General features: G+C 32.3%; 5 protein-coding genes, 1 long non-coding RNA gene and 2 pseudogenes across 8 annotated transcripts; 2 read left to right on the forward strand and 6 right to left on the reverse strand.

Moving 5' to 3' along the window:
- Positions 1–5,230: 5,230 nt before the first annotated feature.
- On the reverse strand, positions 5,231–6,198 carry LOC120218441. Its single transcript, XM_039215369.1, has 2 exons — positions 6,104–6,198; positions 5,231–5,818 (listed from the first exon to the last, which is right to left on the reverse strand). Exon 2 carries the CDS (start codon positions 5,766–5,768, stop codon positions 5,406–5,408), a length of 363 nt encoding a protein of 120 aa, XP_039071300.1. The 5' UTR covers positions 5,769–5,818; positions 6,104–6,198; the 3' UTR covers positions 5,231–5,405.
- Positions 6,199–8,501: 2,303 nt separating this feature from the next.
- Positions 8,502–12,639, reverse strand: LOC120218653 (putative lipase ROG1). Its single transcript, XM_039215578.1, has 10 exons — positions 12,250–12,639; positions 12,093–12,160; positions 11,614–11,684; positions 11,129–11,398; positions 10,686–10,846; positions 10,537–10,592; positions 10,321–10,373; positions 10,126–10,252; positions 9,249–9,346; positions 8,502–8,910 (listed from the first exon to the last, which is right to left on the reverse strand). The coding sequence occupies exons 1-10, from the start codon at positions 12,540–12,542 to the stop codon at positions 8,839–8,841; spliced, it is 1,269 nt and encodes a 422-aa protein (XP_039071509.1). The 5' UTR covers positions 12,543–12,639; the 3' UTR covers positions 8,502–8,838.
- Positions 12,640–20,265: 7,626 nt separating this feature from the next.
- LOC120218371 (branched-chain-amino-acid aminotransferase 2, chloroplastic-like) lies at positions 20,266–22,356 on the forward strand. The gene is made up of 9 exons (XM_039215323.1): positions 20,266–20,434; positions 20,504–20,583; positions 20,754–20,922; positions 21,005–21,181; positions 21,279–21,410; positions 21,475–21,690; positions 21,775–21,870; positions 21,968–22,080; positions 22,190–22,356. The coding sequence occupies exons 1-9, from the start codon at positions 20,381–20,383 to the stop codon at positions 22,311–22,313; spliced, it is 1,161 nt and encodes a 386-aa protein (XP_039071254.1). The 5' UTR covers positions 20,266–20,380; the 3' UTR covers positions 22,314–22,356.
- Positions 22,357–23,973: 1,617 nt separating this feature from the next.
- LOC120218361 lies at positions 23,974–26,719 on the forward strand (annotated as a pseudogene).
- A 1,868-nt stretch (positions 26,720–28,587) lies between these two features.
- LOC120218610 (transcription factor bHLH74-like) lies at positions 28,588–31,954 on the reverse strand. Of its 3 annotated transcripts, none has more exons than XM_039215546.1 (9): positions 30,719–31,953; positions 30,566–30,667; positions 30,223–30,456; positions 30,076–30,141; positions 29,905–29,973; positions 29,330–29,401; positions 29,083–29,226; positions 28,917–28,995; positions 28,588–28,832 (listed from the first exon to the last, which is right to left on the reverse strand). In XM_039215546.1, exons 1-9 carry the CDS (start codon positions 31,067–31,069, stop codon positions 28,810–28,812), a joined length of 1,140 nt encoding a protein of 379 aa, XP_039071477.1. In that variant the 5' UTR covers positions 31,070–31,953; the 3' UTR covers positions 28,588–28,809. The 3 variants fall into 3 exon arrangements, with proteins under 3 accessions (XP_039071477.1, XP_039071475.1, XP_039071476.1); XM_039215545.1 differs by having other exon boundaries at positions 28,589–28,832; positions 30,566–30,706; positions 30,746–31,953; XM_039215544.1 differs by having other exon boundaries at positions 30,566–31,954.
- Positions 31,955–37,449: 5,495 nt separating this feature from the next.
- LOC120218644 (kinesin-like protein KIN-7N) lies at positions 37,450–41,859 on the reverse strand. Its single transcript, XM_039215573.1, has 17 exons — positions 41,702–41,859; positions 41,535–41,624; positions 41,322–41,440; positions 41,115–41,228; positions 40,950–41,031; positions 40,804–40,871; positions 40,630–40,707; positions 40,382–40,524; positions 40,188–40,290; positions 39,977–40,057; positions 39,713–39,781; positions 39,581–39,640; positions 39,340–39,486; positions 38,490–38,759; positions 38,282–38,368; positions 37,987–38,145; positions 37,450–37,890 (listed from the first exon to the last, which is right to left on the reverse strand). Exons 1-17 carry the CDS (start codon positions 41,844–41,846, stop codon positions 37,531–37,533), a joined length of 2,175 nt encoding a protein of 724 aa, XP_039071504.1. The 5' UTR covers positions 41,847–41,859; the 3' UTR covers positions 37,450–37,530.
- Positions 41,860–42,000: 141 nt separating this feature from the next.
- LOC120218417 lies at positions 42,001–46,106 on the reverse strand (annotated as a pseudogene).
- A 13,278-nt stretch (positions 46,107–59,384) lies between these two features.
- Positions 59,385–59,699, reverse strand: LOC120218650. The gene is made up of 2 exons (XR_005525250.1): positions 59,564–59,699; positions 59,385–59,484 (listed from the first exon to the last, which is right to left on the reverse strand). It is a non-coding gene; the product is annotated as an uncharacterized LOC120218650 (long non-coding RNA).
- Between the last annotated feature and the right edge of the window lie 12,390 nt (positions 59,700–72,089).

Here is a 72,089-nt window from a genome sequence, read left to right on the forward strand (position 1 = left end):
GGTAGCGCTTATATAATGTAATAGGTAGCGTTTATATAATAAAATAAGTTAGTTATTGGAAATATTATCAATCACAATAACATATTAGGTACCACTTATATAATGTAATATGTAACACTTATATAATAAAATAGGTTAATTACTGGAAACATTATCAAACACAATAACATATTAGGTTGCGCTTATATAACGTAATATGTAGCGCTTATATAGTAAAATAGATTAATTACTTAATTTGTTATTACAACATATTAGGTAAACACTTAAAATGTTACTAAGGATAACATAACTGGTTAATTATTATTTTGTTATTTTAAAATAACTTGTACGTTTATTATAATGTAATAACATTATTTTGTTATTACTTAACTTGTACGTTATAAAAAGAAGCTACGTTAATTGATTATAATATTTTTTATATTCATTTATTAACGAAAAAATAATTGCATCTTGTAATTAAGTTTACATTGTAATATAATAAGAATATTATTTGAAAATATATTATTTATGAATTGTAAAAAATATTTATTATCTAATTATTACATACATATTAACGTAATTTGTAAATGACTTGCAAAGATTATTTATTTATTATAAGGATTCTTTTGTTTTTAATGACATAAAAATTCATTAATACTTTTTATAACGTACAAGTTAAGTAATAACCGCTTATATAATATTATTTTGTTAATTACTTAATTTGTTATTACAACATATTAGGTAAATACTTAAAATGTTACCAATGATAACAATAAAATAATATTATTTATTAACAAAATAATAATATTATTTTAAAAATAAACATTGCAAATTTATCTATTATATTATAATTATCGATTTCGATGATTTTGGGATCGATACAATTTTAAATGTATCGACACTTTATGCGTGCAACTCGTTGGGCATTCATTCTGGAAAAAAGTATCAACACTTTTTAAATTTGTGTCGATACATTATGTTGACATATTCTCTCATAAAATCAGTATATTTATACCGGTTATATTGTAAATTTACATATTATATTATAATTATCGATTTTGATGTAACATATGTGTCGATACTTTTTGAAAATGTATCGACACATATGTTTCACTATTATCTCATTATAATATAATTAATGATATATTATTCTTATCATAATAATTAATAAATATAATTTATAATAATTTTATTTTAATAAAATATAATAATCATAATTTTTTATTTATAAAATTATAGATATAATATTTTAATAGTAATATTGACATAAATAATATTAAATAAATTATTCTAATATTTTAAAAATAATATTATTATTTTGTTAATAAATAATATTATTATTTTGTTAATAAATAATATTATTTTATTGTATTTGATGTTTATAATAAATTTTTTTTAAAAAAATTGTATAATTTGTGTTTACTAATTTTATCATTAAAAAAGTTTATTTTTACCGATTTTATTATTGTTGGGTTAATAAAATCGGTAAAAATTACTTAAAATATTATTATTTATACCTAAAATATCAATATTTTTTAATATTTCCGGTAAAATGCCCAACAATAACAAAACCAATAAAAAAATAACAAAACCAATAACGCTTTACATGTTTTGTTAAAATAATAATATTTTCGATAATTTTTACAGATTTTATTATGCACAAAAATAACAAAATCAATATATTTTTACCTGATAAAATATTAAATAATAACAAAATTAATAAAAATAATGGTATTTTCAATAATTTTTACCGATTTTATTATACACAATAATAATAAAATCGGTACTACTTAACAAAATCGATACTTTTTTTTAGCCGTGAACCCCACTTTTATCTTCTTGCTTTTTAACCTTCTCTTTCTGACATCAAGACGCAGACAAGACGACCTCAAAAGAGAGGAAAGCTCTGTTTCATTTCCACCTTCCACTTAAACCCACCATCGAAACCTTAAACCTGTTACTGTGATGGCCTTCTACGACCAAGCTTCCCTTTGTAAATCGAAGCTCACTTCCATGGATTCACACATGAGAGAGACAAAGTACAATATATATCTGTTTCTCCCTCTGTAATAAACTCAACCCACTCCTTTAGGCAGACAGGATGGAGCCAGGCAAATATAAATGCTATATATATGTGTGTATGTATATGTTTCTTTCTTTTTTAAAAAGAGTCTTACACCATTTTCTTTTAGATTTTTTTGGGGGTTGGGGGGTTGTGTCTTTCTCTATCTTTGATGAGATTTTAAAGGTGGAGGAGGAGCACTCATTGAAATGCAGAGGAACAAGACAATGGGATTGAGAAGCAGTTTTCATGATGTTGTTACTATTGTTGTCTCAATGTATTTAATGGCCAAGATGGTGATGATGATGTACGATGTGTATGTTTTTCCCAATTCCCCATACATTCACTTTTTGTCCTATAAATTTGTTTGTATTTTACTTTCATTCCTGCATTTGTATCTCATTGTTCCATAGAAAATCAATTGCAGAATCACATAATTTGTATCTGATCCATGCATGTAATAGCCTTTGATATGATCATTGTTGGTGGATTCTTCTTCTCTGTATGCTGATTAATGTTTAGGTATACTAATGTGTTAATCTTTTACCTATGCATTATTCGGATTCCGAATTTCGGTGTCTTTCGGCCTTTCTATACTCCGATACGAATATGATCAGTCTGTTTCAGGAGGTTTTGTGTGAAGGAAGGATGTTGATATGTTATATGTAAGTAGAACTTCATGTGTTATGAATGTTATTACATCTTAATCAAATATTTAGATAAGATTTTGCATTGGGAGACGTTCCTTGTGTTTCTAACCTCGGAAACGACCTGCTTATAGTGGCAGCCTTCTGCACTCGGTATGAACTTATCATGTATCTTCAAGTTGTGTAAGCATTCATATTTGTCAATCCTTGTTATGTTATATCAAGCATTACATATTCAGTTCTGTGTGCTGTAGGCCGTTGGTTGAATTCGTTCTATAACTTTCGAACCGTGCTACATACATCCTCCTGCATGTTTTCCGTCTCTAGAGCGGTTTTTCTTGCTGGCATTATATGAAGGAATAAGGATGTAAGGCTCGGAGAATGCTGTCTGCATATAGAGGACAGATCTTCAACCGAAACATGGATTTGGTCATGTAGATATGCTTGTGTCCTCATTGCTACTTTATGTTAAATCTACATATGTTTCTTGTTTAACTGATCAAAGTAAATTTCCATTGAAAAACCCCCTTCCTAATGTAATCACTCGACTTGATATACGATTGCCTTTGTAGTTTATTTCATCGATTTCTTCTGTTTTCTCATTGCCTTATAGTTCCTTGAGTTTTGTTGAGATTAGAGTTAAGACGAACCGGTATTCTTTCGATTTCAATTTCTGCTGATATTGCTCCTTTTGCAGCTTCTGGTTTCTTTACCTTAGACTAGGATGAAGTCGGTATGTCGAAGTATCGTTTACGTTTGTTCGCAATCTGATTCTATGTAGATCTTTGTTACTCGAACTCGGGTAGGTACGGGATATGTTTCTTCTTCTTCTTCTTCTTCTAGTTTGTAGCTTTTTTTGGGCTGTTAGATAAACATATGTTAATGTAGGACATGGCATGCCTTTTGCAAATATGGGGACCAAACACAAGTTGCCAGAAAAAAAACAAACCTGTTTCCTGACATTGATAGATGAAGGGTCAAATTATTGAAGAGATCCTATACTTCAATGGTTGGACTGACCTTCCTTTTCATCTTCGGTTATTCTGTTGTGTGGTATCCGAGATGCGGTTAAAAACCGACGTGATTGGTTTCGTCTGATATCGGTCAAATGAAAAAATACGATAAAATACATACCTAAAATCACCTCGTCAAAAACTCAAATCATCATCACTTTGAAAATCACCATTATCCACTCATTCCATTAACGTATATATTTTTCCACTATCAAATATCCCATACTCTTCCTTCAACCGAATGAATATTTTTTTTAATAATTTGACGTGATTATAAGAAAGTATCTTGTTTATAATTTTTTTTAAAAATTTTGACAATAGAAACCCATGCAGACATAACTGATGTTATCGACGCTCTATACCTCTCATGTGTTTTTGTATAAACTTCTCTTACTGCTTTAAAAATCAAAATAAGCAAGATTATGGGTATGCAAAACAGTAGATTAAACAAACAAAACCGAATAAATCAAAAGGCATAAACTGAAAATTTTCAGTTAATTCGGTTTTCGAATTTAAGAGTTTCAAACAATAATAATTTCAGATTTTTTTTAAGAAATCCAATATTATTATACAAACATAACAAAACCCAGCCCAATTCATGATATAGCCTAACCCACGCACCCAACCCCAAATATAAACCCATCATAATTAATTAATTTATTGATCAAATTAAAAGTTAGACGCTTGTATCTGATTTGATTATCTGTTTTTCTCTAATTATCTGATCTAAATTATTTAAAAATAAAAAAATAAATCAGATATCTTAATTGTTACACAAAATAATTGTTTTTTTTTGTTTTTTTCTATATATTCTCAGCTTTTTGATTGGTATATCATTGTTTAGACTCTATTTTTAATTTTAAAAATGTCATTTCAGATTAAAATTGAACATTATCGAAGATGAGGACGCACGAAAGTTATTCTTCAACTCAAAATCAATATATTTATATTTCGAACAATTTCACACACATATCAATATTTTTAAATTCGAATAAATGATTTATAAGATCATTCAGCTTCGATGATATTTAAGAAACATCATGACTTAAATTTTTCATTGAGAAAATAAACAACAATATCATAATAATAATCTAATACCAAATTAATTTTATTTTATTATCATATTTTCATGTCTGCTCGTACTTTGTTTTAAGTTTTATGGTAAATTATACGCTTAGTACCTAAATTTTTTCTTTCAAAATCATACATAATATTTAATTTATGTTTTATTTTAGCATCTCCGCCGTTAAAAACGTAGATGTCGTATGTGGCATTTTTTTCATGGGTAAATAACATCATTTATCACTCAACTATTTTCTCACTTCTATTTTGGTCATTGGAGTTTATTTTTTTTAATGTAATCTACAAACTTTCAAATTACTCCTATTTGTATGGTTTTGAAAAAAATAAAGTTTAGGTACCAAATTGAAATAAAAATAATAATTTAGATACTAAACGTATAATTTATCTTAAGTTTTACATATTTGTATTTAATCCGAACTAAGTTATATATATATATATTTCGATCCCATTATACATACTTTTACAAGTCAAAACTCGTATTGATACAGCACTACACTGATTTTGTTCCTTCCTAATTATTTACGATCTTAACCAATTTCTCACGATCGAAAGAAAAGGAAGCAGAAGTGTACACATCGACTTCTCGTCATAAATGCTTTGTATCTCAATTTTCTCGAGATTTTAATCGCTACTTTCGAGTGTATCTTCCTCATCAATGAGATCCTCAACTTCTTCGCTTTCTTCTCCTTCAGATTTCTCTTGGTCACTCCCTCTTTTATCATCTTCGGCTTCAACTTCTCCGGTTTCGATGATCTCCATCGTCGACGACACTTGAATTCGAGGATCGAGGTCCTTCCTCCCAAGTTTCAAAGCCCCATTCCCACTCATTACAGTTTGAACAAGTCCAATGGCATTATGATCGTAAGTGCTTCTAAACTGATGCAGCAGCCAGATGCAAAGGGCAAGCATCCCACATATCTGCAACACATGCTTTACCTTGACGCCTTTGCACCTCTGGTTTCTGGTACCCGATGGCTTTATCATGATCAACCCTCGAATATGTTTCCGATCCTATGCGAGAAGCAAAGCTTGATCTGTCCGAATAAGAGAAAAATAAATCGGATGAAAATACTTATATGAACATATCTAAATTATACGAGAATTTCAAAATTTTAAGGATTATCATCACATCAACACTACGATCCATCTCTGGTTAACTGTTTTTAACCTTACATACAAAACAAATTGACACCCACATTTTATCTCTTTCAACTTAAAAAAACCAGACAAATCCATTGAAAAACACAGTATTTTCTCGAGAATATAACAAAGAGCAACATATCCATAAAAAATGTAAATTTGAAAGAGAAAAACAGTACCGTTTTTGTAACCTGGAATGTTGGAGTGTGTTGTTTCAGAAGCAGAAGCAGGAGCAGGAGCAGCAACAATGGGTGAAAGGAATTATACACTTGACGGCAAAAACAAAACAATACACTTGGCGACAACTTGATGGCACTTGTTTTTTTTCATTACATTGAACGCGTGGGGTTCACTACTTTGAACAGTTTGCGGATTCAACTATTCTACATCAAGACTTTCGTCCACAATTAATCAAAAATTGTTTTTAATTTATGTCAGAAAAATTACTCCTATTAAATTGTGCTGAGAATGAAAGTTAACATTGAAAATATATTAGCACAATTTACGTAATAGTAGGAATGATAATATTTGAAATGTTAGTTTTTCTCGGTCAATAATTAATTAAGAGTAAATTATGATAATTTTCATTTAAGTTTTATATATTTTTTCATTGAATTTTTAAAAAAATATAATATTTGATACTTTCATTTTGTTTCAATTTAACAAAATTAAAATGTGGTCATTGAAAATTAATTTAAATATATAAAATTAAAAAAATCCACAAATAGTCATTAACGTCCGAATAAGTTTTCCTTCTCCCAAAGTAACTCTTGTTCTGAGTCATCACTTGAATATTCCAACTTCTTGACAGCAGCAGAAGAACCATCAACAAATTGAGCTTTGTAAACACATCCAAATCCACCAATTCCCAGAATATTACTTTGATGTTGTTGGTAGTTTCCGCAAATACCTTGTAATCCATAAATGAAGCAAAACCCTCCTTGGAAGCCATCCTCGTAGACTTGAATTTAACCAAAAATGGTGTCAAAGCAATCCCTTTCTCAGCATCTAACCACAAAAGAATCAACTCTTAAGTGCACTCTCAAAATCCCAGAAACTGTGAACAAAAGAATGAACAGGGCATTGGCTCAAGGGAATATATCTGAGTTGTTGGCATTATTTTTTGACGGGTTCAAGTGAATTATTTTTGTCACAAATCCATAAACCAAACAACAAAGAGATAATTACACCCCATGAAGAGCAAGCAACACCAATAGCTATTAACATTTTCTTTGACAAAATCATTCTTTTATGCTCCTTAGTCCTCACTCCCTGTCATCTCAGTAACAGTTTTATAAAGCTAAAGGAACAACCTTTTTGAAGCATAACTTAGAGAAAAAAAAATAAGCAATGGGTGCAGTTTTAGTACTTCAAAGAAAGGACTAAAAATGGGTGACGAAACAAGACCTTACTCCGCAAAAACAACAATGGTTTCATGGAAAGAAACAAATCAAAGAAGCCTGTGTTTTTTTTTCTCTCAGAACAATACTAAAACTTTTACGATTGCTGGTAACACTTAACAATACTAAAGCTTTAGTGACTGATTTGTTACTTTTAAAACTTTGATGAAAAAATAAAAACTTCTTCAAATATTAATAATTATTTATGTATTTTAATTTTTAATTTTATATATTCACTGATGTCAGTAATCTTTTAACAGTCTAACAATAATTAATCTTTAATGATCACATTTATCCGATAATTAATCATAAAGAACACTCGGTTATTCTTATATCTCTTTTAAATCTCCACCGCAGACTTGATTTCCGTATATCGAGGTCTTCAATAACTGTTGTCCAAAAATTACATATTTAAGTACTTCTGCCTGAATTTCTTAGTAATCAACACAAACTTAATATTACGAAAATAATATAAGATTATTTAATAAATTGAAGATAATGAGATTATTCTTATATTATCAAATTTATAATTTTGTTTGCCTAAACATAAAAGGGTGATTTTAAGGCATTCAATCAGAACTCACCTAATAATTTCTAATTTACTTCGTTTCAAACTTTCTTACCATGGATATAAGGAAGGAGCCAAAATAGAATTATGAGGGGACAAGTTGCTTATTAAAATAAATAAGATCTAAAAAATAATTTAACCATATAAATTAAAAAATTAATTTTATTAATTTTAAAACTTAAAAGTCTTAAAAAGTAATTAAACCAGATAAATTTGGAGTCAAGATTTAATTTCATTAATTTAAAAATTAATATTTTCTTAAAAAAATTATACAAAAAAAATTAAGAGGAACAAAAATTTAATTGTAATAATTTTAAAACTTTAAATGATTTAAAAAGTAATTGTTTCAAATTTACGGATATTGTTTTCATTAGTGTCGGCGTCACATGTCCAAGTTACTGTACAGAGTATTGTCTCCATGGGAAACAATATTGTCGGTAGAGAATTCTCAAATCCAAAAATAAATAAATAAATAAAACTTGAGAAAAATAATTAAAAATAATTCTGATAGTGTTACTTTCTCCATTAAAGCCCAACACAACCGACAAGACATTCTATAACTGGTCATACCAAAAATCCAACGCCCACATACGTGGTGTCCGGTCGTTGCCATCTGCCACGCCAGGACTCTGACCTGTCACCTTATTTTCTGACTGAAAATAAGCCATGTTGAGCCTCTCAAGTCTCAACTTGCCTAATGTTTACAATATTTGAAGACATAAGACAGCTACGACTATTAAATACCTATACATATATGCCAATAGTAAATTTACATGTACATGTTCTAATACCTTTCTTCATGATTTTGACATAATGGGTATTCGATCTGCTTCTGCGTTCGTTAATGGCTACCACTACTAAGTGAACTAAAATTTCCATGTTTCAACATCACGCCGACAGTTTTTTCCATTTTGTAGTACAGTAATAAAGAAAGAATCTGGACCTCTCATAAGAGAAAATTGTCGATCATGTGTTGCACTACGTCAGCTCCATCCGAATTAGTCCAGTAGTTTTTAACCTGAAAAGGCATAAGGTGATAAAATAGTACCGCTTAGTTAGGTAGCAGCATCTATCACTGAGGTAACCTCTTACTGCATACAAACTATTTCAATTAAGTTTTTATTGAATTCGGTTCGATTTTTGTTTGGATAAACTATCAGTGAGGTGAGATGCTTTTTTAGATGAATTGAACTAATCTGAGTCAAATTTCGGGTCAATCAATTTATCTTTACGTTTCGGTTCGGTTCGATTCGATTTTCAGTTTGGTTTAAAACTCAATAAAATCTGCTAGGCAATGAGTTTGTAAAGAATAACTTTGCCCGAATGGTAGTATGAGTTTGTAAAAGCATAACTTGCCTGAATAGTACTATGTGCAAGAAACCTTTGTCGGCTTCCTTTGAAGTAAACATCAACTCGTTCCCAGCCGAGTTTTGTTAAACCTTTGAGCATTTCCTCTGAAATATTGATAATCACAAGTGAAATTGAGCCCACAGGATAATAACTAGTTTCCTCAGTATGTAGCTTTAAAAATGTAATGGATGAGTTTGCCCCCAGCAAAAAATAATGTCAATCTCGAGACAATTCATTTTCTTCCATGAATAAAATGATTGTACGCCCAATGATTAACGATATATACCAAATCAAGGTAAAAGAAACACAAATTGATATATGTTTGACAATTTAGCAATAATCTCATAGGTGATCCATTGCACAAGAGGAAAATAAATAGAAATCGTTGTCAACCATCCTGAAAAGTTATGTTATTCCGACTCTTCTTTTTTCTTAAAATACGTGTCTACAGTGTCAATGACAGATTTTTGGGTATGGGTACATGTGTAGAACATATAACCATACCCAACGCTCACTCCCGACTCCAAACAACATAGACCAAAAGAATAACTTTCACCATTTAATCATTTACAACTCCTTTTTCAGAACTTCGGATTTTAGGTTTGCAGAACTACTTAAAGATTAGGATGTAACCCAGATATACCTATCTGTTATTATAAGGGAACAGTTTGGAGATTATAAGCTATTGAAAATTGTATGATGATATCATGATTAAATTTTCTAATCCTAATTCAAAATGAATAAATCTCTTATTGACTATTAAGAAAATATTACGGACCAATTCTAGCAAAGTGAAAGATTCCAACAACCGAAAATAGCAAAGGAAATGAAATTACAGCAAATGATTTGATTGCTAATTTTAAAAGATGATTTAAAAGAATACCTTCCATGTTTATTTTCTTATCTCCACCGACTTCGACCTCAGAAGGGACTTCATCAAGTGTAGCTGGTTTTGCTGCCTCCACATTAATGATGTGTGGGTATTTATCAACTCTTGGAAGATGTTTAACCTGATATGGACAGAAATTTACGTTGGCATTTGCAATGAAAAACCTCCACGAATATGATTGATGGTTACCTTTGGGAGCTCATTTCGTCTACGCAAGGAAGAGGTACTCCACCCAACAATATCTAAGAAAAGGGGTCAAGTTCTTAAACATATGAAGAAGTTTCGATGTGAATAGATCATGTCCTAGAACCTAAAACATCTAGTCACATCATTAAATATTCCTTGAAGAATTAGTGATGCGGAGAAAACATAACTGCAGAATCAACTGATATGATAAAAGGATACGGTCGAAACCTACATTTGCATATGCAACACGACGCCTGAAGGACTGCAGAGCAGAGCTGCAGTTTAAAAAAAGATACAACTATAAGCCTTGAATTTACCATCTGCTCTCACATGCTTTAAATTAACAAAGGAACCTTACAGAAACTCACATAAATTTAAGATCTTCGCAATCACTGACCATCCGGAGAAGAAGCGGTGGTTTTCCATTCTTTCCATCCTTCAGAAACAAATGTTTTCCAGTTCTGCCAAGCAACCATGATATTCGAGCAGCAAGTTTTTCAAGTGCATATGATCCACCAAACAATGGAACCTGAATAATGCAAAGCCACATAAGGAAAAATATTATCAGCCTGTAATGTAAAAAGCAAGTGCTAACGTATACGCAATTGTTTTACTCAACAGTAAAAGATTTCATTGTTCAACGTTTATACCTACACAAAAACTGAATCAGTAGTCTCCATAAGAACTTTGAAGACTTCACTTAACTTGAAAAAATTGTATTTTATCATAACATAGTGTTGAAAAGAAATGTATCTGATAATTTTGAAAGCAACTACTAATCACATAAAAAAAGCTCAGGTTGATGAACTACCTGCTTATGCCACAGAGAACCGAGGTGTGGACTTGCAAATGTAATGAAATTCATGGGCTCTAGTCCAGCAATTTTGTCTTTTGATTGCCCTTCGGGGAATGAATCTCCCAAATGGTCAGTTCCACAATCTCCATTTGTTTGAGAAGTTTCTTGAGTTTGTTCTTGTTCATAAAGCCGCGCAATGGCATACCTTGCTACAAGGCCACCTAATGAATGACCAACAAAAGAAATTTTCTGAACACTTGGGTGACGGCTTATCACATTTTTGACCTGAAAAAGATACAACAGCGTTCTACTATCGGTATGCCAACCTGAAATCTTAACTAATATTAATGGTAAAAAAGGATGTACAGGCAATATCAAACTACAGAACAGTAACTATATCCCAACTGTAGGCAGCAGATTGCAGAATTGAAAAATAAAGAGTTGCAATCATGGATAATGAAAGGATTTTTTAACATAAACAGAATTCATAGCACAGATACCTCCTCTGCTAATCTGTCACCCATTACATCGACACCATCAAATGTCAACGTTGAAGAGTTGCGCTCACTGCCTGCATTGCAAATTAAGTCATTAATCATTCAGTAATTATTTCATCCTGAAACCCATTAACAATATGATTATCACAAATATTCATTTAGTGAATGGCAATGGTCTTGCGTTCACTTCTCTATCATCCAGCAAAATATTAAATATGAAAATAGCACTACTTAATGAATTAACAATCAAAATTTGAATATTGTGGATCAGCCATCAGTTAGACTTATCTTCTTATAACTACTGATAGATCTAAAGTCTAAGTTCAGGTTGTATTAATTCAAATTTGCATTGGATTGAGTTGTATTGGAGAAGAATCGTTAAACAGATAAAAAACTAAGAAGAAACAGGCGAGATAATTAAACGGTTTTAACATAATCACATGTTAAACGTAAGAAAAGAAACGGAGTATCGAAGAACTCACAATGAACAATAACATCCTCAGGATACTTTTTCAAAAACTGCTTTGCTGCAAATCTCCAATTCTGAGCACTGAAAAAATATCAAAATAATAATAAATCAATCAAGCAGTTTCAAACACATAAATAATAATAATAAAAACGATTATGACCGAGATTAACCTTCCAATGATTCCATTAACCATGATAACTAGATGAGTAGAATCATTCCGCTCTCCCGGGAACTGGACTTCCATATCGACACCTCCGTTTTTAACAGATTCCGTTCTCAAGCATCCAAGTCTCGGAAAACTCAACGATCTTCTCTTCTTCTTCTTATTCTTCTTCTCCCGATGCTGCTTCTTCTGATGATTCATTACGTTATTAGTATTATCCTCGTTTGTAACCTTGATCTCTTCTGCGTCATCAACTTCCTTCTCCGGCACTCCTTTAGAATCTCCCTCCATATCCGCCATTGAAACTGAAAACAGAGCTAACGCAACAAGAAACAATCAAAAGTACTGTATTAAGCGAAATTTTCGTGAAGATTGTTGGATTTTGATTATGAGAAAAATGGAGGGAGTCAAAGATACTATGGCGAGGATTTAAAGAACTGAATAGGGGTTTTGGTAGTTACGGGTTTGTTAGCTAAATGGGCGACCCGCTGGTCCACTTTCTTGTGTTTCCGTTATTAATCTTGACTTTTACGTTTAATTACCGGACTATTTGTTTCCCCTGGAAACTAAAGTTGAGGGCAAAATGGGGATTGTGCTTATTCTATACTTGGTAAATGTTTGGTGCTTCAATCATGTTTATGTTCTAGAAAGAGACAGAAATTGACACGTCGATCCTTGGAAATTCTTTGTCTTTAAATATTTAAGTCCTCTCGGACGGCTACTTTTTTTTCAAAATCATTACAAATTTATTATTCTCGAACCATTTATTTTAATTTTTCATTTATCAGTTTGTGTTTATATTATATTTAAAATATCATATATCTATATAGAATTTATCATATTATTAATTCATGTTATAAACTATTTGAGCCAACTTTTAAATTCATTTCATGATATTTTTTTATTAATTTTATATTCATATCATATTACGTTTAATTATTTTTATAAACTATTCTACGATGTGTTGGTAATGAATTTTTTTTTTAATTTCATTAACTATTTTAAATTTTGTTACGAATTTCATTTATTTTTTTAAATCCAAATTAAGGATACATAATTTTAGAATATATTTATATATTTGATTTCTATAAATTTAGTTTTTTTTTAAATCTTCTAATAAATTTAAATTTTTTGAATAACTTATTGAATAAATGAAGTGAATGCCTTGTTAGAGTCCGGTGGTGCAGTTTGGTGTCTCAAGGAAGAGGGTGCTCGTGTGCTTGGAGTTCTTTGTTTAATCGGTGTTTCATGTTAGTCGCTTCTTGTCGTGTGATCCTTCTACCTCGGGTATTTTCATCCGATGGCTTTAGTGTATGCGATTGGTTCCCTGCTTTCTGTTCATTTTGTTCGGTCAACTTGTCTTGGTTCCATATTGTGTCGGATTGGGGATTGTGGTAGGGTGGGGGTTTGGTCTGTTTGTTGTTATGTGTGTAGTTCTTTCGTGAACCTCATTCAGGGTAGTGTGTAACTACATCGATGTAGTCTGTTTCGGGTTGTTCCCGGCTGGTGTTTCTTGTTTTCTAAGGTTCTTGTTGGACCTTCTTCCATCTCAATGTTTACTTTTTTTCATCTATTTAGGATTAGAGATGTTTTGTGAATTCTAATACAAAGTAACCATTTAAAAAAAAAATGAAGTGAATTTCGTAGGCAATGATATTTTATTATTCTTCAAGCCAAGCAATTAACATATGATCTTTGTTCTTCTTTAAACAAAAAGAAAAAAAACAGGGAAAGGAACTTTCTCATATGAAAGCGTGCTTTACAAAACAAAAGTAGAAAGATGGGTTTGGATACTTATGCGAGTATTTTTATTTGTATCTTGCATGTTTGTATTGATGTTAATATTAAGTTTCGTGAAGTCATTAATTAGCTGTGATAAAAAGAAAATATTGTTTTTTTTAATTTTAATTTTCAATAATTATATTTATAATATACTTGTTATCAAATGATTAAGAAAGTTTTTAATTGGTACGAATCAAATTACCTCAATAATTAAATGGGTGATTATTATTCATAGAAGTCTCAGGTTCGAGCATCAGAGATTGTAAAGGTGTTTGAGCTTTCATTGTCAAATGGTTGAGAATCTTTAGAGCATATACTACCTATCACCCTAGATTAATTAAAAAAAATCTAATCAAACATTATCTTGTAATTATCCATGACTATTTAAAAAATTCTTTTTAATGTTAACTCATCAAGTGGCCTTACTGGTAAAAAAATGTTGTTCTCCCTAGAAATCCTGAGTTCGAACAATCATGTCTACAAGGTTTTTTTTTAATAACAAGTTAAAACAAATGGTAGATAGATACCACCTTGTTATCATCACTTATAATCACCTTAAATTATTAAAAAAAAATTCTTGTTAGTGTTAATAAAATAATACTGTTTTTAGGATTAAGATTTAAATTATTTATTTAAAAATATGATGTGTCTTATTAGAACCATGCAAGTGCCCATTTTAAAAAAAAAATAAAATCAGTTAATTTTATTAAGAAATAAAAATATTTAAAATTATAACAAGGTTTTACAATTAGAATAGTAAATTAAATACATAATTAGAATACTATCTTATAATCATTAACACAAGAAACTAGTTACTTAAGATCATATAAGGACCATATAAGGAAAAAGTAAAAATAATATTAAAAAAACTCAAACAATAGGTAGATACGAATAGATATGATTGCTACGGTAAGCGAACCACAACAGAGGATTAAACTACTAAAAGATACTGACAAATACAAATTGGAGTCAAGCATCATGAGAAAATTATCTACAAATGCAAGTTGCGTATCCAAATCCAATTCGAGTGTGCAAAACATGAAAAATCAACGAGATAACAAATAAGCTAGATCTTGATCAGTCGCGACGACGTCAAATCTAACCCTAAAAAAATAAACGATAAGAACGATCAAACGATCGAAAAAATTTAAAAAAAATGTCAAAAGACAGAGAAAAATATACCTTGAAAACAAAGAAAATTATATCATAAAATAAAATTATTAGAAACAAAAGAAAGTTAAAGATACAAAATAATAAAATAAAAAAGTATCAACTACCACAATTATCATCATAATTGACGTCGCGGCTTACCTATTAAAATTGAAAAAGGAAGGCTTAGAAAAATTAAGCCATTTCTATTTTATTGTTCTTTTGTCAAATGACATATGAGTAGATCCAATTGTGGATCCTACGCTACGCTATTAATTACTTTCCAATATCATATTATTTCTGAATATCGTATTATATACCATGTAAAATTAGATTCACATAGTCTTATCTATTTTAATGTTGAATCAATCCTATTATCTAAAATCTTAAATTATAATATCTAAACTTTAAATGATTAACAAAATATATAACAAAATAAATTACATGTTTAATACTTAAACTATTACATCAAATAAAATTCATTAAATTAATAAACAATAAAAAATATGTTTTATCACTTTTCTCCTTCAATTGACTAAAGATGTAGATAATATAAGATATGGTAATTCAAAATGGTATGGTCCAAGTCTATGCCTCTTTCTAGAAGTTCCCGAACTTCTTCCTTTCTTTGTTTTTGGTCAATGCAAAGATTAAGACTCTTCAAATCTTATCAACATTCAACAAATTAACTCTCTAGGACCTTTCTGGTAGGCCAAAGGTGACAATGAAATCAATTTAAACTTTTTTATATAGTTTGGGACAAATTTTGTCTTATCTAAAATTAAATTTAATTATGTATTTTAATATTTATTAGTATTTTGAAATTCCCTAAATCGTTTATTTGTCGTTTATCAATTTTGAACTCTAAACTCTAAATTCAAAACCCTAAACCTTAAATCTTAATCAAAAACTCTAAGTTGACACTACTAACGATCAAGATATGGCTCATATTGTCGACAAGCCCAACCTTCTCCACAGCTACAACGAAATTGCCCCCTCAGGTGATTGTTGTCACTCCCAGGCTCCCAGCTCGACAAGCTTCTTAGCAATCGCCTCGGTGCCTGCAACGAACTTATCAAACTCAGACACACCAATTGATCAATTTCAAATAATTGTCTGGGTAGTGTCCAGAGACTCTCTAAAGGCTTTGAAAGAGTCTCCTTGTTGGGATCTCAATAGTTGGAACCATCTTGCTGTCAGCATCAACAATAAATAGATGTCTGAAAAGTCACCACTATCGCGGATGAATGATTTGTTGAATTTATCGATTTGATATATCTTTCATGCATGCTCTGCACGTCTCTTGTTTACTGTTAAATATACTTAGTTGCAAAACTTTATTGAAGAAATCTTCACAGTTTGCGCTGGCTGGATTAGTCATTCTTTCATCATACTATGCGTAAGAATTGATTGCAATGTGTTAATGGGATTGTGTGTTGAGTGTTGAGCTTCGTTGAGGTTTTATTACTAGTATTTATTAGATTTGAGTTTTTTCTTCTCGTTTGATATGAATTTGCTAGTTCAAACTTCAGTGACAATTAAGGCTTCTTATACTATTAATGAAAGTTGGTGTTGATTTGGTTCTGAGTTGATCGGTTCATTGGTATATACTTCATCATCGGGTTGTTTCTTCCACAATGCATACCATGGAACTTGCATTTCACAACCAAGTTTGCATGGAAAATTATTTGGGGGGAGAAAATAGAGTTATCCCAAGAATATCAAACTCTAAAAAATTTTAAGAACTCTGAAGACTAGAAGACTAAAGATTGACAACAAATATACAATTTAAGGAGGAGATCCGGAGGAGATATATTCTTATTGATTGTCACTGGCTTCACTATAATCATTATTATTGGTCTCTAAATCTTTTCATTTGTACCTAAAGAGAACATCTAGATTTCTCATGGATATGTGACACATGATGTGTAAAATATCTTTTTAATTATTAATATTATCATTTGAGATTAATATGTATTAAATATAGCAATAAGATATATTATATTTTAAAAAAATAGATTTAAATTTTAAAGATAAATTTATTTTTGAGATAATCACAAATTTTTAACTTGAGCATGGACCAAGTAATTTCAGTGGTCAAATGTATAGTTGTTATCTCTAAAGGTTTCAAGTTCGAGCATTAGAGACGGGGAGAATGTTTGAGTTCTCATTGTCAAATGATTAAAAATCTTTAAAACAAATACTATTTGTAATCACCTTAAATTAATTAAAAAAAACATGAGCAATAAAACCAACAAAATATTGGTAAAGGGACAAAGAGAAGCTATAATAGAATTCGTGGACTTCTATATTGTTTATATTATTATTATTATTATTATTATTTTGAATATTTTAGGTGGTTATAAGATAATATTTATTCAGAGTCTTTTTTATTTATTGACGATACACATAGACCTTACAAACACAATTATTTGAATCTGAATCATCTAAACAAAACAATATTCTCTTTTATCACTAAAACTGCTTAATAAATTCGATTTCTATTATACCATGACCAAGATAAAAGGAACCACCTACTTTCCTACAGCAACATGATCGACCTACCACCAGTGATGCGGGCGTCGTGCTTCAAAAGGGACACTATTTGGAATGTTAATAAAAGAGCCAGCCAGGCATATTCAAGTAAAAGTTATTGTAGGGTCGACACTCGGCATATTCAAGTAAATGTGGGTTTAGTTCAATTTTATTCCAATTATTAATTCACAAATATTCAGGTTCATAATAAATAAAAAAACATATAAGTAGGGTTAAATGAAATTTGATTCAACTCAGAAAAAAAAATCGAATTCCATATTATTTGAGTTAACTCAAATTTTTATTTCTACTTTAAAGTTTGAGCCGAGTTTGGGTTTTCAAATTTCAAATAATATAAAAATCCTCTTTAAAGATTGTTTCATCTTACTATTGGCCAGATTTGTAAAATTTTTAAGAGTTCATTAAAACAAATAGGGTCTAAGTATTAATTAAATCATAAAAATTAAAAAATAAGGGCTTCATTTTTTAATTTTAAAATTAAAAGTCTTAAAAAGTAATTAAGTCAAATAAATTTGGGCTCAAGGTTTAATTTCAAAATTATAATAGTTTCAAAATTACAAGCAACTTAAAAGGTAATTATACCATCAAAGTTTGGTGGCCGTTACCCCGCACCTATATGGTTCCGTATCTGGCTGCAAGCAGACACCAAACCATATTTATTTATTTATTACGAATCTGAACTAATAATTAGAGTAAAATTGAACTAAACCCACATTATTTTAATGAGACTTGAAGTTAAGATTTCAAAATTTTCGAACTTATCAAATGATCTCAGTAGTAAGAGGGAAGATTATCCTCTCTAGAAATCTTGGGTTGGAATAATCGTGTCTGCAGGATGTGTATGCATAATAAATAAATAATTTTTTTAAAAATAGATTTTACAGTGTAATCACTTCATACTATTAAAAATAAATAAATTATAAATGTATATTGTAAGAATAAATAAAGAAATCACACATGTATATAAAACCTTCACGTGTATATAAACAAAAATAAAGTTAACGTGTAACTAAAAAAAGAAGTGCATGCATATAAAACTATTGCTATTTAATAATGTGTGAATTAATAATAATAATAATAATAAAAATAACAATGAAGAATGTAATTAACCGTTTTAGGTGAATTTAGAATAATAGTGGAGCAGGATAAACTCTTGAATTGGCTATAAATAAGAGAAGCTGATAGTGGAGGAAGGTAAACTCTTTACTTGGCTAGAAGATGATAATGGAGGAAGTTAAAGTCTTGAATTGGATAAAAATTAAATATTTCTTTAGATTGATTAAATTCAATGAATAGATACATAGTTTCCGTGCACACAAGTAATTAGGTTATGGAACCATTAATTGGTCTCGACATTAAAATAGAATGTTATTATTCCTATAAATTTTGAGTTTAACAATTGCACCCGCAGGGGATGTGTGCATTGTTAATAGGTTGAGGAAATTTTAAACAATTATTTTCTTGTAATTAGCTCGAACTATTAAAGAAAAATAATAGTTAGAAGGTTTGTCTAAGTAATATGGAATGAGATGGTTGTTTTTAGATATCTCTTTAAACTTTTCTAACAATAATAATTTTAAAAATAATTTTTTTTAATTAACTCGTAATTTATAAAACTAATTTTTATTCCCAAAACAAAAATTTTGAATTTTTTAAATTACTCTTAAAAAAATTAAAAGTTCTTATTAAATCTTAATATTTTTTGAGAATTTTTGTTACATCCACATTTTTTAAAATTTTAAATTAAGTTATTCAAAAGTTTTAATTTAGAAAAATTGTAAATAGATTCTCTAAATTGTGTTGTAAAAATTCTCTACTAAAATATGATAAAGTGTATATTTTTCAAACGATAGGATAAGTGTATTTTATCATATCTAAAAGGATTCTTGCTTTTTTTTTTCTCTTATGATTTTTAAGTAAATAGATTTTTGCCTTTTAAGTTAATGAATACCATAGACTCATGAATCATCTATTTTTTAAATGGTCCTGACTATAGGATGTTGTTTTATTAAGTCTCTGACTATTAAAAGTTATAAAATGATCATTCTATAGGCATTGTTTTGTTTAGTCAATCGACTATTAAAAGTTACAAAATGATCACATGACTGTTCATATGTTCAAAACTCATCATTTTCCGTTAAAATAGTTACGGTCGTCTGAGTTGCATGTTAACATGTTGACTAAGATATGATAGTCGTTTGAGAATCTAGAATTGGATTTTATCATATCACAATCAGCATGTTAACATTCAACTCAGGTTGTCATAAAATTTTTAATGGAAAAGGATGAGATTGAAACAAATGAAGAGTTGAGTGACCATTTTATAATTTTTAATAGTTGGATAACTCAACAAATTAATGCTCTATAGCCGGAAGATAACTTTATAACTTTTAATAGTCGATACATTAACACGTGATAAATGTTTACCTAATTACAAAAATGCCTACAACAAGAAACCCAACAAAATAATTATTTTTGTTCTCACAAATTGCAAGCTATCAATTTTATCTAATTTAACCAAAACTCGAATTTTAGAGTGCGGCGAACCCTTCCTTTCGTGTTGCAGTTGTATATTCTCACAACACAACAACGTCCTTCTCTTCTTCCTCGAACGTAACATTTCGTAAGAGCAATAAGGTAGTGGGAAAAATATGAGAACTTCATTATTCCTCCGTTTTCTTCAATCTTTTGTTGGCCCTTCCAAGGTACACTGATCTTGTTCGATTTCACCATTTTTTATGATTCTACAACCATCATCTGATGTTTATTTTCAGGTTCGAGCTTATCGTTCTTTTGTGTCGACGCCTTTGTCGTCGTCGACTTTGGAGCAAGCAAGCGACCCTTCTTCGTACAAGTAGATATTTTTTCTGCTAATCTTAGTTTATTTTGTTTAGCATTGATGTTGGTATAGTTTTGAAGTTAGATTTTGTTCATAGCAAGCTTATTTGAGTATAAAGTTATGTTATTTTGAGGTGTAAGGTTTGGGGTTTAGTAATTTTATCTATATTTATGCGTTTTATATAGTGGAGATGATGCTGACGTGGATTGGGACAACCTAGGATTCAGTCCCCGACCAACTGATTTTATGTATATCATGAAATGTTGTCAAGATGGAAATTTTGTACAAGGAAAGCTTTCACGCCATGCAAACATTGAACTCAGCCCTTTTGCAGGTGTCTTGAATTATGGACAGGTAAATGTATGTCTTTTGTATTCGTTTTATTGTTTATGTTCGAAGTTCGTTTTCCTAAAATATCATATATCGAAACTCCCAGGGTATATTTGAGGGTTTAAAAGCAAACAGGAAAGAAGATGGGAGCTTGCTTCTCTTCCGGCCTGATCAACATGCCATTCGCATGAAGATTGGTGCTGAAAGAATGTGTCTGCCATCTCCTTCCATTGATCAGTTTATCCACGCAGCGAAACAAACCGTGATCGCGAATGACCGATGGGTATTCGTCCCGAACTTGATTCGACTCCGTACATATAAAATTCATCTCTGAATACCTTTTTTTTTCTTTTCTATCCTTAATTGGCATGATTGAACAGGTTCCTCCACCAAGAAAAGGTTCCCTTTACATTAGACCATTGCTCTTCGGAAGCGGACCGGTTCTGGGTGTCGGTCCGGCGGCCGAATTCGTGTTCCTCACATATGCTTCCCCTGTTGGAAACTATTTCAAGGTGCTCCTTCATTTAAACATCTTTTAACTTCACATGAGATTAACACAATTTGTTGACATAACAGCAAGGTAAAGCGCCATTGAACTTATATGTTGAAGAAGATTCGGTTCGTGCATTTCCGGGTGGAGTTGGTGGAGTGAAAACCGTTTCGAATTATGGACCGGTGATGCAAGCACTTCTCAGGGCTAAAAGCCAGGGATTTTCTGACGTTTTGTACCTTGACTCTGTAAATAAAAAGTATCTGGAGGAAGTCTCTGCTTCCAACATATTTATTTTGAAGGTACAAATTCTTTTTTTTTTAATATTTATGTTCGATACGTATTCGAATATGCTCGAAGAAGTTGGTCCGACGTATACTCTGCAGGGCAATGTTATTTCAACTCCTCCTACAAGTGGAACAATTCTTCCCGGGATTACTCGGAAAAGCATTATTGAAATTGCGCGTGATCTCGGTTATCAGGTGACTGTTTCTGTTCTTTCGTTTATGTTATCGAACATATATTCGTATCCGATATTCATCTAAGGTCTAATAACATATTTGATTAAAACGGAATCAGGTAGAGGAAAGAGCTATATGGGTGAACGAATTGAGGGAAGCTGATGAAGTTTTTTGCACTGGAACTGCAGTGGGAGTTGCCTCTGTGGGGAGTGTTACGTACAAAGGCAGAAGGTGATTAATTAGTAAAAGTTTTATTTATTTATTTATTTAATATTATATATGCATTTTCCATTAAATTTATGATAAACTAAAAAAAAATTATATTTGTTTGACCCTACAGAACTGAGTTCAAAGTGGCTGAAAACTCTGCATGCCAAGCATTGGGTTCGACTCTTGTAGGGATCCAAACAGGCTTGATTGATGATAACAAGGGCTGGATTTTTAACATATCACTTCATCATTAATCATTCGAGTTATTATTTTATATACTATTGGTAAGAAAAACAATGCGACGTTTGATAATATTTTAATATTATTCATGAAATTATTTGTTCCATTAATAGTGTATTAGATAATAGAGATAAGCATATGATTTTATATTAGAGAACGAAAATATTTTATCAATATAAAACATAAAAAAAAATCTAGATTATATGAGATTTTGATATTTTGTGAAAGTGACCACCCTATGAACCATCTTTGATCCATCTCTGTTCATATTTGTCCAAATTTTGCCAAACGTAAGATATGAGCCTCAAAGTTTATATAATCAATTTGAATTTGTAAATAGATAAATCAGTATCATTTTTAAACAATTCATATTAATTTTTAAAATATTAATCTTATTTTTAATTTAATAATTTTATATATGTTATTTAATTATACTTTTTACTTCTTTTAAAGAAAGAAAGCCGCTAAATTATATAATCAGCATTGTCAGTTGGTTTCGTCGTTGTGTTTGTGGCAATAATAGCCGGAGTTACCATTATTAATTCGATGGAAGGGAAAATCGGAAATTCTTTGACGCAATTTCATGTCAAATTCTTCTATTATTTTATGTACTGCGAGTGAATTATAGATTTAAACTAAATATTTTAATTTGATCATTTTTTAATCTTTATATTTTTTAAAATTTTAAAAGCATGATTCTGACTCATACGGTAAAAATTAAAAATTGTCAGTAAAATTATATTATTAGTATCGTTCGTTGCTGGCCTTGCTTTCACTTTCTTATGTTCTTATTTTCTTGTTCCTCCTTCATCCCCTTCCTTTTTTATGATTTTATCCTCCTCTATTAAGTATTGTCTATATCTTCTCCCTCTTTTTGCTTTCTTACTTAATTTTCACAAGTCAAATTTTTTATTTTCACAAATCTTAAGTCAAATTTCTTTTATAACATCCCTTTGATGTGTGTAAACGAGTGTTGTACCTCTTTCATATTTCTTTCAAAAGTTACAATAATTTTTGTACCTATTAAACTTTGAAGCCTCTGGTGTTCCATAAAACCTATGGAATTCTATATCCTCTTAGAACTATAATATTTTTGATATGATCAGTAACAAATCCACATAATCTACTAACAAGACAAGTCTATTCATCTTGTAAGCATAACCATCTTGTAGGCCCGACATCAGTACTAAAGATCTTTATAGCAACCATCATACAAGATTGAAAATAGACAGACTTTCTCTCTCTCTCGACATATCTCTCTCTATTGTTTTTCAACATTCTGAGACCACTATTCTATATTTCTCTTCTAAATGAAACAATCAACTGCAACTTTCCACCCAAATAAGAAGAAATGAATTGCCAACATATAGTAAAATCCCACTTTTTACATCAACATAATCATAAAATTAAAATCTCTAAACCATAAAATGTACAATCTTAACTTATACGTGTATATTAATTAGTTTTTCATTAAAAATTACTCTTTTTGTTCCACACAATTATTAACTCATTGGTTTTTTTTAGTTAAAAATTTTAAAATTTAACAATAATTATTTTAATATCTTATGGAATATTTTCAAAATATATTTTTTATACTTAATAATAATAATAATAATATTGTTAGAGTTTCAGCCTTTTTTCTTATATTTGATCAAAAGCTTTTAATTTTCGACAATGGCGCCATGGTGGCCGAAGGACAGCCATAAAGGAACCACGGTGGACATCAAAATGGGAAACCCAAACTTGTCAATTGTGGAACTGGAAGTTCCATCGGAAGATGATTTCCTCGTCGATAACTTACCAACAAATTCCCAAGAAAAAGGGAAAAGCAAAAACGCCAAGCAGCTCACTTGGGTCCTCCTCTTAAAAGCGCAAAGCGCCGCCGGTTTCGTAACCTCCATTGGCTCCACATTGGTCAGACTCGGCTCAGCCGTACGTCGTCGGGTCGCCTCCGGACGAACCGACATCGAAACCGACGAAAACAAAACCGTTAGAACATGTTTCTATAACTTCATCAGTGTTCCTCGTGCTATCGTTGTTGCTATTCGGTTTCGGGATTGCCGTGTATTTCAAAGGCTGGCATTTCGGTTCCCCGCATCTTCAGTTACAATACATCCTCGCGTTTCCTCTTCGTGTTAAAGATTTGTTCGATTGGTTCTATGCCGGTTGGGTTTTGTTTCGGGTCGATTATCTCTCCCCCTCCTCTTCAGTTTCTCGCCAATGTCTGCAAAATTCTCTTCCTTGTCCAAAGCTTGGATCCGTTAATTCTTTGTTTGGGTTGTTTTTGGATCCGGTTCAAGAGAATCAAACCAATCCCCAAGCAAGAAGCTGTTGCAGATATTGAACTTGGGGAACACACTTTCTTCCCTATGGTTCTCATTCAGATCTCTATGTGTAATGAAAGAGAGGTAAACCCCAAAGAATTTTTTTTGCCATTTTTAAAAGAATCCCATTTTTAATTATGGCTTAAATTTGATATTTTAAATATTTTTTTGCAGGTTTACCAACAATCTCTGGCTGCAGTTTGCAATTTGGAATGGCCAAAGTGGAAATCTTTGATGCAAGTCTTGGATGATTCAGATGATCCAAAAACTCAGCTGCTTATTAAAGAGGATGTTCATAAATGGCAACAAAAAGGTGACCAAATTGTGTATAGGCACCGTGTGATTAGAGATGGCTATAAAGCTGGTAATCTTAAGTCTGCAATGAATTGTAGTTATGTTAAAGACTGTGAATATGTTGCCATTTTGGATGCCGATTTCCAGCTGGCCCCCGATTTCCTCAGACGAACCATCCCCCATTTCAGGGTAACTAAATGTAACTACTTTTTATTCGAATTGGTGTGTTTAGGATTAGTTGAAGTGAAATGCTGTTTTTGATTATATGTTGCAGAATAATGAGGAATTAGGATTGGTTCAGGCAAGATGGTCTTTTGTGAATAAGGATGAGAATTTGCTAACAAGATTGCAGAACATAAATTTGTCATTTCATTTTGAGGTAGAACAACATGTGAATGGTGTTTTCATTAATTTCTTCGGTTTCAATGGGACTGCTGGAGTGTGGAGGATCAAGGCTTTGGAGGAATCCGGTGGTTGGTTGGAGTGGACTACCGTTGAGGACATGGATATCGCTGTCCGAGCTCATCTTCGAGGATGGAAGTTCATCTTCCTCGATGATGTTGAGGTATAACTCGAGTTTAATCTATCGTATCGGTGGTCGAATTTATCTGCTTTTCGCTTTCTTGACAAGTAGTCGATGTTTTTGGTCTTTTATTATCTTTGCAGTGTCCATGTGAACTTCCTGAATCTTTTGAAGCTTATAGAAAACAACAGCATAGATGGCACTCCGGACCAATGCAGTTGTTCCACCTCTGTTTGCCGGACATTATCCGTGCTAAGGTGGATGCATTTTCGAACCGATCTTTGCTTAAACCTGCGATGATGAACTTTGTTCTTATTCCATATTTTGACTGATGCAGATTAGTGTGTGGAAGAAATTCAATATAATCTTTCTGTTCTTCCTGCTTAGAAAACTGATCCTGCCGTTTTATTCTTTCACTATTTTCTGCATAATTCTCCCCATGGCTATGTTCGTTCCAGAGGCTGAGCTTTCGGCATGGGTTGTATGTTACATCCCTGCTATAATGTCATTCCTAAATGTCCCTCCAGTCCCGGAGTTGTTCCCATTCATTGTCCCGTACCTTCTTTTCGAGAATACTATGTCAGTGACCAAGTTCAATGCCATGATCTCTGGACTTTTCCAACTTGGTAGTTCATACGAGTGGATTGTTACGAAAAAATCTGGCCGATCATCCGAAGGCGATCTTGTCTCCTTGGTTGAGAAAGAGGCAAAACATCAGCGCGCGGGATCCAAACCCAATCTCAATGAATTCAATGTCGATCTTCAGCAAGAACCAATGACTACGAAAACGAAGCATGACAGGATATGCACAAAGGAGTTAGCTCTTGCATTCCTTCTTCTAACAGCTTCAGCTAGGAGCCTCCTATCTGCACAGGGTATCCATTTCTATTTCTTGCTATTTCAAGGGATATCGTTCCTTTTGGTCGGTCTCGACTTGATAGGCAAGCAGGTATAAGGGTGCGAGTCGGGACTTAGTAGGAGAATGCAGATCACATGAACACAACTGACTAGGGTCGGAACGAATCTGTGTATCATTCCAAAACGAAACCGTTGCAGCAGATCTTCTCATCGACTTATACGATCTAAGGCGCTCGGTTCTGATTCCCATCCGAAAATATGAGAAGAGATTGTGTTACATGGTCGGAAGAATGACAACAATTTTGACATGGGAACATGTGAAAATAGTGATAATCTTCAGTACATGTAAGGTTTTAACTTTTTACCTTTTGATTGTCTTGTAAGAAAAATTGTTGTTCAAACAGGAATTTAGGTACCATTTAGGGGCGTTTGGTTCATGGTATCTTATATTACCGTGGGAATGGAATGTCATTCCCCCATTTGGTTGGCAAACATTCTCAGTCCCCGATAATAAGTTATTCCTAACAGTGGTATTTTGAGGTATATTATCGGGAATGTGAATACCCATTTCCTTAGGTATTGTTACATTCATGGCGTTTTGAAATAAAATGCCTTTAATTTTTTCCCCAAAAATATTTTTATTCTTTCGTTGAATAAAAAAAATTCTACAAAGATTAAATTACAAATTTATGTTTAAACTGTTTTAGATTTACAAAAAAATCCATAATTAGAATTTTATATGAAGTTCAGGGGTTAAAATAAAATTTTATCATTTCATTAAACCTATTTATCTTTTTAATTTTATAAAAAAATTATATAAATTTTATGAATTTAAAATTTTTAAAGAAAATATATAAATTAATTATTGTAATATTATAGTATAATTCAACTTGTTAAAAAAATAAATATATAATAAAGACAATTTGATAAAATATATATTCCAATAATCTTTTATTCCTTTAACTAAAATCTGTAATCTTACATTACTGCTAAACGAACCAAACATAAAATATAACATTCTCAGTAATCTTATTCCTGCCGATAATCCTATTCCCACCGGTAATCTTATATTCTGTAAACCAAACGCACCCTTACTAGCATGGCAGTTTCCTGTTGTTTTATTCACATTTAGCTATTGTATATTAAATAATAATAATAATAATAAAAAAGTTGAGTCTAAACATTAAAAATAATAAACAGATTACGACCCAGTTGGATTACTTCCCCCCCCCCCCAACTTTATCTTTATTATATATGTATATTGTTTGCTCCACAGGGGAATCTTTTGTTCATATGTTTTGACAAAAGCAGAGCAATCCCTTTGTTCATATGTTTTGACAAAAGCAGAGCAAGTAAAGGGTTATAATTGAACCCTAAAGCTTGATAATTGACACTTTCTGGTAACCAGAGACGGATCAAGGTCATCAACTAACGTTAAAGTTGAATATAAGTTAGAATATGATTGTAAATGAGATGAGACAGATCATAAACTATTCGAGTTGAATCGGTCAAAACTCAATTAATATTCAAATCGAATAAATTTGACTCGAGTTCTTAATGAGTCGAAATGAAATACTTGACATCCGACTCAAAAAGTTCGCGAGCAACTTGAAAAAAAATACAATATAAGACTTTAATGTACCTAAGGTTCAGGTTCAAACTCAAGTTCGAGTTTGAGCCTCAATCAAGTTAAATATGAACATGTTTTGAGTTCAAGTCATTTCAAGCTCGAACTCGAGCTTCAAGTTTTGATTTCGAGCCAAGCTTGAAAATTTTAAACTTGCGAACTTTCGAGTTCAGCTTCAAGTTTTGATTTCGAGTTTAAGTCGAGTTTGACAATTTTAAGCTCGTTAGCTTTTGATTCGAATCAAACTCAACTTTAAACTTTTCGAGTCAAGTTAACTCAACAATACTCAAACTCGACTAAGATCGTTTAAAACTCTAAGCTAGGAGATGAACCAGGATTTTCAAATAAAAATAGTGCAAAGATTTAATTTTGCAAAATTATAGTCTAAGGACTAAATTTTGAATTTTGAAATAAAATAAGGACTCATTTTTAAACCTTAAAAATATTTTTTGAAAAGCAAACTATTATAAATTATCAAATTATAATAAGTAGAGGGATTAAATCCATCAAAAGTACATAGTATAAGGACCTTGTACAAAATTTGACCATATATTTACCCAAAGGAAGTGCTTAACTACTCTTTTGTGGACAGTGTTGATAGATACAGATGACAGTAAAACACAATGGAATTTTCTTAAATTTAGAAAGTTTATCCAATCTACAACTTAACCACCATATTCCAATATTTTCACAAAGCATCAAACAAAAATACCAATCAAAAATCAAGATTCCATCAACCAAATACACATGATCTTGTTAGAAACTTAATAACCTATACAGCTGAAATAATCCCATGCATAGCTTATCTGCATTTTACTTGAAACATATGAAATTCTTGGTTAGGTGGGACTAAGCTTATTTCTCATGTCAGTTTCTTCCCAATATCACATCTCCGGTTTTAATTGACCTGCGTAACGATGATAAGATGCTTAAGGTTAGAAAATAGGAAAAACAAGTTAGAAAATATAGCTCTGTTTACTTCGATGAATACCGTTTAGTCCAAAACCATCCATGGTCGAACCGGAAAATCCCATTTGAAAAAGATTTAGCAGCTCATTTTCTAGTACAGTCTGTTAATAGATAAAATAGTGTTTGAATCAGTATTCCAATGAGCAAAGGGTGAGAAAAGAATGATGTTTTGACATCCTTTTTGATACCTGAGGCAAGGGTGGGAATTGCGGATTTTTATTCGGGATGCCTGAAATTGTTCCGGGAAAGGTACTAGGGGAGAAACCATAAGGGGAGTTCGACCCTGGACCGAGTCCGAGAACTGCAGCACTTCCACTCCGTTGATGAAGAATCTGTATTGGGGGGGGGGGGAGAGTAAGGATTCATGTCGCTTCCAATATATCAAATCATATTTGATTGCATAATTTCTTGGTTGCATATGGAAGAACAACTTACGTCTTTGGATAGAATTCTGTCTAAATCGAGGTTTATCTCCGGGTTGACGGTGGCGAGTTTCATCGATAAAAACTGCATTGAATAAAATAAGTTAATTAAATTCATTGACATTTAGTATACTATGATCCAAGTAACAATGTCACGAGCACTGATTTGAACATACATCACTGAAATCCATTCACGTTTGTAAATATGGCATAGTTCTCAAATTCATGTCCTAAACCTTTGTGTAATACTGCAAAAACTATAAAATAAGGTCGCGAGGGCGAGGGAGTTTATATTTGGTTACAAGCCGAAGGCGAGATGAAGTTTCCAGAAGAAAAGATGTGATCAACTCAAAAAAAATTACTCAAGGATGAGATTCCATTTCTATTTCTTATCAAGGACCAACAAAGAGTTAAGCAGATTATCCAAAGTAAGGAAAGTTCGCCCAAGATTTTGATTCGAAGTTCTCATTTAGCTAGTTGATTGTGTTAGTGTAGTCTGAAGCTATACATCAAAAACATCAAACGGAGCTCAAGTTGATAACTTTCAATGTAAATAACAAATCCTTAATTACAATCACAGTATCATACCTCAACCTGCTGCTGCAATGACTGGACATAGTTGATAATCTCATCAAGCATTACAGCTTTCCCAGTAATCTAACACAATGACCACCACAAATAATCAAGATTGGCTTTCGTTTTGAAAATCGTATCCTCGTACCCTTTTACAAATGTGTCAATTATGCAACCTCTGCTTACCTTATTGCACCCCGGTACGAGTTCTTGAAGCAATCTCATTCTCTCACTTATCTTCTCCCTTCTCACCTGCAAACACGAAAATTCCCAGATTCATTACCAAGTTAAGATAGCAAATATTGTTCATTTAATATCGGAACAGGAAGTTACCCTTTCTGCAAGGCTATGACTGTTTGTAGCCTGACCCCTTCTTGCTCTCACGTGGATGTAATTTTCTTTAGGAGCTTCCTCGGATTGAGAACTGTCTTTATCTTGTTTAACAGCTTGCTTACCACGTGAATTAGCACCTGTATTCTGTTCCGTTTCCGGTTTCTTCCTGGCCTGTTCTCTCGGACCATCGCATCCCTCACTAGACAGATCCATTACAGGCTCTTCATCACCATTCTAATGCAAATAAAAAAGCTGAATAATCATGTCTGCGGTATCATAGATTATCATATTGCTTCATTTTTTTAATACCATTCGTAAACATAGATTCATATCAACAATATACCTTGCATGATCTTAACGGAGAGCCGGACTCAGGAGCACATTTTCGGATCTTTCCATTAGGCGAGGTGCCAACAAGTGCTTCTTTTGAGATTCGGTGTTCATCAAGAAATCGCAAACTATTTGTCGAACCCCTTTCGTTGCCACCCTCGGTGTTTAGAGTGAAATTCGGAGGGCACCTGCGGTTGGCAACTTGGTTGCATTGTGGTAGACTAAAGGGACCAACCATTTGAGACAAATTTCCACCATCAAAGCCAGTAAGCTTTGACACCAGCTCAACAAAGCTTGGATCAGATTGATAGTGGGAAACATGGGAAGTGCCACTAATTCCCTGATTTTCCATCACAAGATGGTAATGGGAAGCCATTGAAGAACCTCCAAGGCTTCCACTCTGTGAAACAATTGGATCCCAACAAGAACTGAAGAAAGAATCTGATGTGTTTGAAGACTTGTTGAACATGGATATTGAACTCATCGCCAATCCCATATCATCATTTTCACTAGTCATTTTCTAAGATTCAAAAGCTAAAAAGAAAACCCAAATTCTAAGGAAACTCAACCTTTGGGAGAAGGTTGGTTTGACCAAATTTAGTTTGGGGGGATATCTTGCAGTCTGAACAAGGAACAAACAACAATGGCAGCTTTATAGAACTGAGAGAATGTTAAAGTAAAAGAAACCTCTCATTGCAGCATCTTGGAGAAGCAAAGAAAAAGTGGAAATCAAATGCATCTGGCACACAAAAATCTTAATAAAGACTGTTTACCTCTTGTTCTAATAAACCCTAGGATCAAATCTACTCTGCAGTAAGGAAAAAAAGAGAGAAAATTCTTCTCACAGGAGATGAAAGTGAACCTTATAGAGCATAAAGTTAACAGCTTGCAAGTGTAAAAAAAATAAAATCAGATTCCCCTTGTATTCCTTAGAGCTTAGAGAAGAACTATTGTTTTTTTTCACAATCTCTAGGAACAATTATAAAAGAAAAAAAACCAAAGTGATTGATTTTGTTAGGCAGCTCAACACACAAACAAGGAGGATCAATTCTTGTAGAATAAAAAGAAAGCAACCAAGTTCTGAATTAACCCTTGGAACAGGAATTTGGAGAAATGGGTGTTCCAAAAAATGGCCAAAAAGCATCAAATTTTTACTTGAATTATGCAAGAACTGAAATGAGGCAGAGTGTCATTCACAGTCCCCCCTGAAATTGGGTGTTTGATTGGTACCCCTTAAAGCATCAAATGCTAAAGTTTTTTAACAAGAACCCAAATTCACCAACTTGGAACTAGCACAAAGCATCAAATTCCAACCTTTTTATGTTTAAATCCTCAGAAATGCAGCTGAGCTACAAGGCTAGAGAGAGAGAGAAAGCGAAAAATAAAGAAAGATTGAAACTTCTAAAGCTTTGGGGTGACATGTATGTATATATCTATGTATGTATGTATGTTATCAAAAGGCAGACCTAACAACTTTGCCAACTGCTCTTTTCTCCTAAATTATTGCAGAAACTGAGTAAATCATAAATATGATTTATTTAAACACCATTTTCTTTCTTCTTAATTTTTTTACTGACACATTTTGCCAACTACTATTCTGATTAAACAAGAACAGACCTTTCTTTGCTAAGTAACCCCCTCTTCTTTTCATTTCTTTTAAGAAAATAACTCTCAATTATAAGACCTAAGCTTTATCATCTTCCATTGCACCCCCCGTCCTTTTCCCATCATTTGCTTCACATTGTCCCCACAAAATCTCCCTTCTACACCATCCTACCCATTATATGATTCTTCAACCAACTCTTGAATATGATATGTGTTTAATACGAATACATAAAATATCCATCATTTAAGCTCATAAAAGTCACTAGTATTTCATGTTGGACGGAAATGAAAGAAAAAATAACATAAAATCTTTTTTAAAAAAACTATATGAATTTTGTTCAAAAAGAACAAATACGTACCATTTTCATGAGCGTGACGACGACACACATATGTGAGAATTTAAATATAACATTGGTATAATATCAAAATTGGTCTCCAATGTTTATTAAAATTGTAATTATACCTCCAATATTTCATTTTATGACAAAAATGATTAATTGAATAGTGTCTTTTCTCATTATTCTTTTTTTTGGAGTATTTTGGCCCTAAAAAACTCTTATTTTAGAGCGCTAAGCACTTGTTAACGAACGATTTATATCTATAGAGTAACATTTTTTCCTCAAAAATAAAATGTTAAGAATCAAAATGCTTTAAAAAAGAATAAAAGCTAAAGTAACTAATTAGTCAAACGTTTAAGGCATTTTTTGACATTATGCCTATAACATTTTAAATATACATTTATTATGTAATTGAATATAAGGTTAGCATATGTGTGTCAGTCACTCGACTCGTACTTGTGTAATTATGTGTCTTTGACACGCTTTGCGTTAGTTCATTCTATTTTTACAAAATTCGTATAATTTTCATATATTTGTCCATATTTTTTTTTCTTTCATTGTAGTTTAGCATTAAGAATTTTTTATAGTTTCACACATCAACAGAAGACTCTTCCTATACAAATTGTTTTTTATAAAAAAAATGTGTTTGACTTACATAACACTAAAAGGTGACGATTTAGAAAATAATTGAAATTATATGTCAAATTGAAAAATTAGATTTTTAAAGATAAGTATGTAGATTGTATTTAGTTATAAAAGGCATTGTTAAAAATAACATCTAAAATAATAAATAAAATATAATTATGAACCAATTGTAACCGCATGAGTGAACCTGTAGAATTTGGAAAGTATCCAAAGCGGATGAATGAGAAAACATTTTCTCCTTTAATCGCAGTCTCATTCTATCATCATAAGAAGAACAGAGAAATGACATCATGAGAAGAGCGATATCAAAAAATTAAATAGATAATGGAATAACTAATCCGTACAATAAATTTATGTTGTACGAAGAAATCAATACTTGTCTAGAAAAATATTATTTGACACATATGCACGGAAGCTATATTAATATCATATACAAACGAACGAAGAAATTAAACATTAAGAGAGCAAACAACCAAGAAATCTCGTAGAAACAGATATAAAAAAATACCAATAAAAAAACTTACATTGGAAGTCCGAAGGCGGTAATCGTCATAATACCCTTCATAAAAAAATGACGAGAAAAAAATATTGTTATAAATACGTTAAAAAATCAAACAACATCTTCTATAAAAACCATAAATAACATGGAGGTGGCCGGATGAAACCACCGCCACTGCCTTGAAATGAAAACTGCTTGTAACTCTTTTGTGTAAAGTGGTAACCGCCGGAGAGAATTTGGAGTTTAGTAACCGATGCAGAGAGTTTTCAAAGCACAAGAGAAATTTGTTTTTTACACAATGAAAAACTGATTTCATACAAGTAAAAGAAGAAGATCTGGAGCATAGTATGATTTGCTATATTTTTTTACATAATATTAATTGATTAAGGAATTAATTAATCCTCGTAGGAACACAAAGAATAATGCAATCTAATCATCAATTTCAGCTGATTATCCTGCTACAGTTTTCCATCTGTAGCTGATTAAAAAAGATCCACCTCGTCAAAATCAGACTATTTGGTCAACTTCAAGTCTCCTGGTTGTGATCTTGCTGGATTATTTATAATAATTGGCGCGATCAACGGCTGATTTTGCTTAGATATGCATGATTGATGAACTAAACTCTTTCTCCCGTGTGGAGTTGAGTATCACATGAAATGCGCTTGTGATTGTTTTGATTTGATGTTTGATGTGATATTTCCATACGTTGATGTGGAAAGCAGACCCCACACCAAAGGGCTAGGATATGGAGATGGTATGATGGAGATGGTACACCTAACTGATCGATGTGGGTACTCACACCAAATCATTCTTCTCGTTACCAAATGATCCAATCAAGAGTGGGTTGTCGATGACAAATGCTTTCTATCAATTTTAAACAATATTTTAATTAATAAAAATATTGTACATATATTAAATTTCAACTGAAATAATATGTTTTGGTTAACTAATTATTTGATCATCAAATTATTATGACATTTCTATTCTATTCACCCAAATGGTAAAACTTTCATTTTATTAACTAAGGAGATAATGAGATTATAATAATCCTATTTAATCATTAAGTTATTATTATATTTTCTTTTCTTCCTGAAAAAATAAATTATGGTTAGATTGGTTTCATTATTCAACTTCACTTTTAATTCTTTATTCTAAAATTTAATAAGATAGTAATAAAAATTCGTAAATTGTTAAACCCTCTTTTACAACTGTACCCTTTTAATACATCAATTGACAAAGGGTGAGACTTGATTTTCATTATGCAGATTTATGGAGACTAGTTCACGATCTTTAACTAGGTTTTGCTTCTGAATCTAGGAATGTTATGAGAACTTTTCATGATTATGATACATCAGTGCAGGCAGGGATAAACCTAGAGATGTCGGGGTGTGGTCACATTTTCTAAAATTTTTAAATTTACAAGTAGTTTAAGTTTATATTTTTAAAAATTTTATAATTCATACTTTTAATTTTATAATATATTTTTCTAAAATCACATCGTGACATAAAATTATGCTTCTATCTTTGAATGTAGAAACAAATGGAATAAGCATCTGCACATACGAGTCCTTTTGGATAATCATGTAAATGGTGGAATATTGGCAGCCTCCTCTCTCTTTCTGCGTCACTATGATTTAATATTCATTCTACTTACGAAGCTTTAAGCTTTTTCCTCTATTTTTTACACAAAGTTCCCACAACCTTTTTTTTCTCAATTGTGCAGCTTAATGTATAATATCTATATGTATGATCCATTGTAATTATTAGGATCTCTAAATTTAATTAAAAATAAGTGGAGATATCCCGCTTCAATATAAAATCATAATCTCTTGTAATTTAAAATTTATTCATGGGAGATATGTCATGGGTAAATAAAGATGAAAAATTGATCAAGTGTAAACTAAAAAAAATACAAATACAAAAACATAAAATATCATCTAACTTAAAGGCATTAATATCCATATATATTAAATTTTAAAATTAATTATTAAAGTAACACTATATCAAGACCCAAAATTAAGGTTAAAAGTTATTGTCTTTTATTTTAATGATCAAATTGGAGTTTTATAAAACTTTTGGATTAAGTTGTGAATTTTGAAATGTTTGGGGACCCTTTTGTAGTATTCTATTTTCCCCTTGTGTGAGGAAAAAAATGAGCAAAAGGGCTATGGGACCTAAACGCATGCCCTCTTGCCTCTCTGCCCACTCTTTTACCAATTGTGTTACGAATGGTTTACAGATTTCTTTAGAGCTTTTCCTTTTAGGAGTTATTAATCAATGTATAATTAATCTGTTATAAGCCTTAAATGGTTACCTTTTCACATTCTTTCTCACGTGGCCGCTAATGAACATTTTCTCTCCTATGTTTTTGTTTTCGTTTGATGCTTCAATTAGTTAATTTCGTCATACTTCTCGCCACCCGAGGCCATCGTTCGCCTCAACGTTTCCTTTCGACCAAAACCCTAAACCCACCTTACTCTCTAGTCATCCGTTGTTTCTGCGGACCAAGAGAAAATTCCTCGAGATTTCTTTGGCGTCATCGTGTAATGACAATGTCCCTAGTAAGTGGTTGTTGCAGCTCTCTTTCTCTTCTCTTTTTCTCGGGTCATAATTCGTTGCCATGCACACCATGCATCGTTCTCTTTTCGTTCTCTGTTGTCGTTGCCATTGTCACCCTTAGCCATCCCCCTCTCGACCAAATCAAACCCTAACTTGAGCCCTTTATACGATACCCATTAGAGCAGCATGTATTGAGGCCCAATTTTTGTTGTCATCTAAGGCAAGCCTAACACTTGTGACCAAATCAGACCAACTCTAGCTCAAAATCCTTATTTACCCATCCTTAATCATCTAAGGCCCATTCGTCCAAGACCCAAGTCTTAACCCATAATGGTGTAACCTAATCAACTTGACCCAATGAACTAGATTCCATCTAAAATCCGACCTATATCAACCCGTCTAAATCGTCAAACTCAACCTATTCATGTGACCATTGACGTTGACCTTTGAGATTGTTAGTTGTTAATGGTTGGTTGTTGACTTTGACATTGATATGTATTGGCTTAATCTATAATTTTGATTCATTTACCCAAAATTATCTAGATGGGATTGGGAGTGAGCACTGTTGGTAAAGAAGCAAACCTGAGTCAAGCTAATTGGATTCCCATCTCTTGGGAAACTTCCACGGTTCGTCCTCTTGGTGAGGTATTGCATGGCACAAACAGCAACACCGCAGGCTGCAGGAACTCAGCCGCTCTTAGCCTTATGGCAGAGAGCCGGGATCATAGTCCTTGGTTCGGATCATCTCCTACAGGGGTCTTGCAAAAGACTACATTCGGTTCGCATTCGAATAGCAGTGCTTGAAGAAGTCCAAGAGCAGAGAATAACAAGAATGACCTTGGTTCCACCATTGTTCATTCCTCTTCTTAATTTTCCAGCTTTGTAACCACTTTATCGACCAGCTAAGTCCGTCAAAGAAGCAAAGAAATTCAAGCATGAATCTTATTTATGTTTGGCAAACATGAAACAATTGGTTAAGAAAGCTTAAATTATCATGTTAATCCCTTCAATTTTTGTAATTTTTACTTTGTACCTGTGATATATCAAATATAAATCGTTAAACTAATAAAGTGCAATCAGGCAAAGATGTTTGTACTGCTCGTGACAAAGGCTACAATTTCAATATAAAGTGAACCTGGAAGTTCTTTTTGAGTTCAATTCATGACCTATATAGTAGCTCTATATATTGGTCATCATGAAGTACAACAAAGGAATTTTTCTGTGTAGTGGAAATACACTAATTTGAAGGTATTTTTGGAGTTCCTTTTTTGCTTACTAAACAACATTCACACAACATATGAAAAGATTTATAGAATGTATAGGAAATAGAGTTCAGAAAATCAGGATCATAAAGGATGAAACCAAATATCCTAATAACATAATGAAAAATAAAACCATAATTGATAAATGGTATCTTGACCGGGGGGCTACCTTAAAGTTGCAGCTGCATAAGGGGGTCTTCGCTTGTTTATCATCAGTTTCAGATAGAATCAAGGATGTAATAGTGGTTTCGAGTCTTTCAGAAAGCGCTATGGTGCATTCTTGTATTCGAGAAATTTTCCCAGTTGAAGATTTGTGACCATCTATTGTGTTTGAAATATGAGTTTCCAATGCCGAGAAAAGGATTGGCACCATTTTACTTGTGCTGCAGAGCAGTTCAGTAGTTGAAGATTTCCCTTCAAATGTAGAACTCTGCCATGGCTCAAAAGAATGGAAGCATGCGTGTTAATACTCAATAACAAATTAGAAACAAAAATGTTGAAGGAGACTAATGTTACGCAATTTGACCTGCATCTTTGACAAAACTTCTTCATAAATATCCTTAAAACTTGCCACAGATTCAGACAGTCTTTGAGGAATTCCCCGAGCTAGCAATGCTTCTTGTTTAAGTTCAGACATTTCTCCCTTCAATCTATCATTCAATTGTATATGTTCTTCAAGCTTTCTCTGTGAATTCACCAGTGAAACAGTTACAGCATTGAAAGGCACATCAATGTATGAATCATCCAGAAATTCAGAGATGAAAATGTCAACAACTCAACTACTAAGGTGCAGCAACTTAAACTAGTAACTATTTACGGACCTGGAGTTCACTCTTCTCATCAGTGACAAGTTCTAGCAGTCGCTTGAGATTTTGGAGTTCCATTTTGTAGTTCTTATTCAAATAATTCTGAAAATGAACCATATGTTAAGTTGAACTTACGCAGATATCATGATAAAAAAATCATTTATATTGTAAAGCACATATAAAAACAATCGAAAGAAGAATGACTTTGAAATTATCAACTCACAGGAGTTGCATCTTCTGGTGGAAAGGATTGAACTTTTCTTGCAGGAGTTGCTTGAATTGAATCAAGGTTTGCAATATAACCCTTGTTTATTTTGAACCAAGTGTCTTCATCGGCTACATTGCTAAAAGAATCTGGAAGAGGACTGAAATCTGGCAACTGTGAATAATTCGATCTCTTGGCGACAAAGGCCTTGGGCGCTACTTTAAAACAAGGTGTTTTAAAATCATCTCCTTTTTCATTACATTCTTCTATTGGGCTTTCCATGGAGTCCTGCCCTCACCAAAAGTACATTTATAAATTGACCCAAAAATAATGAATAATTCTTTGATCGGTCAACTTCAATTCTGATGTCAAACTTCAGTATTAGAGATAAGTTTCCTAGAGACTATTATTCGCTATTTGCCGTAAACCAAGTTTAGAATTCATATATCTTTTACTGATTTCCAGATGATAAATGATATTTGCAGCCACAATTCAGTTACAACCTTCGTATGTAATTTTTTCCCATTAAAGTTTCACATTGCTGTAAATAAACATATGGCAACGGCATAATGGGAACATGTAATGCACAAATACATGAACTTCATTAATCTAAGATTTGTCATTTGTATCACTCCAAGAAAGCAGGATGACAAAACTACAAAAATTAAAGCTAAATTAAGTGTTGTGAAAGATGTCTGGATGGATTGCTCTCCAAATAAATGTTGCTATAACATGGCCAAACTAGGCAGTGATCTTCGAGTCTAGAAAGTAGGAACCACAATAAGATTGCAGCACAAACTAAATTTAGAAGCACACTGAAAAGAAACAGGAATCTCTATTCTCATTTTGCAGTTTGCGGAGGTTATACCTGACTTGAACTTCCATCACCATCAGAAACCAAACTACTTAGGTTTTCAATCATCATCAGCTGGCCTCTAAAGTACTCATCACGCTCTTTATGCGATCTTCTTTCTTCTTCTAGTTCCATTTCAAGCTTTTCACGCTCTAATTCATACTATAATTAGAATACAAGCATGTAAAAAATGTGTACGTTAATAGTTGGTCATACAATCCATTAATCCATGTTGCAAAATAAAAAAATAATGAACCTTAAGCATGTCATTCCTCAGTTTTAATATTTCTTGCTCCAGCACCTTAGCATGAGATCCCTGTAAAAAAGTAATGAAGAATTTTAGATTGCCTTTTAATTCTAATGTTAGTTTATGTCAACTGATCCTCACCTGGAGCTTCCTGCGTAGCTCCTCTATCTCCAACTTTTGCCTTTTCAGTAGGGCTGCATCCGTCAAAATCTAGAAAGAAGTTAAACCATGATTAGCATCATATCAATTCATATCAAATCAATTAAAACAAAATGCAAGGAAGAAAATTTGAATTCTTTCTCTGTCATGTATTAACATGATAATATTTCATGATTTATACAGGGCAGCATTGGAGATTCATGTATTAGGTGATAATCTGCTGAAATATAAGAAAAATTAACAAACCTCATTCACTTGAGCACAATTAGTGACTCGTTTGGCTCTGCTAGCGAAAAGGAGAGTTCCCTTCGTCTCCTCAGTGTGAATCTAAACATAGAATATCAAAATTAATCAAAATGCTCAGTTGAAAATGCCATTTCCGTCTCCCCTTCTTAAAAGAGATAAGAAAACAAAAAACAAGCATGAAATAGCACGCACATAGTCAATGGAAGCCTACCTCTTCAGGAGCTACAGTACATATAATTGAAGTTTTTGCATTCCCTCCTAGAGCAGGTTGAAGTATGCGGGTTAATTTACTGTCCCGATAAGGAATATGTGCCCTGTACATGTCAATAAATTCTATCATTAGAATATATTTATTCAATTCTATACAAATAACGTTACTTCCCACAGAATTTGCAAAGCAATTACCTTTGCTTTGCACCGTCACTAAGTTTGTTAATCACATTACCAAGAACCATTAAGCTCTTGTTAATATACTTTCCTTCCCTCAAACGTACTCCACCAGCTCCAGTCTTAGCAATCCGCTCAGAACCAGCCAAATCTACCAAATTCTACTTTCGAATAAAGGAATTAAAAATATATATATAAAAAAATTAATAGAACAAAGTAAAAACTATATAAAAGGGAAAAATTGTACAGTAATATAAGATACAAACCAAAACTGAGACGCGAATGGCATCACTGCTTGAATAATCATCAAAATAGCCTGTATCCTTTTCCTTGCTTTCTATCACCTAGTAATGTATATTTAATATAATGGTTACTAGAAGTAAACTTCAGGAAACAAGTAGAGTGATATTAACGTTCAACAATAAGTTAAAAGAACTTACAACTCTGAATATTGTATGAGACCTACTACTTCGTGCATTCATAGTTGTCTCACCAAAATGTCTGTTAACTGTAAGAAAAACGATATATATTTTTAAAAAAACCACTACCCATATTAACCAAGGGCAAACTAAGAAGTTTAAAGGACCTTCTCCTGACCCCAGGAGCTTCATCACTTGTTCTGCAGTGTTCACAATTTCTTCCCTAAGACCCGCAACGAAAATCCCGCGCTAAAAGAAACAAGAAAAATCAGTTAATTTTGTGCGTGATTGATAAAATTTTAAACTTTATCAAAGTTTAATCAATGGCTGACCTCCAAACTCTCATGAATCTGTAATTTCTGATTCTGGACAGCGAGAAGGTCGTTAATTTCTTCATTATAAATTTCCATGTAGGAGACTCGTATGAGAAACTCCCGATCTGAAATCTGGGAATTTAATTCAACACCAAGAAGAACAAGTTCAAAACTTCTGAACTAAATCGTAAATGCTTTTGAAAGAAAGAAATTTAGTTAAATTACCGTATTTATTTTCTGAAATAAATCGTTAACTGCTCGATGAATAATACCGGGGTCGCTAGATGAACCGTTCATAGTGAAGGTCTTGCCACTGCTCGTTTGCCCGTATGCAAAAGCAGTCCCTAAAACACAAATAAAACGTTGAAAAATTATACAAATTGATCATTTCTTGTACTAGATCATCAAAATTAGGGCAAAAAAAATAAGATTTAAAACCGTTAAAGCCGTCGACGGCAGCATGAATAATATCCTTAGTAAGTAGCTCGTACACCACTGAATTGGAGCAATTCTCATCGAATACATGATCTAAAAACGAACAAAACTTCAAGGAGTGAGAATTGGATTCAGAAAGGGGAAAAAAAGAAAGGGGAAATGAAACTCACCGAAAGCATAGGAAACACCAGAAATTGGGGAGCCTTGAAGCTTGTGAAGAGAAATTCGATTGTCTTCGACTTTCCAGAAGGCTCCAGAAGGATTTTCTTGGGTAATCGGAGGTCTCACTCGCACTGCTACGCATATCTTTTCCATTTTTCTTTTAAAATCGTTTGGGTGGCAGAGAGGAGATGGGGCGGGATATTTATCTGAATTGGATTTGAATGTTGTTAGTTGACGCAAATGCCCCTTAAGAATCAAATATAGGGTGGGTAGTCGGACCCAATAAAACGGGTTCTAGTGGACCGGTCTATTTGGCTAAAAGAATACCAACATCGCTTTGAGCATGAACTAAACAGATAAAGAAATTGTTGATATTTTTAAGGTTTCGAGTTCGAGTATCATAAATATTATGATTTAAGCGTTTAATGTCAAATAATTGAGAATTATTTTATAATTAATAATAAATAGAGAAAATAAAAAATGTCTTATAATATACGATTTTAACTAATTTTTTTTGGATATGCCAAAATGACAAACTAAATTTCAATGCGATCGATAATTCACAACGAGATCTTCGGTATCGCAAATCAGTTTCCAGATTCGCAACGCGAACTTCGACTATCGCATTGCGATTTACATATTCGCATTGCGATAGTCCAAGTTCGTGTTACGATAGTCGAAGTTCGCGTTGCGATTTATTCCAAATTTGTTGCGATAGTCCAAATTCGCGTTGCGATTTATTATAAATTCGTTGCGATAGTCCAAGTTCGCATTGCGATTTATTACAAATTCGTTGCGATAGTCCAAGTTCGCATTGCGATTTATTTCAAATTCGTTGCGATAGTCCAAAATCGCAACGACTGGTGGTATTACGATAGTCCAAATTCGTTGCGAGTCCCTTTTCGATGACTTCCTCACGGACAACCCGAATGCTTTTTTTCAAATCCTGTGAAAGCTTCCATAACAGAAACTCAGCTATAGATCTTATTGTTTGGAGGGTAACCCTCCCGGTCACATTTAGCACAAACTTCCTATTTCTTGGAATTGCCCATGTGGATGAGACCTTATCTGTAACCCCTAGACCCGGCCTATGCGTTTCGACTAAGTCTAGTGGATCACATTATGATTCTTTAAGACATTTTTCCGAAACTGTTATTCAAACAATGTAAAATCACATTATAAATGACATGAAATTATAATAAATCATACTATCAAAACCTAACTTGTAAATATTATACCAATAAGTAATAAATTAATTTAAAACATATCTTAAAAATCAAATCACGATAAACCGAATAGTAATAGTAAAAATGTCATCATATTAAAATCCCATACTTTAAAATAAGGTCCATGTCAACAAAATAAAGTCAACTTGCAAGGTAAAAACATTACAATCAGATATACTTCAAGAGATATGTTGATCCTCCAAGTGCTCAATCCAGGGTATCTAACCAACAGTATCTGAAAGGGGAAAAACATTTTCGAAAAGTGAGCTAGGCTCAGTGTGTCCCAATATTACCATAAAACCACTATAGGTACACTAAACATATCATAGTCCAAAAAGTCTCATAAAATTATACTGCAGTAAATCTCTTTAAAAAGCGTTACCCTAAGGGAACATCTTAGGGCCTGAGAGCCTACCCAAGATAGATTTCGGAGCCGTGAGGCCTACCTAAGAACACATCTTAGGGCCGCAGGGCCTACCCGAGAATGATCTCAGGGCCGCAGAGCCTACCTAAGAGTCACATTAAGTCCGTAAAATTTTCCAGCTTGATCAGAGCTGTACTTTATAAATTCGTATTCCAAAAATTCAATTGCACCGTGTTATAAATTCCATAAATCCATAAACATGGTAATCATATACCATTTCAAAACCAATATCAGATAACAGTCATAATCCATAAATAATCACATTAAATCGGTGCATCAACAATACGATAACCAAAGAATTCAGTGTACCACATATTAAAACAAATAAAACAGTTCAGTAATAAATAGGGAACACACCTCGATAATAGGTTCAAATCGTAGATCTACTGATTGCTGGTTTCACCACGCTCTGCTACAGTTTTCGAACCTAATTTATAGTAACACTATATTACTTATGGGTAACATAAATAAATATCTAAAATCATAAAATTTACGGGTCTTACGGGTGAATACTGGCATACGTGGTTTAACTGATCTAGAAGAGCTGGGCCGAGCTGTTGAACGATCCGGTGAGTCTCGTGCACCTTCAAATAACAATAATTTATCAGCCCCAAATCTTACTTAATTGTTCAAAGCTAAAATTCTTAAGTATCTAAGCATTTTCCGAGTTTGACTATCAATTTGGGGTATTTCGAGTCTGAATTTGGCCAAACGGATTGCGGAATCGGAATCAGGACGTCGAAAAATATAAAGTATGACTTTTCGAAAATCCAAATTCTTGGTCAAAGTCAAAGTCAACCACTTTGACCGTCGATTTGGAGACCTTCGGGTTTGAATTTGGTGAAACGGACTGCGGAAATGGATTTGGCACGTCGAAAACTATCAGGATAGGTATACTCGGAAAAGATTTACGGTCGTTTAATGCTCGGTCAAAGCCATTTTAAGTTTTGGTCAAAGAAAGTCAACGGTCAACGGTCGGGTCGGGTCGGGTCAACGGTCGGGTCGGGTCAGACCGGTCAAACCGGCTCAGACCGGTCAAACCGATTCAGACCGGTCAAACCGGTTCGAACCGGTTGAAACCGGTCAAACCGGTCAGAACCGGTTGAAAACCGATTAAACCGGTTTCCAGCAGCCACTCGTCCTGCGGCGGCGCGTGTGGCGCGTGAGGCGTCCTCCGGGGCCCTAAAAATCCCGAAAAAATTTCTAAAAATTATTTTGAGCGATTTCGAGATACTTACAACGATCGGTTCAAATTTTTGAACGGCGGAGATCTCGATTTCAAATCGGCCGAATCTTTGACTGCACCACCTCCTCACGCGCCGCCGTCTACGGCGGACAAGATTGACACCGGTGAACTCGGAACGGCACAAGGAACACGATGGTGCGGGAGGTGTCGTAAACAGAGCAACTATCAGCGGTGAATTTAAGATTTTCTCGGTGATAGAGCTAACAAAACCGTCGCTACTTTGACTGGAAATTCCCGACGTTTGGCCGCGTTTCGCTTCAATTAATTTGAAGGTTTTGCTCCTCGCTCGATGATGAACACAATGGTGGTTTCAAAACAACGATCGGAATTCGGACGGCGTCGGAATCGAGTTTGGAAGTTGTGTGCGTGAGGAAGGATTTGTGAAATTGATTTCTGTTTTTCAAAACAGAAATCACGCATATAACAATTGTCTGCCGACACTTCATGGTTAAATTCAGGGCTTGGTCCCTGAATTTTCTTTAACTTTAAAACAAGCTCCAAGTTTTAAAATCTTTCAATTCAGTCTCAAATTTTCGCCAAATTTTCACAATTAAACCCTCAAATTTTAATTAAATATTATTTTGAAAATCGGGTTGTTACATTATCAGCCCACCCATTGTTCTGATTCCCACCAAGTGAACCTTCGAGAAATGCTCCATCATCGAAACAGTCTCTCCTGCCACCGGCATTGCCACTCTGATAGACGATTGCACAAGTAGAACCCGAGTTCGAACTCGTCAAAGCTTGATGAGACGTTTTCACTAGCGTTTCCACTACACCGTTACAAACAGAACCCAAGAGGTCTGTCACTTTGCTTTGATGGTTTGGATTGGTCATCCCAGCAAACATTTCATCATAAGAATTGGTGTTCATGGTCTTGTCCATATAGACTGCAACAGCAGTGCTTACAAATCTCTGTATGCAATCAGCCATTAGCTCTTTACATTTATCGTCAGAAACCCATTTGGGCACATCAGATAACCCACCATTTTCACCACCACTGGAGCCAAATCCCAGCACCAGATTCCTAGTAAAGCTACCAACAATAACAGATACAAAACCAGTCCCAGAATCAGAAAAAACCTTATCCAATACCTTATCAGTCAAGCTTGAATTTGCCAATTCAGATGCATTCCCTGATTCTTGCTTACAGCCTCTCGAAACCCCAACTGTTAAAGCCTGAGTAGTACTAATTAAAGACTGGGAAAAATCACTGATCTAACAATCTTTGATATTTTCTTCAAACTGTTGGGAATTTGATCAGAATCAGATTTTATAAACTCCCTCAGGTCCTTGTAGACGACATTGATCGTCTCGGCAGAATCCGAGACCGATTCGGCGAACGAAACAAGAGCTCCGAAGAGCATTAGAAGCCTCTTCCTTTTCTTAACCATGGATGGTGAATTCAACACCTTGTAAACACCATAACCAGAAGCTCCACATATAGCTGACAGCATTAGCCATTTTTTCTTCCTACATGAAAAAGCCAACAACTCTTTCACTGATTGCACATCCATTGACAAAAACAAAAACCAAGAGCCATATGACAATTGGACTTGCAGAAAGAAGAAGAAGAGACAGAAACGATGGCGTAATTACATTCTTCCCTTTTCCATTTTTCCAGGAAGCCTGGGGGATTTTGTTTATATAGCAACTTGCTTTTGTTTCTTTTTTTTCTTAGTGAATTTAATTAATACTCAATGGTATGATACGAACATGGATATAATATATTCAAATTTGGGATTTTGTTGGAGGGGGTTTGGATTCATGATCTCTTGCAACTTGTTCTTGGTTTAAACAGGTTATATCTTTAAAAATCTTTAGCTTTTCTTAAGCACATTAATCAAGTAATTATTAATTTAAATAATCATTTGAAAGGAAAATGAAGCCAGATTTCAGGAACAAATAAATCTGATCTCAGAATTGAATATAAAAGCTCATGATACTTCCATCCATCTAATTTACATAGAAAAATATGAGAATCCAGTCTCATGAAACGTGATCTTTATGAGAGCTTAATATATATATATATATACCCCTAATTACATAGAAAAATATGGGTTAAAATACACTCTAACTTCTTGTACTCTTCATATATTTCAAATTTAGTCCAATTTTTATTCTAGGAATTTGATCTTTTTGTTTGTTTATATTAAAAATTTAAGTTTATTGGTGTGAAAAGTTGAGTTGTGACGGTCTTTGATAATTTATTTTTTTTGATTTGGACGAAGAGTCGCAATCAGTTGTTTTATAGAACAAAAGGAGAGAATAGTCGAACTGAAGATGACAGTAAACAATTATCAAGACAAAAAAAACCGAGAAACAGAGGTTAAGAGTAGCCAGAGAGAGAATATAAGCTCCTTTCTCCAACCTCGTAAACAAGCAGACAAATACACCTTTATAATTCTTAAATTGTCTTCAACGCTAAAAAAAATACACCTTTATAATTTATAAAGGTTCATTTGATGTATAATTCAAACCAAGAGCTTACTTGATTTTTTGATCAAATTAGAGAGGCTTATTTGATATATAAGCCTTTAATTTAGTCTCTAAGTTCAAAACTTTAAATTTAGGCTTAAATATACATTTGACCCCTCTAATTATACTTAAAAACCAATTGAATCATTATTTTCAATCACAGATTAATTGAAATCTTTTTTAAAAAAATGACTAATTAATCTTTTCTGGTTGCATTTGTCATTGATTATACTAACGACAGTTAAGTTTATTGACGTGACATCATCTGATTAGTTAAATTCGTTTCTTTTATCCATTAATTTTTTTCAATTCTAAATAATATTAATAACTATAAAAAATACAAAATTCTAACGGTTTCTGAAAGTATACATTTTTAACAATTTAACCTCATAATATCTAATAAAAATGATTAAATTATAATTTCCATTCCTATATCACACACCTTACCTATAAGTAGGGGGTTATTATGCATTTATTGTAGTTCAATGATTCATTTTAATTCAAATAATAAAAAGGATTATGAAAAATTATTTGATTTACAAATTATATAAACTTTAATTTACACAAATTTACCGAAAAGAAAGAGACTACTCCTAGCGGATCTAGAATCCATGATTTAAGAGAATATGAGAGAACAAATATGAACAACTTGACTAAAAGTACTCGCTCAATGTTTAGGATTTTAGATTGAAATAGATAAGTTGTGTAAAATAATGTGTATCAAATAATTATCCAACACTTATTACATAAATAATTAAATCACTCTTCTTTAATTATAACTCATGATGATGTTCCATTTTCTTACGCCATAAAATATCATTGAGTAAATTTATTTTAAATTTTAATTGAACCATGATTTCAAACCTATAAATGCAACTACATCGTGAATGAGTTGCATTCCAGACATATAATAGCTTACTATTTTGAGGCGTGTCGATTCTTGTATATTAAAGCATGCAAGCCCACACTACATTTATTAAGTATTCATGTAAATATATTTTGAAGTAAATTTAATTTTTTTTATAACAACAGTGCTGCTTTTATTGAGGAAGCCAAACCGTGTAACAGAAAAGGAAAAGCTGGTAGCAAAACCACCGGTAAAACTAAGAAGAAAAAACAGGTTACAGGACCAACCGTTTACAACATTGTTTTGAAAACCGGACCGAACTCGTCGGTTCAATCGGGAACCGAGTCTAGTTTAATCTAAATCGATTGAACCGCTATTAGTGAACTGATCAGAACCGTTGAATCGTTCGAACCGGACCGGCTGAAAACCGGAAAAAATCGGAAATTTTGTTTTTTTTTAAAAAAAAATTAAACCAAACAACGTCGTTTGTTAAACGAGCCAAGTAGAACTCGAGTATTGCTGAGCTCGACTCGAACTTGAAAACTTTAAAAGTAAGCTCAACTCGACTCAAACTCACAAGCTAAAAATTATCAAGTTCAACTCAAACTCGAAATATAATTTTGAAACTTGAATTCAAAAAGGCTTAAACTAAAAAAAATTTAGAATCTCGATTGAAGCCTAAAATTCGAGCTTGATTGAAGTGAAAGAATAGTTCACTCAATGCTCACAAAAAGACTCCATGATTTTAAATGTCAAATTACCTCTATTATTTATAGAAGTTAGTTGTGATGCTATTCTATGTTTCTTAACAATGTGAGATTGTTTTGTTCTCATATTTTTACTCTTTAGACTTTTGGGATGCTCTTTTATGTTTCTTAGCCATGTGAGATTGTTTTAAAAAAAATTAAACCAAACAATATCATTTTGTTATGATTTTTAACCCCAAATTTATTTTTTAATTATAGTTATATAATTATATTTATTATTTAATATGTTTTACCTTAAATATTATGTTGTAGTTAATTTGAATCATTTTGTTTCACTTAATTTTATGATTTTTAACTTATATATGTTATGACTTGCTTTGAATATGACTTGTGATATAAAAAATTATTTTTTATTAAATATTTTTGGTATTTTTATTTAATTTTTTAAATAATTATGACGTCGTCCGGTTCTTCCGACCGGTCGGATCGATTCGACCGGTTAAACCATTGAACTGATAGCATGACCGGTTTACTAACTGGACCGGTTCTAAAAACCATGGTTTACAACAAACGAAAAAAGAAAACCTGGTTACAGGACCAGTCCAATACCAAATCAAAAGGAAAAAGTAAAGCAAACTGATAGAGAAAATAAATAAAGAACGATAAAAATGGTCTTGGAACCTTCAAACAGAAACGAGTATGCGACGCAGCAAAGTTCATCTGAGGGCGAGCTCCTAACACAAGAAGCTAAGGTAATCAATGCATGCAGATGAAAACAAAACACAATCGGAGAGGAGTCTGGAATATGTACTCCGACAAGTGTTAGAGCACAAAGTCGAGCCTAATCAGGTGGATCTACCCACCACCTGTCACGAGCAACGACTGCTTCAATTTCAAGAGGAGCTTCCACAATCCACACCATCTGAGCTTGGAAAGAACGACCCTCCTTAGCTATGGCATGTGCTGCAGCGTTTTGGGAGCGACGAACAAAAGAGAAAGATAAGTTATCAAAAACCCTTGCCGTTTCATGGACATTCGAAACTATTGATCTAATTTCGGATTTATCATCTGTTGTACACATTTTCCTAATAACCATTTGAGCATCTCCTTCAACAATAGCACAACGGAACCCAAGATCACGAGTTAGACAGACTGCCTGCTCACAAGCCCAAGCTTCGGCTGCCTCGGGGTTGGGTATATTCTGATTAGGAATCGAATTCACCGCCATGGTAAGACCATTGTTGTTTCTAATGATAATCCCAGAAATTGATGACTTAGAGGACAAATCAAAACTTGCATCAAAATTAGTTTTTACCCAATTATTCGGCGGAAGTGCCGAATTTTTTTTTTCTAATTTAGTGTGTTGTCTAAACTCAATCAAGCACATCTATATCCTATTCAGAAATCAACATGCTATGATAGCTAAGACAAATTATCACTTTTCCAAACTTCACATAAATAATAGTGTTAACATAAATTATTTGCTTAAGATAATTCAATGAACTATAAATTTATGTAAATTAACTATTAATATAGACCGTCTTCTACATTACGAACAACCTTTCTTCTCACGCATAATGAAGACAGCACGTTACATTATCCAGTTGACGATTACCTATAAAAGTGAAAATATAGAATATTGTTTTATCATTAATGAACCCAACAAGAAGGATTGATAAGACAAAGAGTGGGAAAGTATTGTCCTTTGCCCAAGATCCCAGACCCCCACCAAGATATGGTTTCCCAAATTCTCAGGATGGCACAGCAAAAAAAAAAAAACACCTTCCATTGAAGATCTTATAGGGATACTCGTCGCCCAAAACAAACCCCAATATTTGCACTCACTATTTTATGCATGAATCACATTTTTGGTCGGTAGCTATCAGAGATAGCGTATTCTTACATTTGTATATGTTTTTTAAAATTTTAGAAATTCATTTTATAACGTAAAATTTTATATATGTGGATACTTAAACTTTTTTTTAGATGGAGAATGAAGCTTTCTTCTTGTTGTTTCCGTTCATTCAAATATTTCGTGACAATGACTGATCAAGTTGTTAGGCTATAGCTTACTGTGTACATGCATGTATTATAGCATGGCTTGTGGCAATCAGTTAGTTTAACTGCCAAATGTTGTTAGTCAGTTAAAGTGATTGTTAGCTTGACTCTAGCTATAAAGCTAGTATGATTGTAAATGCAATACACGTGAATTCAATATATCTATTTCGTATACAATTTTTTAACATGGTATCTTTCGCCATTAGTCTTGGGGTTTCTTGAATAACTCTTGCTACACGATTCTTGCTTGGTGTTTCAATGGATTCGTCCACAAGTACGGGCTTCTCTCACAAGGCGCGGTTGGTTGCAAAAGGCTACTCGCAAGTTCCAGGGTATGATTTCTTTTTTACGTTCAACCCAGTTGTTAAGTTTTCTTCGCTTAATGTTGTGTTGACACTAGAGATTTCAAATGACTGGAGTTGAGGCACATTGACATTAATATCAATGGAGACCTCACTGAAGATGTGTTCATGCAACAGCCGCCGGGTTTTGTGCAACTTGCTGAAGATGGGTTCGTTATTGTCTGCAAGCTTCAGAAGGCGTTATATGGATTGCGCCAGGCACCTAGGAACTGGCATGCTAAGCTCAGGGACAACCTCGTGCAGATTGGTTTTACAGCGTCTCGAGCAGATTCGTCTCTGTTTGTCTCTAAACGAGGTGCTGGTGACTTATATGTGTTGGTCTATGTTGATGACATAGTCATCACTGGACGCTCGTCTTGTGAGATTCAAGAAGTAGTGAAGCTGCTGAGTGAAAGGTTTTCTCTCAATGACCTTGGTGCACTTCGTTTCTTCTTGGGGATTAAAGTGCATTGCTCTCGTGATTCTCTGTTCTTAAACCAGAAAAAGTTTGTGCTGGAACTGCTTGAGAAAACTAGTATGACTGGTGCAGCTGCATGTTCCACACCGATGATATTGGCATCAAAAATGTCAAAAGATGCTGGGGAGCTGCTGTCAAATGCAAGTGAGTATCGCAACATAGTTGGCTCCTTGCTCTATTTGTGCCATACACGTCCTGATTTAGCCTACAGTGTTGGAAAGGTGGCACAATTCATGCATGCACCACGAGAAACACATTGGCTTGCAGTCAAGCGTATACTTCGATACTTAGTTGGAACTGTGAATTATGGGTTAATGTTCCAAGCAAGTGAGGCGAAATTGTCTGTGCCAGCTTTTGCAGATGCAGATTGGGGAGCAGACATAGATGATCGGCGGTTAATTTCTGGTTATGGTATGTTCGTTGGGAAATGTCTTGTTGCGTGGTGCTCAAAGAAACAGAAAACGGTGTCTCGGTCCACGATGGAGGCAGAATACAAGTGTCTTGCTGATGCTGCTGCTGAAATTACATGGACAAGTTCTTTGCTTGCAGACCTAGGGATTCAACAATGGAGGGAGCCGGTGGTTTGGTGTGACAACACCGAAGCAGTGGCTATGAGCGCTAATCCCGTGTATCATGCACAGTCGAAGCATATAGATCTTGACATTCACTTTGTCTGAGAGAAGGTGGTTGCAGGACTGTTGAAGATCAACTACATACCTGCTGCCCATCAAATAGCAGATGGTTTTACAAAACCTCTCTCAAAATCTGCGTTTGAGGAGTTTCGTCACAGTATATGTGTGATGCTAGGGGTGTAGAGTTGATTAAGGAAAAAAAATGAAAATAGTAGGGAGAATGTTAGGCTATAGCTTATTGTGTACATGCATGTATTATAGCATGGCTTGTGGCAATCAGTTAGTTTAGGCGCCAAATGTTGTTAGTCAGTTAAAGTGATTGTTAGCTTGACTCTAGCTATAAAGCTAGTATGATTGTAAATGCAATACACGTGAATTCAATATATCTCTTTCATATACAGTTTTTTAACACAAGTGAATCTATATTATTAAACAGTAGTTAGATAATTGTTTTATATCATAAAATAATAATAAAAATTGTTGATAAAAATCTTCTATCAATGAATATTAACTAATTACATGGTCGAGCATGTTCGATTTGCACTTAGTGATTCAAAACAAACAACAAAACATAATAGATAGTATTCTCTAAATGTATAATGAAGAACAAATTTTGAAGGAAAGATTTTGTCAACTTATGTAACTAGTGACTCACGCAAATCAATAAATACAATATCTCTATTAGCAAAATTTCATGGGCCAACAAGCATCTTAGTTTCGCAGGTAGGCTGCAGCTTATTCGCTCTGTCCTGCTCAGTATATCGAATTACTAGTGCAGGCAGCTCATACTGCCTCAAGCTAGTGTTCTCGCTTCTTTTGGAAAGGGACTTATACCCATGCTAAAGGTGCCATAGTTAGCTGGAGCAATGTGTGCCTGCTGAAATCTTAAGGTGGCTTGGGTATATATGATGTAGGGGTGTTGAACAAAGCTTGTGCAGTCCAACTTATCAGGAAGCATTTGGCTAGTGAGGGCTCCCTTTGGGTGGCTTGAATGCACTCATACGTTATTAGGAATATTGATTTTTGGCAGATGGAGGTCCCTACGAATGCAAGTTGGAGCTTCAAGTATCTGTTGAAAATCAGGCATGCGGTTGCTCATTTCTTTCTAGGCCAGACTCGTGATCTTAGCACGAGGAATATATGGGATAAGTTGCGCAGCTCTGCTCCCAAGGTTGCTTGGCACCATTTGGTCTGGTACCCTGGTAGAATCCATAAGCATAACATTATTGTATGGATGGTCATACTGAACATGTTACCCACTCGCGACAGACTCTTGCGTATGGGAATGACCATTGAATTTGACAGATTTCTACTGTGTGGCAACGAGGCAGAGTCAATAGATCATCTCTTCTTTGAATGCCGATTTGCTAAGGGCTTATGGGGCTCCATTTTGGAGCTGTGCTGCATTTCCTGTGAAGCTCGCAGCTGGGATGGTGAATTGGCTTGGGCTTCCCTTCTGCTCAAGGGCAAATCTCTCATTGTGAGATTGCTCAAACTGGCTTGGTCTGGGCATGTTTACACTATATGGAAGGAGATAAATAGCATGTTGTATGGGAGCGGTGCTAGATCGAATGATGTAATTTTGGAAGACATTAAGGAGACCATACGACTCTGGCTGGAAGGTAAATGTTTCAGCAGGGCAGATCCGTCTAGCAATGCCCTGTGTGTAAAATGGGGTTTTGTCTGAGTTGTTCTTGTCTTTTGCTCTGTCTGGTTAGCTGGTTAATGTGCGGTTTATAGCGTTTTGTTGAGTTGTTTATTGTCCTTGTGTACTGTTGCAGGTTTTATGCTTCTTTGGGTAATGGAAATTGAATTATCCTAAAAAAAAATAATATTATATAAGATATTGAGAGGAATTTTAAATAACACGAAAGAACAATATAACATTTATGAGAGAATAATAAGCAATTTGAAAGAAGAAAAAAGACTAAGTTAATTGAATTTTTTAAATTTGAAAGGTTAAAACTTTGAATTAAATCAAATTAGTAGAATATATAAATTTTGAGAATAAAATTAATATCATATCATACTAGACTTTAGCTTCAATTATAATAATAAAGTGATTTGTTTGTAATAATATTTTAACTTGGTGATTAAATCATAATTTAAAAAGGCATGACCTATTGTAGTTGACTTAATAGTTGAGTGGTCTGAAAAGTACTTTTCCCTAATTATAAATATTTGATTTGTTTTTATAATATGGAGATTCCAGATTTAAGTTATACGTGAAAATTAATCTTTAAATTTAAAAATTATAATATACATAGACATTTAATTTGTTGTCATTTAAATACTATCTTCGAGAACTAATAAAATGATACCAGTGACAAAAGAAAATATTCTTCTTAAAATTTTTAAGTTTAAATAGTTGTATTTACATAGTATGAATATTATCAATTAAGAGCGAAGTATAAAGGATATTGAAATTGAGACAGATAAAAAGGAGGCCGTGGACATCCTTAGTAACCCTCCTCGTATATATGAAGCTGCTATCATCCGAAGAATTGCAAGATAATCGATCAATGTTGGAACTTCAGCCTCCACTATCTTTCTCGCGAGAAGAACAAGATGCTCTTGCACATATGGGACAGAATGGTAGAATGGACCTTGAGGTGTTTCCCCAGCCCCTGGATGCTGTCCGGATGTTATTGAATGCAACCAGAACAAGTTAATTTCTAGTTTTCTCACTGCTCTCGTGGTGCACTCTTGTTACTAAAAAAAAATTCTGAATAAATATTATCTTGAATAAATATATATTATATATGCTTACAAAAAATCGTTTAAATTAAAATTAAATAATATCATAATATTATAAATATTTATAATTAAATTTAAACAGTCGACTCAAATTTCATAAACTTAATTTATTTTTACTTAAACAAGTCTACTCAATCGAATATTTACCACTATTTGTGCTGACTTTGTGATCGGGTGTGCACAAATGGGCTGCAAAATGGTACTTGCCTGGCCCAGATTTATGGTGAATAAAGATACACCCTGTCAATCCAAGGACCACATCTATCATTTATGGTGACTATTTTTCTTCTGTTTTTAAAACTTTTCTGGATAAACTACACATTTAATATTTAAATTATTAATTTTATTTCATTTGTAGTATCTAAACTTTCCTTTATTTCAAAATTATATCTTATGTTTACTTTTTTATTTCATTTTGGTAACCGTTACAACATGACATTTTCTATAAGTAAATTACATCGTTCATCACTCAACTACTCCTATTTTGGTCATTGAAGTTAATTTTTTTTATTTTAATTACTTAACTTTCAAAGTACTCCTAATTTAATCGTATATTTTTAATTTAATCATAACTTTCAAATTTTTTATTTTAATTATATATTAATGAAATAATAAAAAATGACATGTCACAAAAATTATTAATAAGATAAATTAGAATGATTAAAATATGACCAAATTAAAATTTGAGTAGTTAAATTGATTTTTTTTAAACTGTAGTGACCAAAATAGGAGTAAAAAGATAGTTAAATGACAAATGATGTAATTTATACATAAAATGTCTTGTGCAACAATTCCGTTAAGTTTTTAACAACAGTTACTAAAATGAAATGAAAAGGAAATGTAGGTATGATATTGAAATAAATGAAAGTTTAGATACTAAAACGAAACAAATTTGATAGTTTAAGTACTAAAATGTAGTTTACCCAACTTTTTTAATCTTTTTTTTTCTGGTTAAATATGGAGATTTCAAGGTTAAATTTGTTCATTGATTTCAACTTTTATAAGCCTTTTATTATCATTCTGCCAAAAGATTAGGACTAGTCTTTCTGACAGTGTTGAGATTTTAACAGCAAATTTATTTGTGATTGAACATTCAAAATTTTCAAGTCTTCGATGTCATTAAGTGGAAATAAACTATGGTCGGCATGATATTATGGATATAGAGGGTAGCTCTGTTGTGTGCCATATTATAATGTCATGCGATCAATAAAAAAAAATTAAAAACGTGTTAATATATAAAAAAATATAATAAATATATAATTATTAAAAATAAAAAAAATAAAGATGTGATAAAATAAAAAATACAATAGGTCAAACAAAGAAATTAACAAATTTGATAATTTTTATTTGGGTTTTATAAACTTATAATCACTACATTTAAAAAATATAATACATAGTCACTTTCGTTTTATTTTAAATAAGATGTAATTAATGAAACATTGACTTCTGACGTGACACGTTAGTAAAATAGTTTAATTTTTACTTAAATCTTTAAATTTTAGATAAAATATTAAATACAGATCATTTTATAAATTCAAAGTAATTTAAAGATAAAATTCTAATTTATCCTTTGTAATGTACTTTTCTTCTTCCCCTAGCTTCCCCACTTGCGCCGCCGCACACCCCTTTCCTCCAACGATCTGGAAACATTGCTACCTTGAACGAGTTTTGCAAACTGATCAAAACCTCCGCACCCGAAATCCGTAGCCGTTACGAAGAAACATATTACCGGAGATGGGATTTTAAGTCACGCCAAATCCAACAGAACATACTGCCGAGTGATGACAACCTCCGATGGTTCGAGATGGTTTTAGCTAGCCTATTAGGAAAGTCACCTACAAAGTTTAAGATTTTGATGTGCTTCCATTGTGCGGAAATATTAGAAATTTAATTGCAGCTTTTGCAGGATATATGGCACTGTGAATGTGCAACTGCAAACCCGGTCGTGGTTTCGGTATGTTATTTCTTTAACCTCTTGAACTTGATATTTTATGGTAATTTAAACATTCCCACCACAGAAGCTATCATTTGTCATATTAAGTATGGAGCTGACTACATCCTGCCATTAAGTGAAGAAAGTGTTCTTTGTTTTATGTAAATGGTCCTCGCTTCTTAACTGATGGTTCTGCATAAGTGAATAGTAGGAAAATCTTGGAAATTATTGTTTTTCATTTTTTATTGTGTTTTGGTCATTTGAAAAACAATTAGTGGCAGAGCACAAATCTCCTGCTTAGACATAAAGACTTTATATCTAAATGCAATCCTTCGAAATATATAACAGATTTGGTCACTTTATGAAGGATTATCATAAACCAGCTGGGAAGTTACAACTCACACGGTGGTGGTGACTTTGTTCAACAACCTCTGCAAATATATTCCTCCGGAGTAAGTGGGGAAGCTTGGGAAGAAGAAAAGTATATTAAAAAAGGGAAAATTAGAACTTTGTCTCTAAATTACTTTGAATTTATAAAATGATCCCTAATTAGTATTTTATTTAAAATTCAAGGGTTAAAGTAAAAATTAAACCCTTTTATTAATGTCTCATGCCGTTAAAGTAAACGTTTCAACGACCACATCTTAACTAAAATAAAATAAAAGTGACTGTGTATTATATTTTTTGAATCCAATGACTATAAATTTATAAAACTCTAACGAAAGTAAATAAATTTGTAGTTTACTCGATAAAGAACATAATAGAAGGGGAAGGAAAAAAAAGATACGATGAAAAGAAGATGACCCTGTGTTATTTTCCTAACTTCAGTGGGGCATTTAAAGCATATCATCCGTATGCATGAAAGTAGTTTCAGTGATGTACTCCCACAACAGTATACCGAAAGCCACTGGCTTCACCATATACGATTTCATAGATATTTTTTCAGAAATCTGTCGTCACCGTAAAATTATAATTTAATTTATTTTAAGGTTTAATTTTAATTCCATTGCCGATGTTAGTAATACTTGGTTACGTTAATTTTCTTAAAATAATCTAAGATGATTATAAGATAGTATTTGTTTAAAATATTTTTTAGTTATCGATAATGCATACTTCTTGTAGACGTAATTACTTAAACTCAATATCATAAGAAAAAACAACATTCCTTTTAATAATCGAGAACACTTAATAAATTCTACAGTTACGTTAACTTTAGTAGTTGAATATATGTAAGATATTATTTTATCAAAATTATTGAAACAAGAAGGATTGAGAGACAAAGAGGGGGAAGGAAAAATTGTCCTTTTCCTAAGGTCCAAGTCCTTGTCCTAGTACGGTTTTCCTATAGCTAATTCTCAGGATGGCATGGCAAAAACACCTTCACTTAATAATCTTGAAAGGGAAACTGATAACCCAAAGCAAAACTCAATAATTGCACCCTCCGTTTATGTATGAATCACATTTTTGGTGGATATGGTGCCCTTTTTGGACCCTTCCTGCTGGAAAATCAAGCTTTGCCCTATTGTTTCCTTTCACCCAAAAGTCCCCGAATTTATTAATCCTTAGCTTTTATGTTAGTGTCACGTTTTGGATAGGTAAAAGATTGTAAAGTTAAAAGGTGGTAGTGTTATACATCATATTGGATATATATATTTTTTTTGTAAAAGAGCAATGATTACGTGATAAGTAGCATCAGAACAATCTTTTGACTAATTGATTTTACGTCAAGTATCTCAATAGATGAAGTAAGCAAAGTGGACAACTGCGATAATGATATGTGACGAGGGAGTCAGAAAATTGAGGAACTGAGAATGTCACGCTTTGGAGATGTGAGAAATATCAATCCCACGTCGAAAAGAGAAAGAGATATGTTAGAATTTAAAAATCGTGACACTACACATCTTATCAGTTGTATTTTTTTTTGAGAAAAGAATAATGAACCCGCGACTATAAGGCTGTCAACTTGAGTAGTATGACCAGATTCATATAATCAATACGGCTCTTCAATTTTCTGTGTTAGCTGTGTGCCTGGATGTTCAGAAATGGGCTAGAAAAAAAGGTACTCAGTTGATTAATGGAAAAGTAAAGACACCCTGTCCATCCAAGGACCACAGTTATTTTATGTGGTTAAATTTGAAGACACCAAGGTTAATTTGTTCAATGATTCAACCTATATAACCCCCTTTTATCATTCTGCCAGAAGATGGGGACTAATCTTTCTGACCAGCTTCCAAATTTAACCAGCAAATTTATTTTGTGGGCACAAAATTCAAAATTTTCAAGTCCTCCACTCAATCAAGTTGTAAAACAAACAACATTCTTTCTAGAGTATTACTAGTTTTAAACCATTCACTTTATAGTGGACAAACCTGAAGAACATAGATTCCATGCTAATAAAACCAGATTCACTTGGCCAAGAAATAAACTGGAGAAAAGCAAACCTATTGACAGAGAAAGATTGAATTTATTTTATTAATGTTCTCGGGTCGTTTCCTACTGCATTGACAGGATCAAATTAAAAATAAACAATAAAAAAAGATCCCTTTGAGATCCAAGGCCATGTTTTTTTTTACAACATTCCTATTTCACTTTCCAGAACAGCTGTTGTAGTTGAGACAAAAGCTGTTACAGTAGTTTACCCTTTTGTCATTCCCTGCTTCATTCCTGGAAACCATCAAATTTATATTCTTTCAGGCCAACGAATATGAATGTCTATGAGAAAAGTTGAAAGCAAAAGACTCACCTGCATGTTTTGCACTTGTTTTTCCAGATTTCAAGAAACCAAGTTTTTTCTGGAATGCTGATTCACCCTTAAAATGTGTACCCGAAAAACTTTCTGAAAAGCCCGACAACTCTACTGAGGCTTCTTTCTTGAAATTCTTCTGTAAATACATCAGAAAGGGAAGAAAAGTGAACCCAAGAGGCATATTAATGTGTATGTGTATGTACAATATTATGGAACTTGCCTCGGAAAAGCTTACTCCAGGAGAGCTTGCAGTGTCATCAAGACAAGAGTGTTGTTGATTACAACAATTCTCTTTGATCTTCTTTTTGTTTCTGCTGTTTTTCCCATTTTCATCGACACATTCTGCATAATCTTGGCAATTATAATGCCTTGGACCAGAAGATGCATCAGACACCATGGATAAGCCTTCCCCTTCGTCTTCAACCACGAAATCATCGGCAAATTCTCCCCCACTCCATGTTCGAGAATAAGAGGATTGACCTAAGTAGAAAGTCCAACCCGATTCACAACCACTACTACATCTCGAAGCTGATATATTCATTATAAACGCTATTTTTATCTTCAATGGGGAAATGAAAGAAGCTGATATGTATATAGACAGAAGAGAGGGGCCGGACTATATTGTGGGATAAGACCAAAAGAATCGGACTCAAATCCTAGACTACTTTTGTCCTTTCTTCAACCTTTGGCTGTGAATCAATCAAATTTGTACATCAATGGTGCTGTCCTTTCAATAAAAAGTGAATGTGATTTTACTCCTCGTTTAATACCCTCTTTACCTTTGTGTGTGTGTGTGTTTTTTTTTCCTGCATTGCTTTCAGATGTTTATATTTGGAACTTGGAAGTGATAGTTGGGCCATAAATGGGGTAAAATATATATCACTTCCAAAGGATGTAACAACAAGTTGGCTACCTATGTACACAATGAAAGATACCCTTTTCATTACAAAATTGAAAATTTTATGTTTAAAACCAAATGTGAAAACAGACATGCATGTTCCTTTGCTGCGTTGTTTACTGCAGAATCATTATGGAGTAATAACTGAGACATTATTGTGAACTGATAATTTTGTTTCTTTTTATGTCGTTATAAGAGATCATTTATCTATTTTATATTTCATGTGCCACCGTTGTAATCTGAAGTTAAAAGTTGGAATGCATTAAATGGCAGTGTGGTATTGAGTGAGTGACCCCATGAATGTTGGATCATTACTTGTTATCGGGTCACTATTAAACAAGCGTTAGACGTGAACTTTTGATTCTTGTCTAGTTGTCTGCAGTTAATGATTCATCCTTTTTAATTTAAACGGAAAATCATATTTGATAAAGGAACAATTGTTAACCGATATTTTTCTATAAGAGATATTTTATCATAAGAAGGAAAGAAATTGCATGTATATTGTAGATGGTTTCAGCCCCTCTATCAGCCTTAGTTGGGTGTATTTATAGTGACCCTAGTTTGATGGTGTTAGACATAGGATAATTATAATTGTTTGTAGACTAATAGGCTAAATATATATGATAGTTAAATTTTGAATTTCACTCTGATAGATCACATGCACTTGTTAGAGGTCTTTGTCTATGCACTGTAGTCGACTAAGAGGTCTGCCCATAGGATGTTCCTTAAAGGCTCGGTAAACATGCAGATCTAAAGACCTCGGCTTAGAGAGGATTAACAATTTTTGCAGAATCATGTCTGATGAAGGTTTGAAGATTTCCAGAAACCATCTTTGAGAATGTCATAAAGTGTCTTAACCTAAGAATTACAGTAAAAAAAATTCCAATTATAGAGCGCTGCCTCTTGGAGACTATGATCTTTTGCCGGTATGGGGTTTGCAGCAGCAAACAGGGGTCCCCTAGAATGGAAGAATCAAAGTTAGCTGCTTAATGATCACGGTAGCACCACCACCCGCCCTCGACCAACATTCAGGTTGATCCTTGCAGAGAAGAACAAACCCAATAACAAAAACCAGCAAACTCAAGTCCCAATCAAACAAAAACCAAAGTCAAATATCCTTCATTGCCATTTGTTTTGTCCTCAAAAGAAATAATAAAAATAACTTTTGTTTTTACATAAAAAGCACACATGAATCCCGCTACACTATTTGACAATGAAAACAAAAATATTTTACAGGGTACTTAAATTAATTGAGACTTTTCAAAATAACAACCATTCCTTTAACTTATTGAGATAATTTGATTCGTGTCGTTTTTTGTCATATTTTCTTTGGTTTGCATGAATGATTGTGGAATAGGCAACCTTGGGTTACATAGATTGTTTCTTTATTTGTTTTCTTCTCTCCAAAATATATTTACATATATTGAATACACATTATATATTTATAGTATTATTTGACTTTGATTAAGTTTGTGTAATCAGGTATCAATTTAGTTGAATAAAGATTTGAAAAATATATGTTATATAAAATGGTCGGCCAATCTAGATTATATATTATATAAGTTTATTATGGGATAATCTTTTCAATCTAGTTTAATTCACGATGGTATGATTTAAATTCTATGAGTTGTTTAAGTTATTATGGAGGCACCCCGTTCATTCTAGTTTGCTTCATTTATAATAAAATGACTTGAAATCGAAAAATTATTTAAAATATTTAACGTAAAATCTCACTAGACCAATTAATAATTTGTCTTAAAGTTTCAATTAATGGTATTACATGTCTTCAAAGTACGAGCCTTATTCTAAATTAGTCCTCAAAATTTTTGAATATTCCAATTTCATTCCAAACTATACGTATATACTAATCGAATCCCTTGTTAATAAAGTTGTTAGACCAAGTTATATTATTATATGTTTGAAAAAAAACAAAATTTAGGTTAAACTATTGATGAAACTAATTACATATTTGGATGAATTTGGGGATGCAATTGGAATATTCAAAAATTTGAAAACCAATTTAGAAGGAGGGTCATTGTTTAGGGATGAAATTAAAATGTTCAAAAGCTTAAGGACTAATTTATAATTAGAGTCATAATTTGGAGATGCAATTGGAATATTCAAAAGTTCAAGGACCAATATAAAATAAAGATTATAGTTTGGGGACATATAATGTAATTAACTTTATTAATATTGTTAAGATAGCACTTTCATCTTTTAATATTTTTATATAATATTTTTAAATAAAATAATCAAAACTCACTTATCTAAAATTAAACCCATATCAATAAGACAATAACAATCAAAGAATCAAACTGATATTCAATGTAACGCATATATTAATTCTTTATCAGTGAGTCTAAAAATATTGTTGAATAAGATTTAAAAAAATTTATTTTATGCATAAAATACTATATTTTATTGTAATATGAGTGAGATAAAATTTAATAACCTTTTAAATATTAAAAATATATTTATAATCATATTATATATCCGACACTTGTATAAATCTAATTTGTCTACTAGTAGTTTGAAATCTTGACATACATGACAATGAAACTACACTGTACCATGGCTGAAAACCAAAATTGTAACATGATCTTTAATGTGTCCTTGGTCCCGTAGGAGAAAAGGCAAAAAAAATTTCATTAGCAAACAAATTAACGTTCTTTTTCAAGAGTTGTTTTTTTGACAAATTGGGGATGTCGATTGATAGTAAAGTACAAACGCATTATTTTATGTGGATAAATTAAGAATTCATAAAATTTTAAAAAGGGATATATTTATAAAATTTTAAGAAGAGATATACTTATAAAATTTTAAGAAGAGATATACTTATAAAATCTTAAAAGACGAAAATAAATTTAAATAAAAATATAAAATAAATTTTGAAGAAGGAATGTCTTCGTTTATTGTGTCTATCACGTGTACAAACATGACTGCACATTAATCAAAAGAGAAGTGTCAATTTGTAGTCTTTAATTTGTCACTTAAAATTAAAAGTATGAAAATAAATGGCAACGATCGTGCATGGTGTAAAAGTCTTAATGACCCAATAATGCAGGCTACGAAACAAAAGAAAAGGCAAGCATTGGGTGGACTTTAAGAAAGGAAAATTCACAAAATTTAAATGTCGGTCTCACAGTGACGACCGTCCACACAATAAAAGAATTAGAGAAGTTCAAGCTCCCAGCAGCTTGGTCGGTTTCAAACTGACATAATTATGAACAAAGTCACCTTGTTATCTCTTGGATGACAATATTTGACAGATTGATTAATATTTTTACGAATGAAACTTTGATAGGGTTCATAAGTTTGAGGTTTAAATTTTCTAATATTCAAATTACTTGAGGGTTATTTTTATTCTTATAGTAGATTTAATTTATTATTTTCGTACTTATAATGAATTAATGGATAGACTAAATTTGTTGGATTAACAAAATTTGTTAGAGCTTGGTGGTCAGTGTGCCGGTTAGAGCTTACTAAACTAAAATAATAGAGATACATTTGCTCCTTAAGAAATTTAGTGCATCCGTCTCTGCTAATTATGATTAACTGAGCATTGGATTAAGTAAGTTTAATATTATGACTTGCTCTACCTTAATGTTGTAAAAACAAGATTGGAGATTGAGTCAATTAGACTTTTAATTTTCGATTCAACGGATTAAAATTTCAGTTTAATATTAAATGAATATAAAACCCATATATTTATTATTATCTAGTGGTTAATGTGTTTATTAAATTTTGAAATTGCCTAGGTTTGAACCATGGTAAAATATCTTTTATATTCCTCTTCTATTAATGGTTTCATGTTGGACTAACAAAATTTGTTATAGCTTGGTGGCTAGTATACCGGTTAAGCCTTATAAAGGCTTGGGTTTGAGTATTATAGGCTGAAGATTTTATATTTTTCCCGCATGAATAGGTTACCTAGTTTGGATTTTATAACCGGTTCAACTAAATTCGATTTATGAGTTTCAAACGGTTCAAAACAAAAAATAGTTTAAAGAGAGGGTGTTTTTTTTCTCTCTAAATTAAGTTTTCTCTCAATATTTTTATATTGTCTTTTTCTTTCCTTTTGATTTTTGTTTAGCCGATAACGGTATCAATCTTAATATTAGTTACCGACCTTCAGTGATTATTAATTTTTTTGTTCTTTTTTCATATAATGTCATTTGTTTTTCTTTTTTTCTTGGGTTTTTCCAATTTTAAATAAAAATCTGTTTTTGTAGCATGTGTTTCTCTACTCTTGTAGCACGCTTTTTCTTTGCTTTTGTGACACGTTCCTCGTGGATTTTAGTACCTTTTTTGCATACCTCTGCGGTCGTGTTGGTTCTCGCATAATGATCCTCACGATATTTATTTTTTTGATTGATTTGTCGGTAGTTATGTATTGTTAGGCCTCCTCTTTGGTAAAATATTGTTTAACTATGTAATTAGAATTGTGTAGCGAAGTAGCCTGCCAAATTGTTTGGCTCGCTCAACACTCCTTTATCATTTTGTAAAGTATCTTGTTTGATAGAGATAAGGAGTGACCGGATTCTTTTGATGTTGAACGTCATTCTCAAGGAAAAGTTTTATTTTTCTTTGTATCCTTGGATTTAATATTTTTATTTTATGTATGCATTTTTTTAGTGATTATTGTCCCTATTTTCTCTCTATGTTTAGATACATTATAATTTTGATTCCTTTAATTATTTTTATTAATAAAATCTAGTTGCCATTGTTAAAAAATAGTCTAAAGGAATCGACCGACCATGTAAGTTTTAGTCTAGTTGGTCAATCTTAAAACAACCCAGATTTAACGCCAATGTTCATATGTTAACCCTGATTAGAGTGATGAATTTATAAATTTAAAAATAAAAGTATAAAATTTTAATATTCCTTTATATTTAAAAAGAATGAATATGTAATTTTTTTTATTTCTCATTAATATATTAAGTTAAATTTAACAACTTTCCTAAAATAGTGGATATGCACTTACTTTTTAAGAAGCTTAGTGCATCTACCTCTGCATAGTTATGATTAACCGAGTTTTGGGTTATTTAAGTTTAGTGGATCACGATTGCACTTAGTGTTGGTTGAGTATTCTTGTTGATAGGATGAGTATATAGCCATTCTGCATGCCTTCCTACAGTAAAAATTTGTTTTTCGGGCCTTACATATCAATAACTCTGCATGAGTTCCTTTGATTTCTGGATGAGTTTATGCATAGAATATGATATTTTTTGAAAGTATCGATATTTACTTCAAGATATTAATGTTCTTGTATAAGTATAGATATTGTAAACTTGAGTTTCTTGTTTTAAAATATTAAAATTAAATTTTGATATTGATATTTTGTATTAATATTAATACTTATTATATAAATACCAACAACAAGTGATTGATTACTTAATTTTATTTTAAGGGAAAGTGTTTAAACTGAGGATATTTTAACACTCCTAAGTTAAAAGAAATGATTATTTAAACTTAATTGACGATAATAAACAATTTTATGTTTGGTTTTTTAAGTAAAAAAATTACCTTAATTTGTGAGATATATTTGTATTGACTTGGCTTTAGTAACGATATTTCATTGACTGATTCTAATGACTAATATGTTGTTATGTGGCGACAATTAACTATTTGAGCTTTTTATATCATCATTATGTGACCATGTATGACGTGTTAGCTATCCAGCACTCCATATTACTCTGCACGACTATATGCGTACTTGCGTAGGGTGTAAATGAATCGAGTTTAAGCGAATAATGTTATGTTCGTGTTCGCTTGCTTATTTTTTTAAAGTGTTTATGTTTGGTTCGTGTTTATTTAAAATTTTAGTATTGTGTTCATGTTAATTTGTTCATTTAGTTTTCACGAAAATATTCATTTAACGTTCACGAACATATTCACCTAATGTTCGTGAATATACACGAACCAAACAACCTTGTTAGTGAAGGAAATTTTATTATTTTTTAAAGTCCTAAATTCAAGCACCATAAATACCAAAAATGTAAGCGTTCAATATCATATAATTAAGAAATTATCTTTAAATAATTACTTAGCTCGTATTAATAAAAAACTATCCGTTAACATTCATTTAATGCTTGAGAACTGGAACTCTATTTTTATCCTTCTATTTGCAAGAAAAGAAGTAAAATTACACAAATAATCCTTAATTTTTTAGACTTTACAGTTTAAACTCCAAAGTTCACCTTATATTCAATTCAATATCTATCTTCACCAATATTTAAAATAAAAAAAATGAGAACTGAGTAAACGAGTTTGTTCGTGAACATAAACAAAATAAACACATCGTTATTTGTGTTTGTTCGTTTATTAAATGAACATAAAAATTTATTTATACTTATTTATGTAACTTAATAAACGCATATAAATGAACGATTTACAATTAATTTTTAAAAAATAAACAAATAAACACGAATATAATTATATTAGTCCAGGTGGTCCAGGTTTAGTTGATTTACACCCCGTGAAAACACACCCATAGTTGTACCACACACACAAAAAAAAAAAACAGGGGACAGCAAGTAAAATTGTCAGAGCTGCTATGTGAACAGAAAAGATGAGTCAACATCATTAAAAGCCAATGCGCTGTTGATGGAAGAGCAGAGCTGAGCTAATCCACTGAGTTGCCCATACAATTTTATACAAGAACATTAATGGTTGAAAAAATAGGCTAATCCACTGATGCCTCCAAACTGCTAGAAGTTGAAGCACTAAATGAAATGTGAGTTGGTACCCGAAAAGAAATATGCTTTCTTTCTTTAGGAAACAAAAAAGAATGTGATTACCCGATCTAATTAAACGTTCAACGAAAACAATGAAAGGTATCAAATCTTATTTTTAGTGGATATACAAGTACCAAATTTTTTGTGAACATAATATAAGCACCAAAACTATTAATCACAATTAGTTAATAACTTGTAAATATATAAATTTCATATATATTTTAAAATATAATTAACATAAGATTTAAAATAATAATAAATTTAATATTTTTAAATTAAGTCTAAACGTATAAAATAAATTTAATATTTTTTAAAATTAATTTAAAAATTAATTTCATCATAATAATATTTTAAACTATATTTATTTTTAAATATAACCAAAGAATAATTTTAATTTTTTAACATAATTAATAATATATATAATCATTAAAAAAATTAATTTGATGATTATATATAAAAAATTATATAAAAGAAATATAGCTTAAAAATATAAAAATATAAATTATACTTTTTATTAAAAAAAACTCAATTTAATGATTATATATATAATATTGTAAATTTTAATTAAATATAAGGTTTGGTTTAATGCTAAAGTGCTTGTATTCTCTCTTAAATTCTCTGCCATTCGTTATAACAAATTATAGATAAAGCGTTGTAAATTATAATTAATTGAGGGGCTTAGTCTAGTGGATTAGGTGTGCCTTAAGGTGCTTAAGGTTACTGGTTTAAAAACTTTCAATCACATAGAGATAAGGTTAGAATCTCCAAATCAGATCGCAAAGCTCTAAATCTTGTGGTTGTGGGATCGAGTCTCACGGTGGACAATTCATAATTCTGACTGTCGGAGGTCTTCCACGGAAGCTGCTCTCAACCTGGCGTTGGGGGTAACCTACTACCTTACCTCCCATCACCTCATTATATATGGGAATAGGGTCAGCTAATTTTTTTTAGAATCTCCAAATCAGAACCACCTTCATCATCCATCTGATGTACACGTGTTATCACTTTCATTCCTAAAACTTTCTATATTCTTAACTCTACTTACTTTGTTCCCATAGATTAGACTCTTTCTTTTTCCACTGGCTGCATTTCTTTCTTTATTTTCTCTTCCTTCAACTCTAATCTTCGAACCTTAGCTTAATAAATAATTATTATTATTATTTTTCCACTGGCTGCATTTCTTTCTTTATTCTCTCTTCCTCCAACTGCTGGTAAGGCAAATCCAATAGTAGAATCAGATTCACAAGTGGTCTTGAATTGGATCGTAAATCCCTTTCTTAGACCTTAGCGTTGGTGGAATTTTTTTGATGAGATAGATAAATTGTCAAGAAGAATACCCCAGGTAAATTTTGAATATGTTTCAAGAGCTGGGAATGGTTTAGCGGACAATCTTGCAAAACTTGCCATGTATCGAAGTGTGCTGTTTAAAATCCGGTGGTAAAATGATTAAGCTTGGGTTGTATTTTGGTTTGTATCATAAGATAGTTTTTTCATTAATATTTTCTTACTACATGACATATTTTATTAAAATTAAAAATAAAATATGTCATGTAATAGGAAAATATTAATAAAATAAGTTATATCATCTTAGAGTGATTAAATAGGAGTAATTTGAAAATTGAATGATTAAATTAAAAATTTTGAACTTTAATAATTAAAATAAGAGCAGGAAGATAATTAAATTATAAAGGTGAAATGTACCCTTAAGTTTATTATTCGTAATTTAATTACAATGTTTCTAAGGCGTCATCCGGTCTTCTATAAATTGTAAAGTATTAATGTGTGTATGTAACTCATTGTTTGTAATCCATGATCATGCTTGTGTGAAAATGTGTATTTGTGCTCGATAATTATCCATGTGCATTAGATTATTGTGACCATGAATTAAATTGGGTTAAAGCTAAAGTCAGGGATGTAAAAAATTGATTCGATCTAAAAAACTGACTGTAAACAATTTGAGTCTGAATTGTTTATGACTTGAGGTGATGACATTAAAATCGATTTATGTACGAGTTGATGTTGACTTCAACTCGAGTTGGACCTAGTAGCGATCTAAATCTAAATTGAACTTGATAATGTGATACCGAACTTGAACCCGAGATTAACCTGATAAATAACTGATAGAACTCGACTTGAAGCGGTCTGAAATCTAATTTTTCTCGACATGTTATCAATGTGACTTATAATTGACTCAAATTATAAATGATATGACTTGTTATTAAACTGATCTGATATTGACCTAGCTTGGTATTTATCTGACTTGTAATTAATGAAGTTGAGAGATTATGAATCTATGATATTATAATGTGACAAAATAATTATTCATCATTTAAGGCACATGATTAATTATGATCATTAAATTAATAAGTTTACTTTTTTTATTTCTAATTTATAATCTATAAATATATTTAAAATTTTAATTAAATCAATAATTTGTGATTGACAAATATGTTAAAAAATAATTATGTATTATTTAAGACACATTATTAGTTATGATGATTAGATTAATAAGTTTAATTATATTTATTAGATTAATAATTTTTCGTTCTATATATGTAAATTATAATCAATAAATAATTTATATATTAATATATTATATACAATACAATTACAATTCGACGTCATTCATGAAAGGAAGAAAACAATTGACCAAAAAATTACGACTTGATGTCCATTTGTATTTGGTAAAATCCGACTTGAAGTTCACCCGAAATCGATATTACCTGACCTAAATTTTATTCGCCAACAACGTGAATCAACTTGATCGAGACTCGACCCGAAGTCTATCCAAACCTCATTTATTCTAATATTTAACCAATTTACACCCGAACCGTTTTGATATGAATTGATATTGACCTGACCCGAGTTTCAACTGAGTCTGATTTGAAATCAACCTGACAATAACTCAAATTCGAGTTGACTTGGACCATGCTTGACTCGAGTCGAACCATTAAATTGACCTGACATAACTTGTATACCATTTAACCTGACCCGAAACTTGATCGGTTACCTCAGTTGATATCCCTGGATAAGTGTGCGTATAAATTCATGCTATGTAAAAGATATACCAAATTCATTGTGAATAAAATGTGCTAGCATTGGATGAAGATGATTTATAGTAGTTGTTGCTTTAAGTCACTTAGACCTTAATAGGTATTTTATTGATATTGAAATTGACTCGACGGATAAGTGTTAAGCTTATAAAGAGAGTAAAGTATTTATTGTTCACGTTTGATAGGACGAGTGGTATACTTGTTAATATTCAAATGTTGATTGATGATATATCTCGAGTAGGAGGAGCCATATGCAAAGGGAATTTCATGTACTTGTGATTATAAATTCATGCAAGCTTAATTAGTTGTTAATATTCATTGGCTGTTGAGATGTTCTTGTTTTGATTTGTACCTTTTATCTAGTTTTGAGTACTCTTTTCCTCCATTTAGAGTAGGGAGGTTTTTAACGAGGCTCGAAACTTAAGTTGTCTTACTATTAATAAAATGAAATTGTCGAGGAAAAAAAAAGAAATCTTTTATTTTAAATTTATTAGTGGTTATGCATTTTGAAAGGTTCAAACATGATCCATTTTCCTAAAATAAATAACCACTTAGAGTACTTAAAGGATTTCCCCCCAAAAGATTTGTTTTAGTTTTGGATAATATTGGGGTCTACAAATATACCAAAATAGTCTAGTTATTATCTTTAATAATATTACAGTTTCAATTCAGAAAGACATGTATCTCAAAAGAAAAACAAACGACCAATGATCAATAAATTAGGGGCAGAAGCTGATACTACATAAATTGGCATGGAAAAGATAATAGGGACAGTGCACTGCATGATCTTCTTCTCATTAAATCGATCCTAAAAATTTGACAGTCTGTAGTTTATCCCTGTTTATGATTTTTGTAAGTCAGATTGTCCCAAACTTTTTTTAAAAGTATTCCCACGTGAATATCAATTATGATTCTTCTCAGAAAAGTTAATATGCTTGCATTGCATACTTAAACAACCTTAAAGATTAATTAGTGTTAATAGTCTATAAATTGTAACAAATTAATTTCTTATTATTGGTAGGCCTTAAGTGTCGATTGGACCTTAAGAGAAAATATAATTAAATGTAACATTTAAATAACCTTAACCATTGTAATTATGGGCATGGAGCGTGTGCCAATTAGAGTTTGCTTAGGCTGTCATTAATGCTAGCTGGCAATTGCTTTGCTAAGGGGTGCAGACAGAAATTGAAGAGAGCAATTAAAAACGGGGGCAGCTGGCATGAAAAGTAAGAAACACCTATTCCACTAAGGCATAAATGAAATATAAACATGGGAAAAAGAATGGTGGCATTTTTCTGGCAATAAGATAAAGGAAAATTCATGGGATTTCTAGGAAGATATATTCGAAACAGGAAAGGCTTAGTAAACATGATTCCCGTATTGGATAAACCATGCTTCCTCTCTTCTATTACTCAAAAGATTCGTTTTGATTTTTGATGACATAACACTCTGCAAATATACCAAAATGGCATAGCCGATATCTTTAACAACAGTGCAGGAATACTATATTTCAAAGAAAATAAATGATAATAAATGGCTAGGGTCAGAAGCCCTGCTGCATGATCTTTTTCTGATTTGTCCTAAGCATTTAACTTCTAACCATTTCATCCAATCCCTCAACCAATCTCCTTCAACCCCAAGAGTTATATAGGAGCATGCTAAAATCTATATAATAAACACTTCTGTTATAGTTCCTCAACCAACGTCAAAAACTTTTGCAAAAAAATATTGAAGAGCCATGGCTTGCAATTACCATCTACAGGTATGATATCAATTTTGTTTGATTTTAGTGTTTTAAATTATATCCGAAGGTAAATTATCCACAAACAAAGAAA

This window comes from Hibiscus syriacus, unplaced genomic scaffold, assembly GCF_006381635.1.
Source record: "Hibiscus syriacus cultivar Baekdansim isolate YM2019G1 unplaced genomic scaffold, ASM638163v2 tig00110198_pilon, whole genome shotgun sequence".
Lineage (NCBI taxonomy): Eukaryota > Viridiplantae > Streptophyta > Magnoliopsida > Malvales > Malvaceae > Hibiscus > Hibiscus syriacus.

Bases quoted from the DNA above. Each gene is read 5' to 3' on its own strand.
- LOC120218653 (XM_039215578.1), bottom strand. From the start codon at position 12,542: ATGGCGGATATGGAGGGAGATTCTAAAGGAGTGCCGGAGAAGGAAGTT. The intron at 9,347-10,125 runs GTATTCTTTTAA...TCAATATTTCAG, and splicing joins TAAGAAAATAAACATGGAAG to AGGAAATGCTCAAAGGTTTA. The intron at 8,911-9,248 runs GCAAGTTATGCT...ATGCCTTTTCAG, and splicing joins TTGCACATAGTACTATTCAG to GTTAAAAACTACTGGACTAA.
- LOC120218610 (XM_039215544.1), bottom strand. From the start codon at position 31,069: ATGACTAGTGAAAATGATGATATGGGATTGGCGATGAGTTCAATATCC. The intron at 30,457-30,565 runs GTATATTGTTGA...TATTTGCATTAG, and splicing joins CTCCGTTAAGATCATGCAAG to AATGGTGATGAAGAGCCTGT. The intron at 29,227-29,329 runs GTAAGTTGTTCT...CCCCCAATACAG, and splicing joins ACAGAATTCTATCCAAAGAC to ATTCTTCATCAACGGAGTGG.
- LOC120218371 (XM_039215323.1), top strand. From the start codon at position 20,381: ATGAGAACTTCATTATTCCTCCGTTTTCTTCAATCTTTTGTTGGCCCT. The intron at 20,584-20,753 runs GTAGATATTTTT...CGTTTTATATAG, and splicing joins AGCGACCCTTCTTCGTACAA to TGGAGATGATGCTGACGTGG. The intron at 21,182-21,278 runs GTATTCGTCCCG...ATGATTGAACAG, and splicing joins TGATCGCGAATGACCGATGG to GTTCCTCCACCAAGAAAAGG.
- LOC120218441 (XM_039215369.1), bottom strand. From the start codon at position 5,768: ATGATAAAGCCATCGGGTACCAGAAACCAGAGGTGCAAAGGCGTCAAG.
- LOC120218644 (XM_039215573.1), bottom strand. From the start codon at position 41,846: ATGGAAAAGATATGCGTAGCAGTGCGAGTGAGACCTCCGATTACCCAA. The intron at 40,291-40,381 runs GTAATTGCTTTG...TGACATGTACAG, and splicing joins AGTGACGGTGCAAAGCAAAG to GGCACATATTCCTTATCGGG. The intron at 38,146-38,281 runs GTCCGTAAATAG...GTGAATTCACAG, and splicing joins ATGAGAAGAGTGAACTCCAG to AGAAAGCTTGAAGAACATAT.